Genomic DNA, 65,869 nt, shown 5'->3' with positions numbered 1-65,869 from the left:
GAGGCTCCCATAACCCCCCTCCTGGGTTTGATTAAGTTGCAAGAGCGGCTCACAGAACTCACGACACCCATTTACTCACTAGGTTACTGGTTTATTATAAAGGATATTAAAGGATACAAATTAATAGCCAGATGAAGGGAAACATAGGGCAAGGTCCCAAACAAAGGAGCTTGTCCTCGTGGAGCTTGGGGCTCAGCATGGTGACATGTGGAAGCATTCTGGTTCATCAACCTGGAAGCTCTCTGAACCCCCGCCTTTTGGGTTTTTATGGAGGCTTCATTACATAGGCATTATTGATTAAATCATTAGCCATTGGTGACTGGTTCAATTCCAGCCCCTCTCCCCTCTCTGGAAATCAGGGCAAGTACTGAATATTCCAATTCTCTATTCATGGCTGATTTCCCTGGCAACCAGCCTCCCCACCCCCATCCTTAGGGGATTTCCAAAGGTCACCTCATTAAGATATACCCAGTTGTAGTTGAAAGGAGCTTGTTATGAGTAACTCATTTCACCATTATGGCTCTGAAGTATTTTTTCAGGAACTGAGGACAAGAGGCCAAATATTATGACAAAAGATGGTCCCATTGGTCTAATAGCTTAGGGAATTCCAAGGATTTGGGGAGCTGTGAGCCAGGAATTTTGATGAAGACCAAATACATGTGAGAAACATTTTGGTCATCTGAATGACCAAGTACGTATTTCTTATAAATCACAATATCACAGGAAGATTCTGGGTTTTCAGAACCTAAAAGTTCAGAAAAGAAGCCTAATGAAGCTGAGCCACAGAATCGTAAGAAAATGAGTTGGTTATTGTTTTAAGATCCAAAGTTTGGGGACGGTTTGTTACATTCTAATAGATTACTAATACAAAGATCATGATACTTCATGGGCATTCTGAGAGGTCTATCCACAAATCTCTTCCCAAAGCCCTCTTATGACCATCTTTCAGTCTTTTTCTTTCCAGACCCACCTTTCTTTGACCTCCTGGCCAAACCATTAGTCAATGTCCAGGAATCCATGCATCTCTGTACTTCTGGTCATCCCTCGGGCCACACAAAATGGACAACCAAATGTATTGCTCATTTATACCATATACTCTTGAATGGGGCTGTCATTTTTCAGCAGTCCATTTCCAGTAGGTGCCAGCATAGGTGTAGACTGAGACACTACATTTGGATTGAGGTAGAGGAGTAGTAAGAGTAGGGGTAGTTGAGCCACCTATTCATACAACTTATTTGTACCTTCTGGACATTCTCAAATCCAATCTCTTCTATTCCATTTCTACTTGATGTTGGATTGCTGCTGCCCATGCCCCCCCTTACAGGTGGTGGATTCGATAATATTCAGTTTCATCGTATGCAGTTCAGTCACATAGTGACGCCATGTTCCAGTCAGTATTAGAAAATGGGGGTTTTAAAAAAAAAATGAAAGGAGATAATAAACAGTAGTACCTACCTCACAGAGCTGTTCTAAGGACTCAAGGAAATAATGCAAGAATCGTGCTCAACATGTTGTCTGGCACCTAATAAATGTTTAATAAATGGCCGCCATCATTGATTGGCACTACCAGTAGCAGTAGTAGCTTCCCATGTGGGTCTGCTGAAAATTAATGTGCTAACCATGACACATGTTAGCATACCACTCATATCTCATTGACATCTAATACGGCAGCATTCTAATTCTATATGTCAGTCTTTACACTTAGCGGCCACAAGCCAGTGGCAGACTCAGACTCGCTTTCCTTGTGTCAGGTTTCTAGGTGGACAAGGCTGAGGGCTGACCCCGGGCCCTTGTGAAGCCCCCAAGGCAACCTGCCCTGGGAGCCAATTGGCTGACCTTCCCTTGATAGAAGCCCCACTCTCTGCAGCAATATTCTCTATGAAAAAGACTTTTGGACGCTGGCATTCCTATAGTAGACATTCCCTAAGTTGTCACTGAATTGAGTCCTCCTGCCTCCCATCGCCAAAGGGTAAAATCCAAATTTCTTAGCTTGAGATAAAATATACTTCAACATCCATCTGGCTCAAACTACCCTATCCTCCCTCACCTCCTAATTGCTAGCATGTAGAAAGCATTTACTATGTTTCATTTCATTGAATACATAATCTCATTGAATGAACATATCTATAGGTATTAAATATAGAGGCCATTACATATATGTTATGTAATATAATATCATGTTGTCTATACACGTGCATACTTTAACCTAAGTAGTCTCACACAAAATGTTTTCGTAAGTTGCTTTTCCACACTCAACAATATGTCATGGCTATTTCTCCACGTCATAAAGCTTTATTGACACATTTATATCATCATTTTAAGTGATTCCCTACAAGAGGCTTGCAGGAATGTACCAGATTTACTGATGGATATTATGGTGGCTTCTAACTTTTCAATACTATCATCAACACTGGGATAAACAAATGTATACATCCTTGGTTACTTGTTAGATTATCTTCTGAAGTTAAATTCCTTTTTTTTTTTTTAACATTTTATTGGGAAATTGGGGGAGGGGAACAGACAAGTTGTTGTCCTTTTGTTTTTCAGTCTAGTTGTGGAGGATGTCGCTTCACTAGCCCATGTTGGTATTATCATTGTGCTCTTCCCGGGTGAGGCAGATCAGTCGCCAGCCTCTGGACAGCCTCTCATGGCGGCTCTTGGCAGCTCACATCGGCTGCCGGCCACTCACGCTGGCTGCCGTCCACTCATAGTAGCTCATGGCAGCCACTGCAGCAGAGGCTGCAGCCTACGCAGTCGCCGGTGACTCACGGCAGCCCAGCTCCAGGTCAGCTGTTGTTCACCATTTTAGCTGTGGAGGGCAGTCTCACTGGCCCTCATGTGAGATCCGAACTGGGGCCCTGCTGCTCAGAGCTGGCATCCCAAGCCAACTCCTAACCAACGCACCACTTGGCCAGCCCTGAGGTTAAATTCTTAAAAGTAGCACCAATGTATCAAAGGAATGCACATTTAAATTTTTGAAACATGATACCCATCAACCTTCCAGAGATGTTATACCAACTTATATTTCCAGTACCAGGGTATGAATGTCCCATTTCCTCCACCCTCGTCCATCAGTGCTGGGTATTACCAACTGAATTGGGAGAAAAATGGTCTCCTGTTATTGTTTTGATCACTTTCTATAGAGGGAAAATATCTTCATTATATACTTATTAGCCTTGAGTAATTCTTGTGTGGATTGCGTCTTTAGTTCCTTTACCTTTTAAAAATTGGACTATTTAATGGGACGGCCGAGTGGCTCAGTTGGTTAAGAGCTCGCTCAAGAGTTTGAGCTCTGAGCAACAGGGTCCCCGGTTTGATTTACAGCCCAAGCTGAGCTGCTGCTGAGCTGCCAACAGGTGGCAGGATGGCTCAGCTTATAAAAAAAAAAAATTGGACTATTCATTTTTTTCTTCTTAATTTTAAAAGCTCTTGTTCTTTATGTTGCAAAGGCATTTTTCTAAACTTGTAGTGCTTGTTTTGTTTTCTTTTACTAAATATATTTTACATTGTATATGGTCCAATCTATTTTTCCCTCAAGATGTCTTCTTTTTGGTCTTATCCTGAAAAAGATCTTCCCCACTGCAAAAGCAAATGTCATCACCTCCTTTAAAAACAGAAACAAAAATTGGTTCTATCATGGTTTCATTTCTCTACAATGAACTATTTAATTCACCTGAATTTTGTTTCAGGATCTTGCTCTCTCTTCACTTAGCGGGGCTCCTCCCTCAGACTGGCTTTCTCCTGGTCCTTCCTCCCTCCAGCAGGATATAAGTTCTCAAGGGACCTCAAAACTAGTCCCAGGTGATTTTAGCCCTAAGGCTGAGGTCTCCATCCAACGCAGGACTGGCAGCATTTCAATGCTTTTCCACGGTGCACCAGGGGTGGCAAAGGCTCGTGACAATGCAATCCTTTCCTGAGACAGCAGGAGGGAGTGATGTCCTGGCATCATGATGAGGCCACCTGAGTTCTGCCATCCAGAACCTGAGAGAGTACCCATCTTAGTTCCAGGACAAATCCCAGGTGCAGAATACCCTGTCCTTGGGTCCTCTGCCCTCTAAGAGTCCTCAGGGTTACCAGGCCCTGTCGCTGGCTCTCTGGGGGGATTCAGTGAGGCTATAAGCCTCAGCTATTCACACAGAGCCCCCACGAAGGACACCATCCAATTCTTTCCACCTAGGCTTAGACCATTACACCCAGAGAGCACCTGACAATTTACAAAAAGAAAACACTTCCCCAAGTAAAACTGTAGGCAGAGAGGTGCTGGGTTTACCTCCAGGATGGAAGTGTCCGGCACTCACAGGGCCAGCAGGGGGTCATCCCCTGACCCACTGCAGCTGGAAGTGGGGCCCTTCAACAGAGCCTGGGGGCAGGAGGTGCCCGGAGGCCTGATCTGGGGAAAGGGAGACCATGGAGGGAAAGAAGGCAACTAGTCGTTTAGTTATTAGACACCTAATAGAATTCCCATTTCACCACCAGCCTGGCCAGGGTCCAGCAGGCAAGGAGGGGTGAGTGAGGCCGAAGCATGGGGAGGCAGCTGTGTTGAAAGGGCAAAGAGGAAGTTGTATGAAGCCAGCAACTGGCCCCTGTGCCTGCCCTCTGTGAAGAGGATGCACACAAGACAGGAATCTCTGCCAAGCTGAGTGAGCCCTAGTGCCTGGGAGGTTAAGAAAGCCCAAATCCCTGGAGAGCAGGAGAATCAGCCATACAGGGAAGGAAGCTCGCAGACGGAATGGTGTGAGGAAATTCAGATGCTAGAGTCCATTCTCAGAAGCCACATCTCCCCAATTAAAGGTGGCGTTCAATGCTCACATTAATATTGGGAGAAGTAAAGGGGAGAGTGAAGGGACTGAGGGGGGAAAAACAAAAAAAAAACAAAAAAAACCCCTGAAAACAGCTCCAGGGAGCTGGATGTACAATGAATAGAACATCTACATCTGGCAGAGGATAGTCTAGTTAAAATAACAGTCACACAAAAGTAATTTGTTTGCCAAAGAAGTGTTCTTCCAAGTTATAGATTCCATCCCCTCAGTTCCAACAAAATTCTGTCAGAAACAAGTCTCATAATATTTGTTAAACCCTGAAGTGGAAGGAGGCGGGCAGACAGAAAGGGAAAGGATGTGCCCATGGCCTAGACTCTAGAGGAAATAGCCCGAGTCACAGATAGCCTAGAGAAGCCCCACGAGAGGGCTGGAGGGAGAGGGACTGCTGTCGTTGCAAACTGAAAGCACGCTGTGGTCCTGTGGAACAGACCAAGAGCCAGGGGTCTGACTCCAGGGAGGCAGATTTTGGGCTCAAGATAAGGAAGGACTTTCTATCATGGAAAGCTGTCAACGACGCCGAGTGCCTTGGGAGGCAGCCAGCTTCCCCAAGCAAGTGGAAAGTGGACATATTTACATAGATTACTGCAGTCCCAGTATTAGGAGGCAGGGAGAAGACAGCTGGGGAGGTCCTTTCCCACTCTCACAAGAGTGTAAGGGTCTTTTGCTTCCATGTTGAACACTCTGAGGAAGGAGGAATTCAAACTGATTTAACCTCTGATTTGCACATTTCAGAGCGCGCGCGCGCACACACACACACACACACACACACACACACACACACACACACACACACACGCAGGGCACCTGAAGATGGTGCAAGCGAACTTGCAGGATCCATTCGCGCTCAAGAGGCTTGGGTCATGCACAGCCACTAGTGGGGCCTAGGGGAGCCCAGGGAAGGACAAGAGGGGCAAATCTTATGTGGAGAAACAAAGAAGAGTGCCCAAGGGCTGATCAGACTGCCAAGGCTGAGGCCAGAAGGGATGAAGAAATGTTTGCAGAGTGCCAGAGCCTCACTGCCTCCCCCAGCAAAGCTTAAGGTGGGCCTGTCTACACAGCCAGACGGGATAGCATAATCACCAGCAACACCTAGCTAGCAGCCCCAAAGGGGACGTCACTATCCCCTTGAGACCCAGCCAGACTGATTGGAGCCAAGCTCCATTAGGGCAGAGGCAGGAACAAGAAAAGCCCTAGTAAGCAACCTTTCAAAGATGAAGGGCAGGGGGACCTCTTTGCTTGCTGACCCAGTTGGAAAGGGGGGCAGCTCAGTCCGTGCAGACTCAGGCAGGTTCCCCTGTGGGTGACTGCATTATAACCCACTGTTCATATAGACATAGACTCCCCGCGCTGCGCTTGTAGAGTAATAGCACATTCCTGACCAATGCAAGCCGGATCAACAAGCTTTACTGTACACCTTTCGCCCAGCACCGCACGGCAATCACCCAGCAAGGGCTCCACTGCACTCCCCCGGGCTGAAGTTGTGCAACACAGGTGGCCTCTCTGCCATTTGTTTTGTATTCTGGAAAGTTTTGAGACCTACGTGCTGACAAAAGGTATGCAAGCTAGGCCAGCTGTGAAAAACAAAACAAAAAAATCATCTGAAATGTTTAAATATGAGTCATGGAGGCTTGAGGGGTTTTCAAGGAACTGGTCCAAGGAACAGACATGAAGTCCAGCTAGCAATGAGGAGGGATTGTGGTGGTCCTTTGGCATTATAAAGGATATCATAAATATCCCCAAAGCGGGGCAGGCTTGGCCGATTGTACGGGTTATAACTGGCAGAAACAAAAGTGAAGACAGATCACGACTTCAGGACAAATGGAAAGAGCCAGCTACTGCCAATGGGCTTGGCCAGCAATGCGGTCAGCTCGGCTACACATCTGCTCTGTGTATCTGTGTATCCGTGTATGTTCAGGTGGTGGTCCCACTTCCAGGACCACACCCTCTGGGGATATTCCTGTAGTCCCGCTGGAGAAGCAGCTCACCCCTGATTCTTGACCACTGGGCTACTTCTCCAGCCTTAAGGAAAAAGCAAACCTATCAGAAGCCAGGGCCTCACAACTTATCTAAGCCACAAGAGTCCAATCCATCATTTTAGACAAACTGGGCAAAGAAGGTGAGTGGCCTGCTTAAGGTCATGGTCAGGCAAAGGCATGGACAGACACACCTCCAGGCTTGCAAGTCCATGCACTTCCTCCATCATGCCCTCGATCCTCCATCATGCCCTTGAGTGCCTCAGAAGGCCCCAGGCCCCCGGCTAGCAAGTAAAGCTGGTTCCTGCATGACCTCTTACACTGTGCACCAGATCACTGCCCACCTGCCTGTAAAGAGGCCCTAGTGAGAAGGGCGAGATCTTGCTTTCCAACAAGGAGCAAGTCGGCTCTACCAGCATAAGAAGCCAAGTTTAATCCCCACCCGCCTTCCAGCCACCTGTCCTGCTCGACCCTCCCAGAACACATGCATTTGCTCATTCATTCAGATGTTAACGTGTACCTGCTGTGGTGACAGGGACAGGATATACAGGGACCATCCAGGATCCCTACTGTCGTGGGGCTTACAAGCCAGAGGGAGAAACATGAACTGAATCACCTCATGAATCAATTTACAATTACCAATTGAAATATGTGCTCCAAAGGGCAGGCACACGGTTCAATAAAAGTCTCTGTTAAAGGGGCCTGACCTCGAAGGGCTGCTGTAGGGAAGGGCTTCCTCACTGAGCTGAAATCTGGGGAGCTAACAGGCGAAGAAGGAAAAGCTGGAGACAGCAGCAACAGCGCGTACAGCCCCAAGCTCTGTGGCAGGAGAACAAGGCACACTCAAGGGAGCCCAGGGGTACCTCTGCAGGCAAGTGGGGCGAGCATTACCAGCGAGTCCTTCTGGGGGAGCCTGGGCACAGGCCCAGGCCCCTGAGGAACCAGTCTTCGCCACACAAGAGAAAGGTCAGAAATAGACCTGTTTCTTCCTCCTCTTCCCAGCACCACAGTGGCACAAGAGCTTCTTATGAAATCCTAACCTTTCGAAAAGAGCAGTTACAGAATCTATGACACTGCAGATGTTTTGTTAGAGCCGGTGAAACCCCGAGGCCACAAGGGGCAAAAACACAGGGAGACCACAGCGCATTCGCTCTAGCAGCATTTTTATTTACAAACAGCAATTTCCATTGACTGTATTGATACCATAAAAAAGCCATTTACAAGCAAGAAACAAGAAGTCAGAACAAAATTAAGCAGCACTGAAATATTCATGTCACAAATCTAAAACAAAATGAATACAAGAGTAAAATATCATTTGAATAAATAGTCTTAAATCCATGCTATAAAATAATCCTTAATGGCAAGTTACTAGTCGATATAGCATCCGCTTAGCTAGCTTCATTTACTTCATATAGTGATGAAGTGTGGAGTTGTGAGGTTACCATTTTATATTGCAAGGTAATGACACTGTTAAGTCATTCAAATTGCTCAACCATTTATAACGGAAAAAAATGTTAGCCCTACTAATAAAAGTGGTGAGAGAGATGGTTTTCACATTAGAAAAATGGTCATTCTCAAAGAAACCAGGTGAGTTTACCTCTTACTATATAGTCAGGGCAGCAACCAACGGCTTGGGGAGCAAGTCCAGAGGTTGAATTCACAGCATACTTGTCACTGAGGGGCAGCAAGAGGTCCGTTTACTGAATCTGCGGCCAGGCTCGCTCCAGGGCTTGATCAAGAACTACAACAGCCCTGTCTGTGCAGGCTCAGAGGGGAACCAGAGGAAGCAGGTTCTCTTCCGGGCCGAGAAGTCAAGCGCTGGGCAGAGACAGGGGAAACACTCTGGCACTTACTGAAAAAGACGTATGTGGCATGTGACAACCATTACAAATTTGGAACAATGTGAATGACTCTTCTGAACGTTGAGTTCAGTTGCACTGAGTAATATGAAATCTATGATTTATGAACTAAATAGTTTCATATAAAGAATTTACATAATTCCCCAATACTTTCATATATAAAATTTAATAAATAACCCTGACCAGTCTAGAAGCACCATTCAAGGGGCGTGTGCCCTTGGAAAATAGTTTAGGTGTTGCATATTTGAGTCCCTTTCAGTGGAGGCTTCACAGAAAACCATTACAGAATTTAACAATAATGACGACGACAAAAAAAAAAAAATCACAGTAATAGAAAAAGTTGTTAAAATAAAATACATTGATTTCTTTAAAGTAAAGCTCATTCACATAGATGATTTCCCCCCAGCCCTTGTTTTGTGTTCCTGCAAAATTCTTCCTAGAGTCTAGGCTGTGAAAACAACACTAAAAACAAAACCACACACAAAATGATGCAGGCCTATGGTCTGGGCGAAGGGAGAACAAAGACTTGGTTATAACCGTTCTCATCAGAAAGCACTCATGCTCTGGGAGATTTTTAAATGATTAATTTAGATCTACAGTATATTCTGCTTAACAGTGAACTGACAGTATCCTTTCTGCTGTTTAAAAAACAAAAACAAAAACAAAAAAGCGGCCAAGGCAGAGCCAATTGGGAGGTTTTCCACTGACCAAAATTAACTTGTCTTCATATACTGTATTTACAAATATAATTTCTAAATGTATTTACAGCTTTAGTAGAAATTAGAGGGTAGAGAACCGATTCGAATGAAAATAACTGTTTAGAACCACAAACAGTAAAAGTATAAAATTCTTTGTTTTCACAGTTTGTAATAACAGGTAAAACCCCGATAGAAAAGGACGCTGCCACTGTCTTCACATTGTCTATGTATGGAAAAGGTAGCTCGGGAAGAGACTCAATTATGAACAAACCTATAGGAACTCAGGATATATTTTACTGTAAAAGATTTCTTCACATATCGCTTTTCTCTTAATTGGTTTTTGCATTCATTATAAATGAAACATCTAATCTAAAACTGTACAGAAATAGGGACTTTGCTTTCCAAAAAGAGTTGCTCTAAGGAGTTACACAGCGTACTTCGTCTGCAGAGACGTGAACTTCGGGGAGAATGTTTCTGTTCTGTGGTCATGTCAATCCTCCTGGCACATCCTCGTGTGACAAGGCACAAGTAATTGCTGCTGCCCGATCTGAATGGAGTAAATCTGCCACCCGCCACGCACACGGAGGAGCATGACGGTGCGCACGCTCAAAGAGGCCACACAGCTGTGCTGGCCTCCGCGCTGACCCCTCGAAGCCCTGTGGAACCTTACAGTACTGTGTTATGGCTTGAGAATTCACTCTTAACACTGCTAGCAGTGGAAAGGGTAAAGTGTTAGCAACATGAATGGGAGCAAGTGGAACTTGCAAAATGTGGAGTCATGGTCATCAGAGAGAAACTCAATCAATTTTCTGCCCCTTAAACAGTCCCATTACAATGTTTGAACCTGAACTGTACAATCAAAGCAATGTATATTTTTGTCAAAGACAATTTTGGATAAGTCACTCTTTGGTAAACTCAAACCAGTTAAACAAATTTACAAATACAAAGAACTCCGTGTAAATAAGGATAAGACTGACACGGTGACAAGAACTGGGACATTCGAGGTGCTCGCCCCAAGTGTTTCCCCTCCTGCCTTGTCTGGTATATCACGGAATGCTCTAGAGACCCCGCACGAGGTCCCAAGCCTGAGTGAAAAGGAGGTTCCTTCCCTGAGCCTCACCTCTCACATCCTTGATTTGGGCATTTCTTGTCACAAATGTTATGTTGTATCACAACACAAATTTTTTGCATTGAATTCTTTAAAAAAAAAAAAAATCAAAACCAAACTTATTCGTGTAAGAAAAAAAATTACAAACATTTACCTGAAACCCCAGAACATATTTAAGTGGGTAAACACTTGGGGTACAGCCTCCCCTTGAAGCACGCGGCTTTGACAAGAGTTGAACAAGTGCTCCAGGGAGAGAACAAGCCCCTTATTAGGCAGTTTGACAGGAGAAGGCATACGATATACCCGATTTAGCAAAAGCTGCTCCCGGGAGCAGCAGGATTCGAGTGTAATCTGTACGTAGTAACACTGACGTGTGGCGCAGTTCACGCGTGAACAGATCCTGTGTGCTAAAGAGATGCCACTGCACGGCTACCACCCCTGGGCGCCATCACGCACAAGGGCCTGAATGATTTGTTTTCTCAAAATAACCTCCCCCCCGCAAAAAAAAATACCGCCCCCAACCCCCACCATTCTTGGTATTTTAAGAGCCAAAAAAGCATGGAAAACCAGCAAACGTCTATTTCTGTATTCCTTTAACTCCTAGCCTCAGAGGTTGGTCTTTCCATTTGTTTTCCTTTCAGGTGGTTTGTGCTGTTCTCCTGTGGAGACGCACGGGCTGAGAGTTTCAGAGCCAAGGTTCTCAAGCAGAGTCTGGGGTGCTGACATCCTACAGGCAGCGTCAGCACAAACTCACCACCAATTTGCTCACCAAATGCCTCTGTCCGAGTACACAGTACCGAAGCAGTCTTGTAAAGCCCGTTTTGTTTACCAGAAGCACACGGGTGAACAAAACAGAGTTGAAGACATTTCCTAAAGTACTAATAGAACATTATTTCAATAGGACTCAGGTGTGTTTTGATACAGTAATGTGTTTGCCAGCACATGCTTTTGAGGTCTGTTTTCAAGCTCTGAACTCAAGAGAGGAAAAAAGTAGTAATTCACTATTACCATTTGATTTCACATTTTGTACAACTATACTGACCTAAAGGAGACAGAACATAAAGATAGCACCACGTGACCTAAAAAAAAAAATGGTGACACACAGATTTGGTGACACACAGAGGATCTCAGAGGGCTTTTGAACTGTTGGTTTCTTTAAGCAGGAAACACTGAGAGTGCGGGGGAGCCACCAAGGCTCTCGTTAGCACACACAATACTAAGATATATTGCTTGCAATTCCCATAGAGTTTATCTTTACAAAAGTACAAATTCCAAGTTCTGCAGTTTCCCTGGGAACTGCATGTAGAAAAAGTTGCTGTGCACCTGAACTGGCTGTTTGAAAAGAGAAAGAAAGAAAAACAAACAAAACCACAACACTGCATGGAGAATATTGTAGACAGAGCTACAAATCCCTTTCCTTCAGTGCGAGTAGTAACTCGTGGTAGAGTGATTCGATTTAGTTACCTGGTATGTTTCTACAGTACGGAATGCAGGTAGATTCGTAGGCCAGTAAAAACACTGAAAACCACTGCTCCTTTGGGGTTGGCTAATAAAACACTACAATATGTAAAAAGGTCAGCACCACGGGTCATCCAGCCTACCATCTGGACAACAAACAAAAATCCCAAATGTTTTCCAACTCGAGTTGAGTACATTTTATGGCATTTGGTTTATGTATTTATTACAAAGCAGAGCTATGAACACTGTGATTTGCTTTGCTTGCTTTTGGACACAATGATTATTAGATATGAGAGCCTATTAACATTCTTTTGTAAGGGAAATAAAGGGGCAAAACCCTAACAGATTAGGTAGGGACAAGACAGAGTCAAAAGCCCTGTTCACATTGTATTAAATTATATATTCCTCTTACATTCACCTCAACCAGAATAAAATCAAATTTGAGAATGTATATATACTATATATATAATAATCACTTTATTATATATATATATAAATTGTCTAACTACTCCGTAAAAGTAATTTTAAATTAGAAAAGGTTACCCATTTGTATCAGCTGACGGCATTCTAGTCTCTCTCCATGGAAACGCACTGGTGCCAGTGCGTGATGGCACCAGAGAGAGTATGCCTCTTGGCAGAGAATGTAGGGTCAACCAGTTGGCATAGCGAAATCACTGGCAGATTTTGGATTAAGAGTTCAGCCAAAGAGGAATACTGTCAGCCTGTGTTTTCCCTGGATACGATGCCCTTCATGCTTTGAGCTCCTTGGAGGAGGGCGGGGAAAGGATAAACACAATGAAGTGTTCCTTCCAGAAACCTTAGAAAAAACTGCCAAGAGACCAAGAGATTTCCAGATGGCTGAGAAAACTAAAGATTACAACAAAGCAAATCACAAATATGCATTGATTCATGTGCTTTGTTTCGGTGCACTTCTTTACCATCTTAATCAGGAGCATCGGACACTGTGTGAATTTCCATCCGGGAATCTAGGGCCATCTCTGAGGCCGATGCATCGTTTTCTAGTTTCTGTTCCACATACACATCTGTTCTCTCGGGGGACTCAATGCGACTCCTGACTTCGGCGACGCCGGGGTGGTTTTTCCGCAGGTGCTGGTTGAGGGTCCCTTGGAATGGGAAGCACTTCCCACAGATCTCGCAGCGGAATGGTTTGTCATCGGTATGGCCCCGGATGTGGTACTCCAGTTGGTCCTTCCGCGTGTACTTCTTCCCGCAGAACTTGCACACAAAGGGGGTGATTCCCATATGGAGTCGCATGTGCCTGTCAAGGCTTCCTTTCTGGTTGAAGGACTTTCCACAGTAAATACAGATCAACCTCTCGTTGTACGGGTACCAGTGACCTCTTGCACTCCTCTCCCGGGGACTGCCCTCGTACCCGGGGTTATTCATCACAGCTTCGCTGTCAGAACCCTGCACCAGGCCGGGCAGATCGCTGTGCAAATGGACAGACAAAGCCCGCTTTTGGCGGGCACGCCCTCCACGGAAACAGCTCAGCATGGACCTGGACGGGCTGGAATTACTCAAACTTCCAAAAGCTTCCGATACGCTGGTTGGCTGCGAGGCTGCCTGGGAATAGGAATATGCGTGCTGGAGCACTGAACCATAGGGACCCACGTTCACCGCCACCACTTGTTCCCCGTCAACCATCTCGGTGTGGTAGCCGTCGTCTCCCAGGGAGGAGCTGTCGGAGCAGCTGGGCCGGTCGGATTTTTCCATCTTCACCTTCACCTCCGTGATCTGGCTCTCCCTCACCAGCAGGTCCCCTTGCTCATGGTCTCCCTCTATCTGAATCTCGTACTCGGACACGCTCCCGCTGCTCCCTCGGTCCGAGTGCCCTTCCTCCTGCAGGCGGCTGCGCAAAGCTTTGCTGGGCGTGGTCTCCATCCGAAGGTCGCTGCTTGTGCTGGGCTGCCGTACCTGAGAGCAATAGGGAGGGGAGATCTCCACGGGATTGGCGAAGAAGCTGCCGTCCTTAACTCCATTCCGACTCTCTGGAGTCTCTTCAGCACCGACGGTCACAGAGTCAACATCTCCAACACTGATTTTTGAATGGATGCTCTCCAGGATCTGCGTGCACTTGTCGATGACACACTGCATCTGAAGGAAGCTAGCTGCCGTCAGAAAACTGACAACATCCTTCAGCTGCAAGGACATTCTTCCAGTGTAACAAAATGAAAGCAACTGCTCGAACACATTGGGATTTTTAATCACTGATATTGACAAGCCACTCATGGTGCTTAATGCTGAATGGTCCCGGAAATATGGGGAGCTGGCAGCAAGGACAGCTTTGTGGGCTCGGAACGGCTGACCCTGAATGTGGACAATGATGTCACATAGTTTCCCTTGCAGGCGGAGTTCGTTTAGCTGGCTCAGAACGGTGCTGCTGTACTCGGGCACATCAAACTGAATAAAACTGCTGCTGTCCATTTCTACTGACATGAAGCGTAATCTGCGGAAAGAGAGAGTTTCATAATTCACCAGGACTCCTAAGTACGAGCAGCATAAACACAAGCTTGCAAAAATAATACCATCACTTTAGCTACTGGACCTCCATTCTTCCTCTTATTTTCAGTCTTTCACGTCTTGGTTAATTCATCTAAAGCCAAATAGCCAAATGATCAATTAGTCTAGTGCCCTAACTGCCTAGCTTTTATCTTGATCAGAATTAAAACATATATAGTAGGGCCACTGCCACTCTGATTGAGAATCTGGTATCGTTTTAGGAAACTATTACCCTGTTTCACCTAGTTTTGAGGATTTGAAGTACAATAAAACCTTGGATTGCGAGTAACTTGGTTTGCGAGTGTTTCACAAGATGAGCAAACGTTTCTAATACCTTTTAATGTGGTAAACAAGCGACGTCTTGCAATACAAGTAGTTTGTTTCCTGAATGAATTATGCTCACAAACCAAGGTATTACTGTACTTAGTAAAAAATAAGTTGGGGCCGGCCGAGTGGCACGTTGGTTAGGAATTGGCTTGGGACACCAGCTCTGAGCAGCAGGGCCTGGGTTCGGATCCCACATAAGGGACAGTGACACTACGCCCTCTACAGCTAAGATGCTGAACAACAGCTCGACCTAGAGCTGGGCTGCTGTGAGTGGCCAGCGACAGCATAGGCTGCAGTGGGCTGGCCGGCAGCAGGCGTGAGCTTTCGTGAGCTGCTGTGCCTGGCCTTCCAATGGCCGGTGAGCGACTGCCTCACCTGGGAAGAGCACAATGATCACAATACCAACATGGGCCAGTGAAGCTATGTCCTCCACAACTAGAATGAAGAACAAAAGGACAGCAACTTGTCTGTTACCCTTCCCTGATTCCCCAACGCTGTTCCTCTCCCTCAATTCCCCAATAAAATCTTTTAAAAAATAAATAAAAATAATTAGATATAATATAGTCATGGGGATATGAAATATAGTATGGGGAATATAATCAATAATGTTGTAAAGATTATGTAGGTGCTAGATGGGCACTGAACTTATCAGAGGGATCACATGACCAATGCTCTGTACACCTGAAGCTGAGGTTGAATAATAATGTTAACTATAAAATATATATATATATATATATATATATATATATGTATGTATGTATGTCACAGGATGTAGAATATAGCCTAAGGAAGATAGTTAATGGTATTGTAACAGCTATATGAGACGTCAGAGGGGTGGTAGCTTGCAGGAGGGGGATTATCACTTTGTGAGGGGTGTAAATGTCTATTACGTTGCTTTGTACACCTGAAACTAATAAATAAAAAATAAGTGAATTCATCAAAGTATGTTCTGCCTTATTTCTATATTTCCAATTGGTGTTTCTCAGTTATACAGCACATTGGATAAAATGAATGGAGCTGAACCCTTGTTAGTTTAGAATTTGAGTTGTCTTGATGTGCATTCTTCCCCCTTCAGCTCTGCACACCTTTCTATCTTTTTAGGTTGGTAATTTACACAGCAATGCTCACTCAGTCCCTTTCAGTGACAAGTTCTTAGGCTTGGCGGACATTTGGTCCTTGACCATGGGGCACGGACCAAATATGCTCATGAATTTTTTAATTTTTTTTTTAAGATTTTATTGGGGAATTGGGGGAGGGGAACAGCGTTGGAAAATCGGGGAAGGGGAACAGACAAATTGCTGTTCTTTTGTTCTTCAGTCTAGTTGTGGAGGACGTGGCTTCACTGGCACATGTTGGTATTATGATCATTGCTCTCTTCCCAGGTGAGGCAGATCGGTCGCCGGCCATTCAATGGCCACTCACAGCGGCTCACAGCAGCTCATGCTGGCTGCCGGCCACTCACAGTAGCTCACGGCAGCCCACTGCAGCCTATGCCATCACCAGCGACTCATAGCAGCCCAGCTGCAGGTCCAGCTGTTGTTCACCATCTTAGCTGTAGAGGGCACAGTGTCACTGGCCCTCATGTGGGATCCGAACCGGGGCCCTGCTGCTTAGAGCTGACGTCTCAAGCCAGCTGTTAACCAACGTGCCACTCGGCCGGCCCACTCATGAACATTTTTGACAGCACCAAATGTCAACGATCTTTTGATGTGTACCACATGTCTCCATGGAAGTCCTGGACAGGACCAAAGTTACTGCAAGGGTTTTTAGACAGCAGCAGTAAAATAGAGTGATGGACATCACGAGTGTGTTTCCTTCCACTAGTGCTCCCAACACGGCACACCTTGTACGGGCTGGCTGCCTCTTGCCTAGAATCCATAGCACTGACCCACTCAACACCGCGGGAGTATATACAGCCCAGGCTGCCTTCTCTGGCCAAACGTAACAAAATTAGACCTAACAATTATATCTTAGTTTTTAAAACTCAATCAATAGAAATGTAAATACCTCTAGAATCAGTACTGAATCAAAGCCAAAATCAAAACGGAATAAAACTACTTAGAAAATAAGGAAACTCACATCAAATCTGCAGCAACAAGGGTTTAGGAGTGAAACTTACTTATGTCTTCAACTTACATGAGAATGCATCCAAAAAAAGAGATCGATAGATATGTGATAAAGCAAACAGTAAAATGGTAACAAGTGAAGAGTCTAGACAGATGATGGGTATACAGCTGACTACTGTAAAACTCAACTTTTCTGTATGTTTGAAGTTTTCCATAATGAAATGTTGAGGGTTTTGAAACAACAATAAAATTTAACAGGGAAAGTCAGTACCTTAAAATTGTTTACCACGAAACAACAAAGAATAAAAATAAATCAGTCATGAGGTTAGAAAAAAACCAACAAATTAAACCCAAAGAAAGCAAAACAATAATTAATACAGAATAGCATATAATCACAGAGAAAAAAATTTAAATTATAAGACAATGTGCAACTAAATCTAAGACTCTTACAGAAAAGGATCAGTTGGTTAGTGTGACTAGATCACATAAGAATTTTGTTTAGTAACTTCAGAATATGAGTTGAAACAAGTTAGTGGTTAAACAGGAATACTCCTTATTTATCCTAGATTTATGACTGAAATCAATTTGAAATCTGTATGGAATGACCATATTTTTAGAATAACATAAATTGGCAGAATTAAATAAAAAAGAAACAAACACTAAAGCACAAATGATCTTCAGGCCATTCATACTATTCTACATGCACGTTAAAACATTTAAAGCATCTTGGTTCATAGGCATAAAGCTGATACCAGAGATGGCAAAGAGCAAAAGGAAAACTCACTTTCCCTCAGGAAACGGACTTTAAAGTCCTAAAGGAAATACAAGCGAATATAACCTATTAAAATAATGTAGTATGACCAAATGTAAAGATGGCTGTATGTTAGGAAATATACCAATATAATTTGCAAAGTCAGTAACTTAAAGGAGAAAAATCATATGGCCAAATCAATACTATACCAAAATGCATTTTAGAAAGGTAAAATGCCCTTTTAAAGTAAAGAAAAAATATTCAATAAGCTAGGCATGGAACAATATTTTCTTAATATAACAACAGTATCTAATGCAAACCAATGGCAATATCATCCTTAAAAGGGAAACATCATATCTGCATTTCCCACACTGTGTTTAGTAGAACACATGCCCATGAGCTAGCTTCAATATCCCTACCTCCCTGGGATTAAAAAACACATTAGCATAATAACCCATCTGAAAAGTCCTGCAGACAAGAATTCTATTTAACTCAGCAGTTTGCAAACTCATTTAACGGTGAAACTCTTCTCTCAAGGTACACATATTAATATTCCAAAGAATTAGTGTTCCCTAGCACACACTCTAGTAAACACTTTTGTGAAGGTGGAATTCCCGTCAGTGCCTGGGAGGATGCAAGGCTGTCTGCCCATCACTTCTCTTACTTAACATTGCTCTGGAAGTTCCAGCCAAAGCAGCAAGAGAAAATTAAGGCATATGGCATTAGAAAACAGGAAGTGAAATTACTATTCAAGGCAAATATGACTATTTACATAGAAAACACGAGAGAATCACTTGAAAAAAATCTGTTAGAATCAGGATCTAATAACTGGGTTTCAAAAAGTACTGTACATAAAAACCCAGTTAGGTAAGATAATGACAAGTTACAGCCAACAACAGTAACAGAAATTATAAAATACCTACAGGATAAACAAAAAATAGAATCTACAAGAAGAAAACTGTAAGATTTTAATAAGGACAAAAACATGTCTAAATGAGACACATATCATGCTTCTGGCAGGGAAGTTCAATATTATAAAGATGGATACTTTCCCTCAAAACTAATTCATAAATATAATACAGCCCAATGGAGTCATTTTCTTAGAAACTTGACAAAAATGCTTTTTAAATTATTCTAGAACGTTGCTGTCCGATCGATATATAATGCAAGCTATATGTGTAATGTTTTCTAGCAGTTACATTGTTTAAAAATATAAACTGAATTTTAATACATTTTATTAACCCAATATATCTAAAACATTATCATTTCAACAAGTAATTAATATTAAAAAGTTATTTAAGTCTTTGAAATCTGATGTGTATTTTATACCAACAGCACTCCGCAATTTGGAATAACCACATTCCAAGTGCTCAATAGCCACGTGTGGCTAGTGGCTACCATATTGGACAGTGCAGGTCTAGAAGAGTAAATACTGAAGGGACTTTAGAAAAAGAAAAATGCAGCCAAACATACAGATGTCAAAATGTGTGATTAGGCTATAATTCATTTGGTAAGTAAGTACTGAGTGTCTTCAATGTGCCAGGCACTGGGGACCCAGGAGAGCTATAATTCTGTTATAAATTGCAATAAAAGATAGAGATCTTTCCAAATGGGGGAGTGGTCTGAGAAGGCCACTTGGACAAATGATATTTCAACTGAGACCTAAAGGATGAGTAAAGGTTAGCCAGATATGGTGGAGGTGGTGGTTGCCATAGGAAAACCTTCCAGTTTTCCAGACAGAAGGAATCACACGTACAGAAATGAGAGCCTGAGTCGGGAAGGAAGGAAATGTTGGGTATCGCGGCACTACTGGGATAAGGAGCAGCGGGAGGGCAGAGGCCACTTGGGGATGTCAAGGCAGGTAGAAATCAGACCAGGATGGGACTTGTGGGCCATTTCCAATCAGTGAGAAAGGAAGAATTCTTGAAATAGATGCTGCTTGGATAATACAAATAAATAATCAAGTTAAATCCCTTCTTCATAACATACCCAAAAATAACGTATAATGTATTTTTAAGCACACGAAGCCAGAAGCCAGAAGAAACACAGATTTAACTATGAAAGTAAAAACTTTTGTGCATTAAATACCTTTTATCAAAAAAAGACAAACTATGAAAAATACAATATATATGGCAGAGAAGTATAAAACTCTTATAATCAATAAAAACCAAATATAATAATTGAAAAATAGACAAATACGAATACTTGGCTAAATAAAAATTAAAATAGCCTTGAAACATAGAAATGAAATGAAATGCTTCATTTAGAAATGAAATGCTTAGAAATATAGAAGTGAAATGCTTAACAACTTCATCGATAAACAAAGAAATAAAAATTAACATGAGGCACAATTCTTCTTTCTCAAATTGCCAAGACTTAAAAACACAACCCAGGTGGCTGACAGTGTTATAGAGAGGACTGCTCTCATATCCTCCTGGGAGGCAAATATAACAAAAGCCTTAAATTAAAATGTGCATTTCTCTTGCTTAAGCACTCTATATCACAAAAAAGAATCATGGATATAGCACAAGAATTGATCCGTAAGTATATTCAATGACAGTAGCAAAACAATGGAAACAACCTAAATGTCCAACAATAAGGAATTATGAAAGTATAGAACACCTATATGCTGAATACTATGTGTTTATTAAAATGATGCCACAGAAGAACACAAAGTTAGCTCCACAAAGTGTAACCCCCACAAGGGCAGGGATTTTTATCTGTTTTAATAACTATCTGCCAGATGACAGCCTGACACTCAATAAATATTTGCTGAATGGATATTTAATAACACAGCAAAAAAACAGGTAACAGGTCAACTGCCAATGAGGATGAGGGATCTTTCTGGATAACAGAAATGGTCTAAAACTAGACTATGGTGATAGCTGTACAACTTTATAAATTTACTAAAATCAATGAATTGTATACTTAACATGGGAAAATTTTATGGTATGTAAGTTATACCTCTTAAAGCTGGTTAAAAAAATCAGGCAACAACAAAAGTAGGCTACTTCTAAAAGTTTGTATGTGTATACAGATATAAAATATACATAGAAGTAATACTGAAAGAGTGTAAAGTGGTACAAATACTTTGGAGGGCATTTTAGTAATACCCACCAAATTACAATTGCACATCCCCCAGGACTGCGCAATTTTAGTCCTAGGAATTTACTGCCGCGTTGTTAATAAGAACAAAAGAGTCAAAACAAACTAAATACCTAGCAAGAGGAGACTGGTTAATAAATGTTGGTACATCCATACTAAAGACTACTACACAACTAGGAAAAAATAAATGAGGCAGCTCTTTAGCACTGATATGAAACAACCACCATGAGATGTTGCTGAATGAAAAGGGTAAGGCACAGAACAGTATCTGTGCTATTTGTATAAAGCAATATGAAAACACACACACCACTGTGTCAATATGTACATACATGGACAAGCGCCGACTATTTCTGGACTGATATACTGCAACAGCCTCAGCTGCCTCTTGTGAAGGGGACAGGGTAGCTGGAAGGCCTATTAGCTTTCACTGAATCTGTTTAGACTCAAAATTTCTAACTATGTGAACGCATTACCTATTAAAAATAAGAAACACTTAAAACTTTTTAAGACACCTCATCCAGTTTTTAAAAGAAAAGATTATAATAAAACCATTAGGAACATGAATTTGGAGTCAGATCTGAGTTCAGAAGATACCTGCTTTCTACTAGTAAAACCTTGGGCAAGGTACTTGATAACCTTTCCAAGTCTCAGTTTTCTTATCTTTAAAATAAGAATAATAGGTGCCGCCGGGTGGCTCAGGTGGTTAGAGTGCGTGCTTTGAACAACAAGGTTGCAGTTTGATTCCCATATGGGCCAGTGAGCTGGCCCTCTGCAACTAGGCTGAAGACAACTTCAGCTGAGCTGCCACTGAGCTGCCAGTAGGCGGCAGAATGGCTCAGTGGTTAGAGCATGCATGCGCTCTTAACAACAAGGTTGCCGGCTGGATTCCCGCATGCAGTGGTGGGCTGTGCCTCCCACAACTAGTTTGAAAACGGCGACTGGACTTGAAAACAGTGACTGGACTTGGAGCTGAGCTGTGCCCTCCAACAACTTGACTTGGAGCTGATGGGTCCTGAAAAAATGTTTCCCAATAAAAATTAAAAAAAAAAGAAAAGAAAATAGAAATAACAGTCTTTGCCTCATGGGTTGTTATGAGGAAAATATGTAGGAAGTAGGAAGCACTGCGCATGATGGCTGCTTGGCACATGGTAAAATCGAGGTTAGTTATTCTAGACTCTTTTTAGGGAGACAGGGTGGTGTAACAAAGAGAACTGGCTTTGAAGTTAGACTTGGATATGAATCCTGTTGGATATGAACCCTGGCTCTGCCACTTTCTAGTATAGATAATAATAATGAACACTTAAATAGCTATGTGGCCTTGGATAAGCCAGTTAACTGACTTTCTTATCTAGAAAAAGTCTTGGAAGAACTACTTCCCAACACTACTGCTTAATAATGAAATGAGGGAAATTCATGCAATGAATGTGCTATAATAGCTTACATATAATGAGTACTTACCTTGTGCTAAACACCTTATATATGAATCAATTTGATCCTTTAGATGGAAATACAATGATTGTCCCCATTTTATAGATGAAGAAACAAGAAAAGAAGTTAAGCACTTGCCAAAGGTCCCACATCTAATAGATGAACCTAGTCTGGCCCCAGAGGCTGTGCTCATCTCTACACCAGGCTGCCTTCTAGAAACCCAGGTACTACCTGGCATCTGCCAAGTGTCCAAATGTGGCCTATTCATTAATGCATTTTCATGACACAAGAGTGTGTAAACAGTGACTTCTGGAATTAAAAGGCAAAAGAAAGGTGGGTTCGGGCTTTTCAAAGGTGCCGAGTCCTGGGCACAAACCAGCCGAAAAGGGAAAATAATAAAGCATTTCTGAAAAGAGTCTGTAAAACTGAAAATAGTTTCACAATGAGGCTTCTTCCTCCTCTATGTGGCTTTTTATCTTCTCAGAAGAAAAGTAGAGACCTACACATGAAAGAAAAACACTGAAGAGATAAACGAAAGATGATGATTAATACCTAAGAGAGGGATTCCATTTTTCTACAAAATGAGACAAGAAGTGCTTCACTCTCCTCTCCTTTACATCAACACCTCTTTGGCAGTGACAATGGGATTCAAAGACGCCTGCCTAAAGCTGTTAACAAGAAACGCTCTTGAGTAAGAGGCCACTAAAAGACTGACACACAGGGAATGTGCAGGCAATTTAAGTCCGAGGCACATTACCAGGCTAAAGGGAGTAAAAGACATAATTAAAAATCACAAGTGCTACACCCAGTGACTTGATTTATCAGGTCCAGTGGTTCCGAGGTAAAGAAGTCATGCCCTCTTACAGAGACATCAAGTTCAAGTATGATCCTCCACTTCTCTGCACAGCAGTTTCCCAGCCTGGGCTACTCACTGCGTTCTTGTAGGTCTTGCATTCTCCCCTGCGTGGAATGTCAGTGGGCCTACACCTAAGTTACATCAATGTTTAATTTATCTCTAAAATAAAATATATGCATATGGTCAAACTTCACAGTACAGAAAAATATAAAATGAATAGTAAAACTCTTCCCCAGTTCCTCTTCCTAAAGATAATCACTGGTAAGAGTTTTTGGGTGTTCTTTCAGAGAAAATTGTAAACATCTATTAGCGTGAACTGTTCTGTACTCTGCTGTTTAAAATGTATTTAATACACCTTAAAATCCTTCCATAGCAGCACAAACTCACCTACTTTGTTAATTTTCCCGACTTCATGGTATTCTGCAGATGGCTGGGTCACAGCGTACTTAACCAAAGCAGGAAGCAATTTAAATAGTCATAGTATTTCTTACTAGCAGAGGGAATTTTGAGTTAGTTTTTCATTTTGATCTATAATGCCAAATGACCTCCCAAAAGGGGGCAGCAACCATCCTTCCACAAACGGCACATGGAGGTGCCTGTTCCCCCCATAACTGCCAATAATGGGTATTAAACTTTCTCACTTTTGCCAAACTGATAGGTTAAAAATTGTTATCCCGTTGTTTTGATGTGCATGTCTGTAATTATAATGAGGTTGATCTTTTCTCACGATTAATGGTAATTTGCCTGTCGTTGAATTGCCTATTCATATCCTTTGCCCATATTTGCCTTTTTTGTTGAATTGTCAGAACTCTTTGCAAATTAAGGAAATTAGTCTTTTGTCATGTATGCTGTATATCCGTATTAGATTTCACTGCAATCCATAAATGGCATACTAACTGGGAATTTGAATTATTCTTCTACATTTATAGGACAAACTCATTCAATTTCAATCTCCTGCATGCACAAAACCAAAGGGAATTCAAAGATAAGTAAGAAAGGGTCCCAGTCTTGCAGTTTGTACAAGCTTAATACAGATGCCTTCCAACTCAAGAGAGATACGGGAATGCGATTCACTTTTGATAATGCAGAGAAGTGACTTATATTAGCTTTTCATTTAGACTAAGTTTGCAGCTGCTTGAGAAAACAATAGTGAATTTGATTATTCCACTCACTAAAATACATCAGAATCAGTAGCTTTAATTCAGCAAATTAGTCACTGGTCTTTCTGTCATATTGTACTAAGCAAAAAACCATCCCCAAACTAGACACTTACATCGCTATATTGTAATTTAAAAACCAAGCACATAAAAGCTATTTTTCTTCAATACCATTAATACTTATTTTAACAATACTTATTTTGTGTTTGTTTGTAAAAGCTATACTTTGGATAAGAATGTGAAATACTTTTAAAAACATACATGGAGAGGACGTAATTGAAACGCTCTGCTGGGAAGTTCAAACCTGTCAGGCTCTCCACTTCTCCGCAGCTCTCATTCAACCAATGGACAAACTTCTTGCTCCTCCAAATGCTTTAATTTGAGAATATTTCACACCCCTAGAAGCAGCTTTCACCTCACACAGCCTCTGCCGTGGTCAGCTGATGAGCTTGCCACCACTGGTCCCAACAGTGGGTTCTGGGAAGGACCACCTCTGAGACGGGCAGTCCAGGCATTTGTCCACTTCCATGTGGGCCACTTCCACACTAGCCAAGACAACTGTAAAAGGGGATCACTGTCACCTCCCACAGCACTTCTTAGCCCCACCCTCTCTGTCACTTGGGGAAGTCCATCATCATCATCATCAATAAGCAGCATTTACTGAATGCTTAAAACAGGCCAGGCAAGTAGTAAAGGCCTTACATGCCTTATTTCCTGATCCTCTTGACCTTCCCCCAGAAGGCACTTTAGCAATGAGGAAATTGGGCTCCAAGAGGCTAACTTTCCCAGGACTGATCTGAAGTCTGCCCTTCCAGACCCTCTAGGCAATAAGCCCTTATCCTTGTTTAATCGGCCCCAGGGAGATGGGAGGGCCAGCAGAGGGAGGCAGGAAGGGCCCGAGGAAAAGGCAGGAGGAATGAAAGCTTGCCCTAGGTTACATTTCTGCCCAAGGGTAGAGCCAGGAAAAGGGATAAAGGCAAGTGGCAAAAACCCCACTGCTGCCCAGGGCTCCGGCTGCTTCCTGTGAGCGCATTTTAATAATAGCCACCAAACACTTCAACTCCAGGAATTTACTATAGCACCCTCTTTCTAGATCAAAATCTCCCTCTTTTCTAGATCGAAATCACCAGTACAGGTCAGAAAAAAAGTCCCAGGTGGCCCTTCAGCTGAAGTATATGTCTTCCGTATTCACAGCTTTGACCCTCCTTCCTCCTCACCCCCAGGCTCAAAGCTTGGCTGATTTTACCTGCTTTAAGTAAACAGCTATCTATATGCTAAAGCCACAACTAATTAGAAACCACTGATCTAGGGCTCGAGTGACTGGTCCTTTTAATGTCTGAAGGTAAGTCACAGACAGCAGATGCTGCCAAGACACAGGTTCAGCCCAAGTTCAGCAGAATTCAAAGCAGCACTGAGACTGGTGTTCACAAAACAAGAGCAGACTTTGAGGGGCTCTCCAGCTGACCAAGCACCGAGGACAGCAGCAAGGCCTGCTCAGGCCAGGGGCAACACAGAACCACGAGGAGTAGAGAGCGGACAGGTTCGGGAAGAAAATGGATCCGCTGCAGAGCGACATCAAACTGAGCAATGGCAGGCCATTTACACAGCCAGGCACAGGTGGGCACAACCCACAGCAGAGAGGGGAGCTGTCCTGCAGATCGCCATGCAAGTCAGCCTCCCACAGACCTGAGGGTAAAAGGGAAGGCGGGGTCCTAGAAATCAACATGCATGCATGCTCTGAAAAGAAAACTAAGATCTGATGCAAGACCATATGACAACAAGGCTGCTGGAAATCTTTTTAAGACCCCGCCCTCAAAAAGCTACAGAACATATCAGCACACCCTGGAGAAGCTGTTCCGAAATGCAACAAACAAGGGAATGATACTTAATCCAGGTTTCGAAGCTCGCTAAGAATATATGCATTTTATCGGAAGGAGCTTTAGAATAAAAAAGTCACTTTACAAAGACAGATAAACCAGCTGACCATAATCGAGCAGACACGCTGATCCTAAGAGGTGAACAGGCACCAGATAATCGATACTCTGCTCTACCTTTCACCCTGCTCCTGCCACTGAGTTTTGAGCAAAAGAGGCAAAAAGGCAACAACCGCCCTTATGTATGATAACACCACAGGTTTGTGTAACAAAAAACACCTGATTATTGGAAAGACAACTCTCTTGGTTTTCGAAGGTGCTGCATGTTTAACAATTTCTTACAAAGCACCAGGGAATGTAAGGAGGGTCCGATTATTTTCCACTTAATGCCATATTATTCTTATGACAAAAAGACGTGATTATCACCAAAAAATAACTAAAAGAAAGCATGAATTTTATAATAATGATAAAAGGTCTAAGCATGACATAAATCCCAGAAGCCACAAAAGCAAAGACAAACACACTTGACAACACAGAAGTTTATGCCAAAAAAATAATCCCCCCTTTAAAAGCCAAAAGATGTACGACACAGTGAGAAAAAGTACGTGCACATTTGACAAAGGGCTACTTTCCAAATTCCTTAATTTATATTATAAATCAAACAGATTGAGGTGACACCGAAAAATCCTACGGAAAAATGGGCAAAGGATATGTACAGTTCAAAGAAAAGACAAATGACCAAAAAAAGCACATATGAAAAGATGTTTAGCTTTATTCATGACTAAAAACATGTGAATTACAAAGAGAGAAAATGAGATACCATTTGTAACGCAGACTTGCGTACATTTTAAAAGGGCTGGCAAGTGTAATCCTGAGGGATAATCTGGTAATATCGATCAAAATGTAAGTCATGTACTATTTGGTCCACAACTAACTGCTAGGAATTGAGCCTACAAACATACAGTACTTGCAAAAGTTTGTTAGGATATATGTAACAAGGATGTCCACTGAACATTTTTATTTGCTATAGCAGAGAGAGAGAGAGAGAGAGAGAGAGAGAGAGAGAGGGAAAGGGGGGGGAGGGAGAGAGAGAGAGGAACAATCTCAAAATCCACAAGAGGACACTTGGTCCAAAAAACCCCAATCAACAATGAAACACTAAGCAGCCATTAAAAATAACAGACGTGTATGCTTTGACAAGGAAAGAGCTCTAATATTTGGCCCAAACCAGCAAGATACAGAACAATATGTATGTATATGTGATTCCCTTCATGTACTTTTCTTAAAAGAATGAATGTATGCTGCTGTAGCCATTCTGGAAGGAATTGCATGAAACTATTAATGTTGGTGACTTTGGGGAATGAGGATTAAGGACTGGAGATAGGGAAGGAAAACAGACTTTATTTTACATTTTTGAATCATTTTAATCACACAGCTATATTATTCTTGCTAAAAAAACTTTTCTAAGATGATATAGGATTTTATCTAAAAATAAATAATTTTTTTAAACCAAAGAATCTAGAGAAGGATAGGCTGCAAATGGATAAATACTGCATCAAGCAATTATGGAGGCAGAAAGGAGGAGCTATGAGGAGCAATGACAAGACTGATTACTTTCAACCAAAGAGATTTTTAAAAATCAAAATAGAACAAAGAAAAACTTCATGGTGGAAGTAATATCTGAACAGGATTTTGCATTTCAAATGGAACAGAAAGAACACTCCAGATGGAAGGAAGGGCAAGAGCAGAGCACAGCAGAGTGAAAATGTATGGTGCCTGGGGTGGTGGCCAGGGCCCAGGAACAAGGGGTGACATGGGAAAGAGGGGTACCACAGTCAGAATGTGGAGGACCACGGATGCTAGATTAGAAAACTCAAACCGAATCTGGCGGCAGCCGATTTGAACATGGGTCCAGAGAAGGCCTCAACAGGGCTTGGAGACTGAGGTGTGTGATCCATTCTGGGAGGCAAGTCAGTTGAGCCTCAGACAAAAGGAGTTCAGGGTGCCCACTGAGCACCTGGGGAGACTTGTCCAACAAGCAGTGCGAAGCATGGGGCTGGAGCTACCGAGAAACGTGAGACCTGGAGATACCGTTTGGGAGTAACCAAAAACTGTTCCAACTGAGGGTGAATGGTAAGAAGAGGTTAACTCAGGAGAGAAGACAGGAAAAGGATAGATGATTACAGAAAAGTTGTTTGCTCCTATAAAAGAAGTATTGTAACATATATCTCATGAAAAAGGTAACATCCACACCTGCCCCTCTCCTTAACACACCATTTCAATGACTAGTAAAATTCTGCATCGTGCGCTCTGTTAAGCTGTAAGGAAACCGGAATGAAAACCAAAACCAGTGACATCTTCTCATACTGCTGACCCATTTTTGAAGAGAACCTACAGATGAGAAAGGACACTTAAATGTCATCTGGGCAAAACACCCCTCCATGGACCTTGAAATCCCCTCAACAACATTCTTGTGTAAAGCCCTGGGATCGGTTCCCCATGACAATGAGAACAAAAGTGCACAACCTACGCAATCAGAGATGGGCTGCTTCTCTGAGCCTCCTGTGGTGCTGGGCTCTCACACTCTCGGTGGCAAACTCTCTGAGGGCAGGGGCTGCGTGCCCAGGGCCCAGCAGTGTCTGGCAGAGAGGGGCTCTTAGCATCTGTGAGCTGACACAACCTAAACCAAGTTGGTGCCTCAAAATCTGCGAATGCCACCACAGCTGCACCTTGGGTTTTCAACTCCTCCTGCCGAAGACCCAACAGATGTGGGACTGTCTCTGCCCGCAGGCAACATCTAACAAGGTGGTTCGGTCTCCTCCAGCCCATCAATACTCTAATTGGCTCCACTTCATTTAAAAATACTCAGCAACACTTCCAAGAAAGGAAAGTGTGGTTACAAATCTAGAAGCTGTTGAAGGCACCAGGAGGCACCCACTATTCTCAATCAAGATGCTCAGGACTCCAGACCCAGACGCACACCTGCTGGCTTCAGTCACTTGCCGATACCGGAGACACAACTCAAACGAGGTTTTCCCTATCAGACACCTAAGACCTGAAGGTCCCCAACTTTCATTCTCAGACAAAGTCATTAAAAAGACCACAGATGGAAGCACTAGGGACGACAGTAACAACTATATAAAAATAACTTTTCTAGGTATTTCTGCCTGGGCCTAGATCAAAATGAAAATTGAGCTGTCATAAATTACAATTTAATCCTTTAGGAAGCAGCCACCGAATATCACCAGGGCTGCAAGAAACAGTCTGGTGCTGCTGAAACCCCCGGCAAGAAAAAAATAAATAAAATGGCATTCCGTGATGGATATTCATGAAGCACTCATCCTAATTTAAAAGAAAACAAGTCTAGAGTTCTTACTGCATTAATTCATGTGAGCCTGATAGAACATTTTTATCCAAGCTGTTAGATTTCCTACCAAGGCGTTAACGTTCTCCAAGTCTGCTCAGATACACTAATTCTGAGAGTGCATTTTGGTTTGACAGCAGGGTTTGTCTTTCAGTCATTGCAAACATCAGAAGCTTCTTCTGAGCTTTCCCAGCAGGGGAGGAACAGCCTCTTTAACCTTACTGGCAATGTCAAAAACCAACTGTCACTGAGCCTCTACCGTCACTTAGCCTCTACCGTGTGCTGTATGCTAAGCAAGCTCTTTACCTGCTCATTGAATCTTCCCGACAACATGATGAGACAGATACCGCCATTGTCCCCATTCTACAGATGACGAAACGAACTCAGAGAGGCTAAGCACCTTTCCCAAGGTCACTAAGACTGACTGAGTCAGGATTTGAACCTAGATTTGTCAGTCTCCAGGGCCGGAATTCTTATCTCCTGTAAAGGCAGATTTTAATCCAGGCACACAGGTGAGATGCAGGGTTTTTATTGGTGCCTGACTCTTACTGATGAACTCTGAGGGCAAAGAGAATTCTCATTTAAGGATATATCATTATACCAACACAGTGATAATTAAGGGGTGACAATCTGCAGTACTTTGAGTAGTTTGCGGTCATTTCTCTGCATAATGTCCGTTCTTTTTACTTCTGTCTATGAAATGGGTAAATGTTTCAAATTCGAATCATGAATTAGAAAGATTTGTTTCAGGTAAAAGAATGAATAAGTTTTCTTCAGACAAAGAACTCAAAAATGTCAAGGAGTAGCATCCTATATTTGTTTACTGTTGGCACTTCAGGGGGCGCTGGACCTAGAAAATACATTAAGTTCCGCCTCTTATGACAAAACGATTAGAAAAGCTCACCTTGAATTGCTTTCTTCCATGAGGTTTTTCCATGCCATCAATATTAACCAGAAAATAACCATTAGAAATTAAACTGCATTCAGTTGATGACCTTCACTAAGCTAAATTCAGCAGTTTGTCAGCTACAAAACATTAAACAGACACAATTAATAAGTTTGAAAAACACTAAGCATAATTTAAAGTAACATGAAAATTAATGGGAATAAGACATAATGATGGTATTCTAGATCCATGATACTGGCATTTCTAACAAAAGCTTCGCTGGAAAGTAGAAGCAGGATCCAGAGACGTGCAAAATCCACAACTCAGTAGATACACTGAGGTTCAGCAGCCTATTATTTCTCCATCTTAATATATTTACACCTAATATTAATGAAGATGACAATGATAAAAATGTATTAAGCAGTTACTAGGTGCTGTAAATTCTGCTACCTCCTTCATATACTTCTTTCATTTTAAAACTCACAGCAACCCTATGAAGTGGATTTTATCCCCACACTACAGATGAAAAAACAGGGGCTCAGGGACATTGTATAAATTGCCCAAGTTCACATCGCTGGCTAGTAAGTAGGCTTGATGGGATTCAAACCCAGGCCTATCTGATTCTAAAGCTGATGGGCTTTATTTTGCCACAGCCTCCAACCGCAGAATTACTTGAATTTTTTCTTTTCCCGTAATCAAGAGTTAACATTTTAATGTTTCAAAGATTCGTTTTACGTTATTAGCACCCTAAGGATGAAAACTGAAAATATTCACCTTGAATGGCAGTATTAGACATAAGTGATTATATGACAGAGAAAGCTGATAATAAGAGAATTCCTTTTAGAATGGGCTCTCAAATACTTCTTGATTTTTGTTAATTTTTAACAATTTTTTTAATAAACGATTTTTTAAAAAATTTGCTCCCTCCCCCCCTTTAAAAGTCCAGCTATAGTATTAGATACTACAAGGGCTCCGAGAGACGTATTAAGACACAATGCCCTGAAAAAAACTCCCACTCCAGTTGGGACAAGAACAAGTTCAATAACCAAGGAACAAGTGCTAAATCCTGCGCTTTAGGTTCTGAGTGCCGCACAGGCATGGGGGCAGGGCAGGCTGGGAACACCCTCTGGAGGAAGTATATCTTCAGCAGGGGCTTGAGGAAGTGAAATGGAGAATTTACACAGAGAAAAAGAAGGCCAGCACTTCAGAAGGGGCAGTAACAGAAGCAAAGCCCTAGGGACAGTCATAAACTTGCTTCCGAAGGGCACAGACTGGGAGGAGAAGTGGGGAATACGGTTCAGGCAGGTGAGGAGGGGCCAAACCAAGGAGACTTGAAAAGACAGGGTGGGCAATGGCTGCACACAGAGTGGCAGGCACGAGGCCACTACTGTGAGGAGGGATATAAGTGCCATGGCCTCCTGGCTGATCTGGCCTCTAAGTACTCCCTTCCCCTCCTGCAAATTATCATGAACCACCCCCAGTCTCCTGCCCTCACCACTGCCTTTGGAACAAGTTCAACTTTGGCCTAGTATTCAAGTTCTTTCAGGAACTAGCCCAACCAATCTTTCCTCCTATTCCGTTCCTCACATGAACCCGTCTCCACAAGGAGACTGGTCTGTTCACTAAATCCATAAGGTCACTGGGCATGATTCCTCTTTTCCTGTCTGAATCCTACTCATCTTTGCATAGCCAGCTCAACCCTCACCCCTTCACTAAGCCTTCCCTGACCACTTGTCCTTAATGACCTCCCCCTCTCCTTCCTCTTAATTCTATAGCACACAGCCTTGTCTAATCAATTACCTTTTTACAGGTAACGGCGCAGCACCCTGTGTAAAGCTGCTCGGAGGCTGTGTCTTCTACTACTTTCCCCCACCACATGGAACAGCATCTTGACATTTAATAAGCAAGCAAACACTCAACTCTTTTTTTGACTTCCTATATTAAGTTTGGCATTAGCATAAAGGAAGGATGGGGGAGGTGTAGGGAGAACTTCTAAAGTCAGAGACCAGCTAAGAAGCTGTTGCAATAATCCAGATGTGAAGCAAAGAGGGCCTGGACTAGGGAACAAAGAGAAAATGGGCAACTATAAACAACAACAAAAAAATTTGCATGCAAAAACTCAGGGGGATGTGATTGACTACTATTAGGAACAAAAGCAAGGGATGAATTATGATTAAGGTAACATTCAGAAACGCTTCTTGGAATCATTTTAAAGCCTGTCTGAAACCAAGTGCATTAAGTGGCCAAAAAGTCCATATTTGCAAAAAGTCTTCAGTGAAACTGCCCAATCTCTTGAATCAGAGACAGCCCTTCCAATTTCAGACATACACAGAATGGCAGAGTAACAAGGGTCTTTAAGAGAGAGAATCTAAAATCCTCACTTATCAGATGGGGAAACTGAGGCCCGGCATGGAAGAGGCGAGCTGCAAGCCTCAAGACCGACACTCCCAGCTAGTGCCGCCCTAAAGCACTGCCGTCTAGCCTAGAAGGGCACTGTTTACACCCCCAGGCAAGCCCTCGGTAATGGCAGGACCTACTGTGGGCGAGAATGACCATGGAGACGTCTAGGGCCAAGCACGACGCGCCGCCGCCTGTTTACCTGAAAAAAAGCGGTGGCGTGGGGCAGGGGTTCGGTTGCAGCCACCACCAGGGTCGGCCCTGTTATCCAGGGGTTTCAACCATCCGACCTCCCGTACAAAGGGGGAGCGCGCCCAGGGACGAAGGGCCCGGAAGCAGGGGATCCCCAGACGCCCGAGACAGAAGCTGGAGAGCTCGGGGCAGTTGGCCGAGCGCGACCCTCTGCCCCGCCAGCGGCACCCGGACTCCGGGCCGAGCACGGGTGGCCCCTCGGGGGCGCACGCCTGGCCCGAGCAGGTGCCCTGGGCCTCCCGACGCCTCCCGGCCTCGGCTCCAGCCCGCGCCGCCCACCGGCCCGTCGGACTGACCAGGCGCGGAGGCTCCCGCCCCGCCGCGCCCAGAGAGAGCCGGACAGCGGCCGGGGACTGTCCCCAGCCTCGCCGGCTCCGCCCGCGCCTCGCCCGCCGCCTGCCGCCCCTGGCCAGCGCGTCTCACCTGCCGAGAGCGCCGCGCTCACATCGCCCGCCCGCGGCGCTCCCTCCGCCGCCGCCGGCGCCAGGCCCGTCCCCGCCGCTCCGGCTGCCGCCCCAGCCCTCACCCCCCGCCCCCGGAAGCGCTTCTCGGCCCCGCCCCCTCGGCGCCAGCGCTTCCGGGCAGGCACGGACCGGGAAGGTGGCGCTGCGGGACGGGCTTCTTGCCGGGGCTCCGGGTCCCGGGTACCGCCTGGGGCGCGTCCCAGAGCCTCGCCGCGTACGACTGAGAGAGCGGCAGCCTCGGTCCCGACTCCGGGAGGCAGCGATGAGGGCTCCGCTCTCCAAGCCTCCCGCCCGCGGGCTCTCTGGCGCCCCCTGCTGGCGGGAGGAGGGCCCCGCAGCGGGGCGCACCCTGGGTCTCCAGGAGCTCAATGGGTGGGAGGCCAAGAGCCTCCACCCGCCGTCACTGGGGCCTGTGCCCACCCCCGGGTCAGCCCTCCTCTTCGGACACCCTCGCCCCCACAGCCCCTCAGGCGCCTGCCCTTCACCCGAGCTGCGCCTGGCGGGGCAGCTGAAGGCAGTAAGGTGTAGTGGTTAGGAACACATACCTGGGGACCTGCCATACAGGGTCACTCAATGTAGGACGTTGGGCTACCTCAAAACGGAGCTAAAAATTCCGAACTTGAGGTTATAAAACCCCTGTCACAAAACAGGCCTCAAGAAAAGTGCATTGCCAGATTCTTAGAGACACCCCCCAATCTTGACACTGGGGTGGGAGTGGGAGCCTTGTCCAGCACTTGACTCTCCGCTTTTGGCGAATTTAACACCCTTTAAAGAGCTTCCCTTTGCATTTTGGTGGACTCCTCAGTAGTTGGCAGAGGTCTATTTTCCTTTTTCTGACTTCATAATAAAAATAAACCAGGAGTCAAGGACACCAGCTCCTGTTCAAGACAAAGCTGAGACTTCCTGGTGCTACCTCATCCTTTGCAAGCAGGAACTTTCTCCAGGATCCATGTAGTCATCTTCCAATAACAACAGCTACCTTTTGTTAAACACACTGTGCAGGGCACTTGGTAGATACTTTATAGACCTGACCTCCTTTAATACACAACCCCAGGAGGTAGCCATCTATTATCATCCCCATTTTATCCAGGATGGAACTAGGCTCAGAGGGTGACATATGAGGTGGTACCAAAGAAACTAATATGGTGAATGCTGCTGCGGAGTGCCATCCAACAGAAAGGCAGGGATCTTCAATACGGGAAGCCGCACATCGAACATTAGTGACAGTATGTGACAAGTTTCAACTTGTTCAGTGCAGTCAGTTGGGTGTGAGCTACGGTTGAGAGAAGGTGTGTTTTAAAGTGTGGCATAAATCATGTATCATGAACAATGTGTTAACATGAAATGGGCAAACGGTTTCATCCTCCATCATGACAACGCTCCGTGTCATATATCGTTTCTGGTACGGCAGTTTCAAATAAAAACATTACGGTGTGTCCTCATCCACCTTATTCCCCAGATCTGGCACCGTGCAACTTCTGACTCTTCCCCAAGGTCAAAATGACCATGAAAGATAAACGTTGTGAATCGATTCAGGACATCGAGGCAGCCACGACAACACAACTAAAGACACTCGTGAAAGAGGACTTCCAGAGCTGCTTCAGAAAGTGGCAACAACGATGGGAGAAGTGTGTTTGAGGCGAGGGGGATTAATGGCAATGTGTTTTATAGTGTAATAATTTTTTAATTGAAATATTTACCGTATTGTTTGATCACACCTCGTATCTAAAGTCACACAGCTAAACGACGGACTTGGAATGAGCTCCCCATCTGTCTGACACCAGGCAGGAACTTCTTATGGTAACAGAATATTCCGAACACAATTTTAGGTAACTAGTTTCTAACTGCAGGCACCTGGGCAGTCTCGCTAATTACTATTCCTCTTGAGTTGTTTCCTTGAGATCCTTCCCCAAGAGCGAGTTCAGTGAACCCAAGGTCACAGGAATACATCATCTTGTCAGGCCAGGTTTCCTCAGGACCAATGGGATGATTCACACACCCACATGAGTGAGTTACGTTGTCTCTACAGACCAGCAGTGGACCTCATCATTTTAACTGATTTTTGCTAAATTTGTTGGTAGGAGGGTCTTTCTGGCTGTAATGTAGTATTTGCATGTCATGATGGACTATACAGACTAAAACGTTTCTAAGTATTTAACCTTTGTGCCAAGTGTTATTTGTCATCTATCCATTGGGTATTTCCCTCCTAAATGGACCTACTTGGGCTATTAAACTCATATTTTTCCAGTCCCCTGCTCTTGTTGTTGTTTAGCTGATTATGTGTCATAATCCCTACCAACTTATTTTAATTAGAAAAGTGTAATTTCTCCACAATTGGGGTGCATGTGTTTTCCCATCATCTTTGTGGCATTTTAAATGGTTTAGCCTATTTGAAATCAAGAAGAGTCCAGAGGGCGGTGTATGGGACTCATTTTAATTTATTCTACAGTTCTCCAGTTTCTCCAGCAGCATTTATGAAATGATCAAATTCAAATTTCCTCGGCCTGGGGTTAACCTTCAATCCAATCGAGAGGTTTTGCCATCAATAACGGAGGTCAGCATTTGTGACGGTGACTGCTGGGTTTTGCCAATATCTGTGTTCTGCCTTCTCTTCTTTCAAGGCACATGGTTAAAACCCATCACCCAGCCTCCCCTCAATGTCATGTGTTAACTGAGATAGTGTGTGAAGTGCTTGTAAAGTGAATTCCCTTCCCTTTCTTTCCTCTTCTCCCCTTTCTAGGACAGTTGTGGCCCGAATCTCTACTTTTCATCTATTCGATTGCTGAGCACTTGGAGAGTCGAGAAAGCCAGCTTATCGGATCCCAACCTCTCCTTCTCCATAGGGGAGACCCTTGCTGCCAGAGTCAAGCTATGCGACATGGCTCTGGCCCACTTTGAAATCCCCAGGGTGTGGCAAAACTCATTGTCTGTGTTGGCACCTGTCGGAGTCTTTACAGGACACATTAAGTCATGAGTATCCCTTAAACAAAACAATTATATGAATTATTTGGGGTTTCCGCGCTCTTCCTCCCCTCACCAGGATCCACTTTGTGTGCCCCACCACATGCCTCACCACCTGAGTAGTTCTGGACCAGGAAGGGGAGTCTCTCTAAACAGTCCCAAGATGCCCACTGACTTCTAGAACATCCCAGTGGGTCAGGGTTCCTTCCACCTGGCCGCCTCTGCCTCCCACAGTCAGAACTGGGCAGTAGAGTGCTGTGGCCAAGCAGTTCGGCAGATCCGAGTCCCAGTCCCTGCTCAGCCACACAAGAGCTTGATCTGATCTGGGACAAGGCACTCACACTGCCAAGCTTTGGCCTCCTCATCTGTGAAAAGAGGGTGATGGCACCCACCTTGGTGGGTAAATAAGATGATAAAATGCTTCCAGCATGGTGCACTCAATAATTATTCTTGATCAGCAAGAAAGCAAGAAAGGATGGCTTCAAGAACCCCTGCCCATTTCCATGAGGCCTTTTCTCACTCCCTGGAGAGATGGCTTCCTCTCTCTTCTCCTCCTTCTCACCTGTCCATCTTCGAGGTAGGCCTGGCTTCCCTCTGACCTGAGCCCTGCTGACACCCACTGGGCCCCTGAGCTGAGTCTGGAGTCCTTCCCCACTGCCATTTGCTTCCTGGCCCGCTCTCTCCTGGTGTCCTGCTGATTCTCCAACACTGCCCCTTGCAATGGACTCTGCTGGCACTCTACTTCTCTTTTGTAGTAACTGCAATGATAATGAATTACCTGTACAATTGTGAATTAAATATCTGTGTTCTCCACCACGAGCCTATAAACTCCATGAGGATAAGACCTTGTCTGACTTCTTTCCTGCTGTTTCTCCAGTGCTTGGTACTCAATAAATATTTGTTGAATTAATAGATAATGAGTGATTACCTGTTTTTGCTTCTAAGTCTATATTCCATGAGGGCAAAAGCTGTTTAGTCCATTTTCTCTGCACCCTGCAGAGAACCTGGCACTATACGGGCAGCAGTGAGTATTTGCTGAGTGAAACAAAGAATGAATAAGTAAATGAATGAACCAAGAGAATGAACCCCCATGTCAGGCGTTACTTGCATCATGCCTCACAACCGAGTCTCCTCATCCATGTAAATGGTCTCTTGGACCTGACCAGCCCCTATCTTGAAGCTTCCCTTAACCCATAAGGATGATAGGTGAGAAGAGAAAGCCCTTTCCTATTTGTAAGGAATTCTCATTTGAAAAATAAGGTTTTCAGGACGCAGGCCTGGGTCCTCTCTACCCCAATTCCCGCAGAGGATGCACCAACCTGGTCAAAAGGGTGGCTACCCCCCAGGAGGGGATACACACATACACACAGGACCACTTTTCCAGCCCAGTGCATTTTCCTCCTAATTTTCATCAAAGCCACGAATCGCAAAGTTTCCTACTCACACTCATACATACTGTGGTAGGTGGTGTCGTATTCTGGTTAAGAGAATGGAGGAATCCTTGGGGTTGCTTTGGGAGAATCACTTAATCTTTTTTACTTCTTACTCATCTGAAAATGGGGCCTAATATTCATATTACTGAATTTCCTCTTTTCATAAAGGATACATTCTTATTCACATTTAAACATTCTCAGAATCAGAAGGCATCTTACAATCAATGAATATATTTAATGTGGTTGTGTTTTTTGCCCCAAATATGGCCAATACATCCAGAGTATATCTCAGGATCAATGGCATTCTTGAAAGCTATGTCTTAAGGGTGACTGCTGTAACTCACCTTTTCTCACAGACAGATGTCTGACTAAAGTCAGTAAAGTGAAGACATCTGCAGAGATCTGGCCTGGTTTAAAAAGGTGGCTGTGCTCTAAGTGTTATAAACCCACCGGGCACGCCTTCGATTTCAATGGGGTGTGCATTCACGCCATCACTTGTGTTTAATGGAAAGGCAACAACCTGTCCGTCAAACATTAGACCAGAAACATTGCTCGCCTTCACTCAGAAGTCGGAGGGCTCTGCAGGATGACTTTGATGACTAGGACTTTTTAAAAAGATGCCCGGGGAGACAGAACCTTTTCCCCCTAAGTAAATTTCCCTAGAGCAAACAGTTCCATTGACCTTAGACATGACTTCAGCACTTTCTTGAGTTGAGGGCTGTTTAAAAATAAAAGTCATGGCATCTGATTGTTTGAAAGCCTCACTAAAAGGTTTTGAATATGAGGATGGGGAGATGCTCTAGTCCTTTCCTGCTAGTCCTTTAGTCCTTCCCTCCTTATAACACAATCACAATGGAGGGGAGCCCTTTGGGAACAGAGTCCCCAGGGGGCTGTGGGATGGTCCCGGGCATTGTGGAGGAGGCAGGAGAGTCATTTTCGTTTCTTTTTCTTGTAATGAACTTTATGTCATGAGGTGTAATGAGCTTTGGCCAATGTAAACATTTGTTAACCGGCACCTCGACCTTTGCTTTTGTGACTATTGCTGAGCGTGAATGAGGCGCTCAGCGGGGGCCTCCCGGAGTCCCGGTGCACCTCCTCTTGCTTGTTCACGCCGCCGCAGAAGTCAGTGACTGAGGGAGCCCCCACGGGAGAGGTGAGACCACCATACGCAAAGCAGACCAGCTGGCCAATGCCTGAGAGTCCCCGTCATGATATTACGGTTGCGTATTTTTTTCATTAATCGAGTGCTAATTAAGAGCCAAGCGTTGCTCTAGGTGCTGGGGACATAGCAGAGGACAAGAAAATAAAATCCGCGCCCTGCAGAACCATACATGCTTTTAGGGAAAGAGGCATAAACTAACAAAATGCATAGGATGTTAGATGGGGAGCAGGGCTATGGGAAAATAAAGAGCGAAGGGAAAAGGGAGAAGAAAATGCATCACCCAATGACAGTTTTATACTAGCTTGAAATTCTTGCCTTGCTTCTATGTCAGACTAGAGGATGCTCACAGCTGCAGAACGAGGCACCTGCCCTCTTGACCTTAATCTTCTTCCTCCCTGCTGACGTGGAGCTGGGGTTTGCCCGAGGCTGGCGTACCTGCCCTGCTCTGATCAGTCCTCTTCTGCTGGACTCCTCCCCAGCTGCTGTGTGCCCTCTGTCCCTGGTCTCAGCCCTGTAGTCCTGTCCACCATCTCTGGCCCAAAATGGGGCTGGCATTGTGTTCAGGCTTAGTGCTCCCACCATCACTAGACATTCTTTCACCATGTTTCCAAGTTTGGGCCACATGGTAAAAACCATGAGACTCTAGGCAAGTTAACCAGACTCTCTGAACCTCCGGTTTTCTCATCTGTAAAGTGGGCATGGTGATAGCACCTGGCCCAGACGGTTGTTATGAGAGTCCCATGAGATAACAGAGATAAAGTGGTTTTCAGAGCCTGGCACTTAGTGGGTGCCAACTCAGCAGGAGCTGTTAACATGTGAGGGACTGCGCTAACTGAAGCAATGCAGGGGACAGTGGGTGTGGAGGTGCACCCCAGTTTTGGCTTTGTCTCTCCCTTCCCTCCCCCCACCCGACACTGTCATTCTGGCTCCCCTTTCATCAGGGAGCTTAACTCTGTGGAATCTTTGCCTCTGGCCACTTGATGGGAAAAACCCTTCGACTGATCTGCTCTCTCCCTCCCTCCCACTCTGCCTGAAGAACAGTCTGTTCAAAGGGGATGACGCCTTCCTTGTCAGTCAAGACTCAAGAAGACTGGGATACCTTGGCCCTCCCTCTCTTCATGTTTAGTGCCCTGGTTTGTAAGACACCGTTTTTCTCCTCTCTGAAAATATGCAGCCTTTCAGAACCCCCAGGAACCTTGGCACTCGTCGCCTAACTAGTCAGTGGGTTAAACTTGTCCAGGGTGCTCCTCTGAGCTGAGAGAATCTCAGCATCTCTGCCTGGATCCCTTCTCCAGGCTCGAACCAAAGCACCTTTGTTATTTCCCAGCGTGGAAGCCCAGCTTAGCTTCCAATTTACACTGTAACGCTTCCAATTTGTTGACATTCGAATGAGTGAGTAACCTCCACCATTCCCCTCTTCCTTTAAACTCCTTGCTTCTTTGCCTTGAGCTCCCAGGGTTCTGACAAAGTTGGACATGGCCCCCTGGTGTGGCTCCTTAGACAGACCTTTTAGCTCTGAAGTCTTGTTCCTAGTGGCTCAAATTCTGGTCAAGTGATAGATTAAGAACACAGTTTCTATGGTCAAAAACTCACTGAACAGCGTTCAGATGCTTAACCTCTCTGAACGTCTGTTTCCTCATCTGTAAAATGGAGATAACAAATGTTCTGACCCCAAAGGCTTGTTGGGACTAGTCCAATGAGATAATGACTGTAAAGCACTTAACAAAGTGCCACTTGTGTGATAAACACACAAAAACCAGTTGCTCACACGTTCACATTGGGGTTTGTTAGGATGAGTCTGATTCTCTGGCCGAGGATTCTCTATCATGGCCAGCTACCTGGGAGCGATCATGCTGCGCCCTGGGCATCTGCTGCCTGGCCCGGTAGGGATAAGCCACGTAACATAGGGGCCGTGTCCAGCTCTCTCACAATTCTTAGAAGTCACCAGCATTTCCTGTTGTCAGGGCTTCCTGTGACTTGAGTGCAGGGACTCTGTCTCATTCCTCACTGTGGTTCTGTGCCCAGCTTGGTGCTGGGCACAAGGCAAGTGCACATGTTTTCAAACAAGGAACAAAGGAAGGGAAAACGCCATCAGGATCTCACTGGCTTCCACTAGACTGAGACGGCTCAGAACTGGGGAATACAGATTCACACAGCCCTCCTGAGTGGGCAGTGTTCCAGCCACCCTGCCGGGAGGCAGGCCATCTCCTGCCGTGCCAGCTCTCCGCAGTCCTCACTCCCACCTTCTCTCAAAACTGCTGCTCACCCGCCTTTTCACAGAGCTGAAAAACACGCAGAGTTTACCTCTAAGAAATGAGCAACTTCAGTGCCCCAGGTGCTAAGGGCCACGCGTAACTGACCTTGTCCTCTCTCCCAGGGGCAGAGAGGGGGCACCTAACACAACCTGTCTCCCATCAGCACATTAACAATCCTGTCCCAACAAGGTGTCCCAGAAACCCACCCATGGGACAGCCAGCCATTCTTTTCAATAAAATGTGTGGCGCTCTTCCTTAAGTTTTGCTGATACTTCAGCCTCTAGATCCCTTTCCAGTTAAACTTCCTCAGCAGAAATTCCCTCTTGAATTTTAAAGCACACTCCAAAGACAGTTTCGGGGTGACTCAGAAACTCAGAAGAACTGGAGGCCAAAGGGTAAGCATGGCCCTTTCTTTGCTCAATAGAATTCAAGCCACATTGTTGGCTCAAGAATCTCCAAATACTCATGCTTTCCCTCGCTCCTGCCACATTCTTATAGATGGCAATGCTGTTTCTAGCAGGATGAGGACATGTATGACAATCTCATTCGGAACTGCTGTGGCCTGCTGTGGAGTATGTACTCAGATGGAGGCTGAGCTGCAATTTTGGGGACCACCCCATTTAAAGAACAAATGAATTAAAAATGAGCATGGGGAACTACAATGACACACAATGACACAGATAAAGCTCCAGGACGTTGAGCAGAAGGAGCCAGACACACGCGTATGCACTGTGTTATCCCATTTATGTAAAGCTCAAAGACAGGCAAAATTAATCTACAGTGCTGTCAGGATAGGTCACTCTTAGAAAGAGCAATGAGGGGAATTTTGAGCCCCATGTGTTTTGATCTGGGTACTGGTGACACGGGTACATCCATTTTGTGAAAATTCACTGAGCTTCACATTTTTGATTTGTGCTCTTTTATGCTTGATCATACTTGAGTTACAAAAAACAAAAAACAAAAAAACAACAACAGTGCATGTGGCCAGCAGGAAATCCTGAGCTCCAGGACTGAATCACACAATGATGATGCAAACTTTTGTGTACATTTCTTTAAATATAAACTAACTCACAGAGCAAAGAAAGAATAGCACAACCTGCCCAGCTTTCTTGTGACCATAGGGGTCATTAAACTTCACCAAGAGAGAACTTCCCTTTCCTAGTCTACAGGAAGAACTCTCATCCAGCGGTCTCTTCCTTGATCACTGTCTGCACAAGTTCTGTATCATGACCACTGATGGAGGCCAGGGGTCAGTAGCCGCCAGAAAGTGCAGCTGCTGACTGGAGGAAATATTTAAGAACATGTAAGTTTCCCTTGGAGCAGGTAAGCGTTGTATCTGGGGAGGGGCTCCCAACCACAGATTCTGAGGCCTCCCTTCCATGTTGCAGAATTCCCCTCCAAGTGCCACTGTGATCACAGAACTAGCCGCCGCCCAGGCTTTCTGTAGAATAAGACTCTGACTTTTATCCTGCCTAAGGCAGGGGGTTTCTGTGGGGTGTGGACTTCTGAAAGGGGCAGTTTGTGACTGATTGGATTACTCAGACAACAGGAAGAGATGTTGTTTTCAACTACGGCCAAGCTAGTCATTTTTCTAAGTTCAAAAATAAAATACTGCTAAATGATCGCTGGCCTCCATTTGCAAAGAGGGTGGCGAGCCTGGGAGAAGCAGACACAGCTCGGCCTGGGTGTGACTGTTGGATATCACCTGGTTCGAGACCAGGGCTCAGTTCCTGATCCCAGACACCAGGCTGACAGCTGCTCACGGGCTGGTGGAGGTACAGCAGGGTCTCCTCCGGGAGTCAGCACATTTCAGTCCTGAAGAGGGGAGCAACTTGAATGTCACAACCTTCAACACCCAGTAATTTCTGAAGCAGTTCCTGGATTGGGGGTGGCTGGTTCCCCGCCTAAAATCTGCATTTGCTGGGTGACTGATTTACAAGAAGGACTACAACCAATAATGGGTAGAGTTTTATACATTTTTAGCTCTCACCAGAACAGGAATTGGATGTCTCTTATTCCAGTGAGTATTTTGCTCTCCCCAGTCTCTCACCTTGCAGCTGCCACACCCAAACCTTCCTAAAGATGGCACAGGCTGTTCTGACTTCACCCGAGAAACTTGTTGGGTGCCAGGCCCTGTGCTGTAAGGAACACAGGCGTGTAACGAAGAGACACAAAGCAGGTCTTGACACTCTTCTGGTCCTCACAGAGCTTAGCAATATGCAGACAGAGGATGCCTGTGAGTGACACACAACCTAAGCTTTATGGGGGCGCTAAGGAAGAACAGGTGATATTGAGATGGGGAGAACAGCGAAAGCTTCTTAGAAAAGGTGGCATGAGAAATGGCCTTTATTCTAGGCGGAACTAATGGGCAGGATTCTGGCGGGGGCAGGTGACAAAGTGGGTGTCCTCCGCAGAGGACACATTAGTAACACTCATGGACAGGGAAGTTGAGGGCAAGTTCAAGGAATATGGGATTGGGCTAGAGACAAGAATAGGTAGGATGGAGAAACAGTGAAAACAAACCAGAAAGGAAGCCTAAGCCTAGGCTGGAGAGTTCGGACCTACTTTGGTAGGAAGGAGGGGGACCCCCTGGAGGTTTCAGAGCAGCTTGGTGACATGAAGAAAGAGTGAGGCTGACAGGTGTGTGTAGGATGAAGTGGAGTGGGAGAGCAGGCTGGCTCAATAATCTAGGTGAGAGAGAATGAGGATGGGTGGTGACAGCCGCCTTCCAAGTTGTTACAGAACTGGACTTGAGCGTGTGTGGGGATGGGGGCCTTCAGATGCCTTGCCAGCCATCCTTCCCTCATGACCTTCACGGTGAGAAGAGGGTGAGCATTGCCCATGCTTGAGGACACCGGTGGAGCAATTTTTGATTTACATTAGAGGAATTGCTCATTGCAGTTTGGCTGGCATGCATGACTGGAGGGGCTATATGACCAGTGCTGGAGGCAAAAATCTCATGGACGAAAACCAAGTTTAGTAGGAGCCTAAATTCTTGTTCTCAGACTACCTAGGTTAACCTCATTAGGCGACCAGGAGTCCAGTAGTATTGCCACATCCCATCACTGACTTTGAACTTGGCCTACCTGGACTGTGGTGGCTCCTCCCTCCAGGCATCCTAGGTGGTTCCACTCCCAGGAGACCATATTGGCAAGCCCAGTATTTGTCACTCAGCCCATGTCGGGACTGCAGCAAATCCTAGGTCATACCATTCCATTGGGTTAATCTTCCTGACAGCTCTGGTCATCACCTACAAACTCAAATACACACTCCTCAGCCTGGGATCTGCGGCCCTCCGTGAACTTGGGCACCAATATGGCGTAACTGCCATGAGCTTGGGCTTCAGAGTCAGATGACCTACTTTAGAATTCTGGCGCTGCCACTTACTTAACTTCTTTGAGCCTCAGTTTTCCCTTACCTTTCCAGTTGGGTTGTAGTAAAGATCTAAAGAGATATCATAGGTGAAGAATGTAGCACAGAGTCTGGCACACAGTAAACGCTCAGTAGTTGGGGTCATCACCATGGTAACAACTTGGACCCCAAACTATATATACTTCCCAACTGTATTTCCACAGTTCCTTTCACATTTCCCCACCTCCGTGCCTTTCTTAAGACTTTTCCCTCTGGGTATGGTTGGCCTCTTGCTCACTCCAACCCACAGTCCTGCAGGTCAGAATTCCACCCATCCTTTCAGACACTGATGGCACTAGGCGGGCTTCCTAGGTCTTCCTGTTCCTGTGTGAGGCTGTGGTTCTTCTCATTAGCATTAGAGCGGGACAAGTTTCATCTGCCTCTAGAACGGGGACTCCAGGAGAGCAGGGGTTTTTGGTGTATTTACTGCTAGAAGCCCTGCACCTAGAACAGCGTGTTCTATTAGGTTCCTCCATTGTTTTGAAAAGCATGACTCTGCCTACTAGACAGTGCGCTCTTTGAGGGCCTGTTGCTTCCTTACTGTCCTTGTGAATTCAATGGGCTGAACTATGGCGGACAAATGAAAAAAGGGTTCTGCTCAAAAGGGGGGATGGGACAATCCTAGGAGGCAGAAGTAGGAATCACTGATGGGAAGTTTTGCCCTCTTTCACTCCTGGGATGACCATGACGAGTTAACTGAAAACCCAGAAAAGAGGGTGCGATTGAGGGTAGCTATGTGACTATTCCAGGAAATGGCTGTACCTTGGGTCTTGGCTTACAGACAAATGGAACTCAGGGGCTTAGACTATATCCACAGCTAAGAGTGTCATGGTTACCATCCACAGTTAGGCTTGTTTAAGCAGTGCTCTCTTGAAGTTGATGGTTACATCTTATTTACAGGTCTGGATTCATAAGATTTGGCCATTTATGTGACACAGACAGCAAAGTACTCACCCTGAAATGTCCATTTCTTTGTCTGTTGGAGTGTTTTTCACAACCTCCAAAGACAGCCAGTCACCAGCCCCAAACCAAAGCTGGTGGTCAATAAACATTTGGTAAACAAATGGACAATGGATGAAAAAAGGGATAGAAAGCTACTTATTTTTTAGATCTCCCATATGTTCGCTCTACTGCTTTTCAACTATATACTTTTTGAAGAACATGTATAAATGCATTTAAGCATTACTGAATTCATAAGAATGTTTCGTGATTTTGAAGCTTTCTTGATCGACTATTACCATGTTGGAGGCGGGAGATCTGCAAAATGTTCTAATATTCAAAAATGATCTTTCTACTTGGAAAGATGGGGAACCTAAAACGCTCCTGAAGCCACTTCCAGCAGAGCTGCTTAACACCTTCTTGGCTCCTGAAGCCACTTCCAGCAGAGCTGCTTAACACCTTCTTGGCGGAGTTTCTGGTGTGAGTCACAAGCTCACTGCTGCCCTTCCTACTTTCAGATAGTCAGAAAATTCTCAGGCCATGCCCCTGCAGAGCTGATTCACCAGAGACAAACTGTTTTTACGGCATGTAATCCCCCCAGTTGTCTGGCCCAGATTCTGTGTTTCCCGACTACAAGATTCTACTGTTATATAAAGCTCAGATAGGCACAATCCCAGTTTGAATGTTGTCCAAAGCAACTTTTGGTCCTTAATCAATTGCCACAAATTTGAGTATTACACGAAGCACCAAATAACACGTAACCATATGTTTTAGACTGTGCCAAAATCTCACTGAAAATATGCCCTCTTCTAGAACAAGCTTCTAGAAGAAATTAACTACAACAAAAATGAGTCACTTTTCTTCACTATAGGGCTGGTATATTTTCAGGAAGAGTGTGGCAATTCAGTTTATTCTGCTTCCAAAGCAAGTTGTCAACTGTTAAGTTATTTTACTGCCATTTTGGCTGGAGCCAGACACTGACTTTTCTCGACCAGAAATCACTGTTTGCTAAATCCCATTGCCCTCTTCCGCCTGGCTTTTCTTCTTAAATAAGCCAGCACCCGGTATTACAGCTGAGTACCTACTCAGATATAAAATCTTTCATTTGGCTTGGGAAAGAGGACCTATACTTATCTCAAGATTCTCAGCTAACAGGCAATTTCAGCAACACTTAGATGACATTCAGCCAGAAGAGGGTGCTTCATAAAATTGTTGGGTGCCCATACTCCCTAAGAAAGTCTCTGATGAAGCAACAAGTCCATGGCTGTAACGGGTGGGTAAATGTGGAACAGTAGCATCTGCTTTTATTATTATTTTTTAAAATTCAGCAGTGTTTATTGACTGTGGATCAGGATTGTGCCAGGAACGGCCACTTAGAGACAATTAAGACAGTTCCTGTGTCTGAGGCGCTTGTTGTCATGGGCATACGTGAAGAATGGATGGTATAAAATTACAACACGATGACAAATGCTACAGCAGGCCTAAGTTCATAATGAAATGGTATCACGAAGAGGGTGTGAAGAATTGTCAGAGGTGCTCAGGGAAGAGATGAGTTCTGCAGAGCCTGGAACAACAAAAAGGAGTTTTCCAGGAAGACAAAGGTTAGGGAGGGGTGGATGGGAGAAGAGACGAATATTCGAGGCAGGGAAAGTCATCCATGCAAGGACAAAGAGGAGCAAGGAGAGCAGCCAGGGCCCAAGTGGGGGTCGGCAGACAAATATGAACAAGTAGACGAGTGTCAGGTTGGGGCCTGGATGCCAAGCTAAGGAGTTAAGTTCCTATCGGGTGGATCATGGGTGGTGACAGGATTAGATCTGTTTAAGAGAGAGGAGGGCCTGGAGCAGTGAGGTGGCAGGAGGTTATGCTGGGGGGGGGGGAGGTTGGTGAGGGAGTGGCTGTCCCAGAGGCTGATGGGAACAGGGTGGGCCTTCTTGGGGCCCACCAAGCCAGAGATAATCAGGTGCTGCTGGTGCCAGGACCCACAATCTCATTGAGATAAATCCCAGAGCAGTGGTCAGGGGGCCCAGATAAGCCCTTGGCCTTTGGGACCCCTCTCTAGATTATATGCTTCAAACTTTAACACCCAGAGCCACAGCAGGCAGAGTGGGGTTCCTCTGGACCTCCTGAACCCTGGGGCACGAGAGTCAGACAAAGCAGAGCCAAGGACTCTGGCTTGCCTGGGTTTGAATCCTGGTTCTGCCGTCAGTCCTCCTGCTAGACAGGAATGGCACCAGCACCCACCTTGCAGGGCGGGTGTGAGAGTGGAGAGTTAATCCACGGAAAGCGCTTAGAACAGTGCAGAATACAGCAGGCCCTGAGGAACTGCGAGCTCTGTGAAGGACTGAGCAGTTGGTTGACTGTACTACCGAGTTAAAGCTGCTCTAGTGAGAAGGGGGGTGGGGTCAGGCTCCCTTTCCCTGCTCACTCCTTGGAGTAGGCCTTGATGGAACTTTTCTACCAGTTTGAAAATCACTGGGCTCACCATTCCTGGGGTTCATTTCTACATGTATTTCCTGAACCCAGGGAGTTCAAGCAGGGTCAGCCGCTGATGCCAAGCCTGGAATGGTCTCTGGATGGAGTCTCTATTTCTCCAAAGAGGGCAAAGTGTAACGACCTCCCTAAAGGCACCAGAAGGCGAATCCAGCCTAGGTCTGTTCTCCCAGCACTGGAAGCCATGCTCAGGGCCCTGCAGGTGGAGCAGGACAGTGGGATGAATCTCATCCTCAGACACAGATGGGTTTTCCCTGCTGGCTAAGGGCTTACAGAGGGGTTTCCCTGGGGCAGGGGAACACATCTCTCCAACAGAATAGGAAGCTGTCATCTTCCTGCTACGTGAGGTGGCCTGGGATTAAATTCTACCCCATGGGACTGCTACAAAAAATAAACGAGTTAATGTACCTTAAGTACTTAGCACATATTAAGCATGCAATGAATCTTCACTTAGAGCTGTTATTTTTGGTCCATAATCCCAATTCTTCTTACACCTATTAAAGTAGGTGTGGTGTTCAGTGGGTTGAGTGGGTGGGTGTTCAGAGCCCAATAAGTACATAGAACTGCAGTTAATTTTTTTTTTTTTGTCCAAGAAAATTCTCTGTATCTCATAAGTGGGTAGACAAAAGATGTTTCGTACATTATGGCAGACTATATAAATGAGGTGAAAATTAATCCTTTCTAGTTTGGTTCAAGGTCACTGCTGTCCTTTTAAAGCCTACAATTTCTATGCCAGATCCTGCAGGAATTTTAGCAGTTTTTACCAATTTGGCATCCATCCACCATGAGGGAAGGGCTGTGCAGTGGAGGATCTTTTCAGAAAACCCTTACAAATGAGGTTTTATCACAGCATTGCTGACCCCAAAGTAACAGGATAAGGGCAGTTCTGGAAGCAGCCCATAGCTTCCATGAATAAATATTAGCTATTCCATTAGGCAGACCAGTGTACTCTGGGGAGTCACTGGTATCTTATTAAGTTATAAATATATTTAATGGCTTTAGTACTAGTTTCTTATTTTGGAATATGAGGAAGAAAAAAACAGAACTCAATCGCTAAAGTAAAAAGGCACTATTTTTTATAATATGTTATTTACCTACCATAGTGCTTATGAATTACCATATTTATAGGGCTCACACCCCCTCTCAAAGGACAGCTGTAATTCTCCTGTAACTGCATCTAGCCACTTGCAGCGGTACAAAAAAGTGGCAGATTATAAAATTAAATTGTTTGGTTTTGATTGAAACTAGTCAAACCAGTTCAGGAAAAAAACAAAACCAAAAAAACTATGAGACGTCTCTCCGTACTCTCACTCCCCTCTCCTGGTTCCTCGTTAAGGGCAAAAAATGCCACTTGTGCCCATCTTCACTCACTGAACTCTAACTGCAGAACTCAGACCAAGTTTTCTTAAAAAGAACACAAGATAGAGTTGAAAGGGCAGGGTTATCTTTCACTTTCTGCACTGAGAAGATACTTAACAATCATTTGCCAAATAATAGGAGGCATCAAGTTCAAACTTACCTCATTTCCTGTTGCTGAGCTGCTAACTGATCCATTGGCTGTGGATAAATTCCAGAGCTGTGCACCCTCCAACACGGCCAGGCATGGAGACTGTCAGGGAACGCTGCAGCGGTTCAGTGGGAAGCGGTCCCTCAACCGACTCTGAGGAAATCTATGTAAACCGCACAGGTGTCGTACGCTCCATCTGGGTGACACCCGTCACATCCCACTCCGCTTCTGTTCCCAAATACACACGAGCCACTTCATCTTTTCCCTTCTGATGAGACACAATGCTTCTCATCTTCACACCCCAGAGGTCCCGCCCCTGCAGGAGCCCTGCTTCCTAGGAGGGCTGGCTCGCTGGTGACCAGGGGCCTCAGCAGGGTACCCAGGACGGGGGAAGAGTCGGAGTCGGAGGGGTCACCGTGCCACAGGGCCTGAGCCGTTTGCCTTTGGTCAGAATAGGCAGGCCCCACCTCAGAGATAAGCTAGAAACGGTTCTTCTGGACTTGCGCACATAAAAGAAAGGCTCAACTAGCTAAGGCAATCTGTAGCTGCCTTCAAAAGCAGCAACGGGGAGGGGAAAAAACCCTCACAACAAACAGTGGTAACAGAAGGTTTGTGTGGGAAGATGGTTAGGTTTGGTCTAAAACAAGCAGTATCTCTGGTAATGAGCTGTTGTTAGGAAATATGTGGGGCCCCCGTGCCTGCAGCACTTTTAAAGAGCACTGCTGCTGTTTCTTGAGGGGCCTTTTTTTTTGGGGGGGGGTTATGGGGGAAAGGCAAAGTGAGGTGAGGCAGAGAGCATGGAGGCATAGACAGCAGTGGGAAACACCACCTCCTTGTAGTGCAGCTGCCAAGTCCTGCATTTAAATCCCAGGCTCCAGTCCATTGTCGCGGTCCTGCCTTCGGTAACACACCAGCCTTCTCGGAATCACGGCAGGCTCCCGTGTGCCTGCTCACCTGGCAGGCCTAAGGCCTCAGCCAGGGTTCCAGCCCGGAACACACGGCCTACTCAGGTGGGGAGACTGAGGAGAGTTTCATAAAGGGACTATTTACAAAAGGTGTGGGCAGGGTTATGGAACTCCTGGGAGGGCAGTGAAGCCCCGAAACGGGTCAGGACAGGGGTGTGGTTACCAAACCCTTGGGCCCTTGGCACCGTCAACCCAGGCCTGGCAAGAAGCAGCCAGGGGAGTGAATGCCCCAGCTTCTCTGTCCCCTCCTCTGCCAAGCTCCTTCCAGCGTGCCTCTGGTAGACCCTGACCAGGAGCCGGAAGGACACGTCCGCACAGGCCAGCTTCCAGAGCGAAGCCCAGGGTGAGGAGAGGATCGAAAGGAGCCACAGAGAATACCCAGCACACCTACGTCCCTGAGGGGCTGGTGGGGGTTAGAATGAGACAATCATCGTAAGTGCCTGGCACAGCAAACGGTCCCTCACTACCTATCTGATCCGCTCTCTATCTCTATCTGGCATTTACTATCAAAAGGCCACAATATAACTTTTATTCTCAGGTGGCAACAGCCAGAATGAAAACAAAGGCATGTGCTCATATATACCCAAAGTGAAAAAACTGTTACAAAGTTGACAGATAACATTTATTAAAACATGTCATACAAAAGGGCATGGCCTCTTCTATAAGAAGAAAATATTAAACAGTAACATTCAGTTAAGTAAAACCATGCTGTACACTGAAGACAGCAATATATAAAGACAAAACTATTCAACTTTTGCAACACAGGCATAACATTTCACAAAATATCAATCAGATATGCACCTAGTGATAATCTGTTTATCGTCAAATGGTTTTGTGGTCTAGGAGTCACCTGACTTGCATAAATAACGTAATGTTCTGGAAGAAACATTGGGAACCTCATAAAGGGGAAGAAGGCAGCAGCAACTGACATTGTGACACAGGCTTCAAGCAAAACTAAGGGAAAAAAAAAAGTCACATTTGCAAAATGTGTTCCAGCATCTTCCCATAGAGCACACTATCAGTAGAAATCTGAAATAAGAAACAGGTACCTTTAAATATATAAGTAGCAAAGGAAAAACCCAAACAAACAAACCCTGGTTTCAATGAACAAAGTTAGTCACCCCTGAAAGCAACCTAAATCACAAAAGTAAGTGTGGCACAGTTGGGGGATGGGGGTGGGGGTGAGGGTGGGGTAAATGTTGCTTGGTTTCCAGCATTCCTAAATTATCAGAGACCTTATGAAAGCACACCTGGATTAGGTGTGATGGAGTCCTCTCCACCCTCAGTGACCAGGGGGCTGCAGCAAATCCCCTTCTCCAGGGAGGGCACAGCTCTGCAGCGTCTGCTCTGCCTCAACTTCACTTCCTGGCAGCTTGGGGGTGTGCGTGCCTCTGCAGGAAGGAGCCACTGAGGCTAAGCAGCTTTCCCAAAGAGCTAGAAGTCAGCTTAGGGGCCATTTAGTTTGGCAAACGCCCCCTAGAATGGAGGAGACTCTTCTAGGCAGGCTCTTTGAAAGTCGTGGCCAAGAGAAGAGGCTGGAGACAGGTGAGATGCAGAAATCAGAACCAGCAGGGCTGGGGCCCAGGAAGGACACCTGAGGGAAGCCCTCGGCCCTGAGGAAAGGCTGTCGCAGGCCTTCCCTAGTTAGCCAGTGACACCTGCTTTACCAAGTGGATGACTGTAATGCGTGTACCTAAAATTAAAGGCTTGGTATAAGTACTAATATTAAATACCCTTGGCGGTGCCTTGAAGCCCTTTCCCATTGGAGAAAAACCACAGTTAAGACTCAAAGCAGAGGACAAACACCTTGGTTGTAGGCCATGGACATGATCCCTGAAAGACTGTTTGGAAAATGTTACCCCACAACTATCCAAACTTTGGAAGGATAAAGATTTTCTAAAGCTGTACTGAGGCTAAGGAGACAGACTATCTATCCAACCCAGGGTAGGCAGGGAGAAAAGGTAGCAATACAGTATGCTCTAACCCTAAAAAGCAGAGTTTATAAAAATTCACTTTTAATATCCAAACTAAGGCAATCCCCATCCCCTGCCTCTCTGAACATGGCCTGCATTTCAGGTGCCCAACCACCTCACAGGGTCTGGCTGACCTGATCAGCAACCCTAATTTTTACGGAAACCCCAACTCTCATAAAAAATTTAAAACAGCAGATGTGAGGAACTTACACTTAGTTCTACATTTAGTGGCTGATGTGCATATAAGGATTTCAGTAAAAGATATACCTCTCTTCACATGAAATAAATCCCAGCACAACTGACTGTTTCCAAGACTGCCACCCAAGGGCACCCACCAGTCCTGGCTGAACAAATGCGCATCATCATTACTTACGACAAGGGTGCTGCTGATTTCAGCACAACTGAAGGACCATGATTTTTCCTGACTATTTTCATTTTGCCTCTCGGACTCTTCTCCCCAAATGTCCCAATGCTCATTTGAATATCATCTTTGATGGGAAACAGCACATCCAAACCTTCTAAACAGGCAGAAAATGGTTTGCTAATCCCATGGGAGAGGGTGGTCAGCTTTTGGCAGAACAAAATGGCTTTGCTGCCTTGGTACTGAAATTACTAGGAACAATAAAACAGTTTTTCCTCACACATCATGGCCGGTATCATACCTAAAAACCCAGTGGCTTCTGACATGAGAAAAAGGGGAGGAGCCACTGAGCTTGATTGTACAGTCACCTCTATACACTTCTGTCAGGTACACAGAGAAGGGAGTGTTAACTGGTGAATTTTCAATGCTAAGAGGATACTCATGTGGCGAACAACCAAGAGGTAACATCTAGTTTCTAGGTTATAAAAAGCAATATATATATAGATATATTTATAATAAAGTTTTAAATACAAAGTGCTTTTTTATATCGAGAATGATACAGTGTTAATGAATAGATCCCTGTTTTGTAACCTTGATTACAAGAGTTAACTGGTAGGTCAGTCCTTTTCCCTTTCCAGACAACATTCAACAAGTCAACACCTTGGTGGTTGGAGGTTGTGGACCAGGGGCCATTGCCAGCAATGTCTATCCCATTAGAGCAACACCACACTTTTAACACAAAATGTCATCCCAAATCCAAGAAGTTATTTTTATTTTAAGGAAGAAAAGTTTCCACTCCGAGTTAAGAGAGCAGTGAGTTCCTGGGAAAGTTGACATGAGAGCGGCACCCCATCCTACCCTGGGGTAACGTCAGGTATCTCGCACAGCTTCAAGCATCCTGAATACAAGCTTGCTTTTTACCGTAAAACACCTGACTGATTGGCAGACAAGGTCTCGGAATAGCTGCTTATCTTGTTGTTTTTGCTATGGATGGCTATGAGGACTTGTGAGTTTATGCAGCTTGATCTGTAATTCGGGAGCATGAATCTGTAGACGACTTTCTAAAATGAGAACTCCTTCCCCCCCTTTTAAAACACATCCCAGCGCTCCTAAGGAACTGGCAGTGTCAGCTCAGTACATGCCTCTGAAAGACTACCGCCCCTACCAGTGTATTTTCCAGGCTCCTCTTTTCTCGGGCAGTCTTTTTCCCCCGTCAAGTGTAACCTGCCACTCAAAATTATGCTATGCGGCAACTCTCACTCCGACACTTGCAGTGTCATTGTAGCACTCTAGTAACTCCTGAAGTTCACAGGTAACGCTCAGCGGTGACTTCTGGCTCCTTCTCACTAACCGTGGTCACTGACACCTCTTTGGGAAGCACCATAATCTAAAAGAGCAAAACGGCTACAGCAGCCAGTGGTACCGTGGTCAGTCACAGCAGGCTAGGCGTCTGCCAGCCATAGAGCAGGTGCCACTGCGTAGATGCTACAGTGAAACCAAGAGGATTCGGGACAGCAAACCAGTTAGGAATACCTATCTCTGGCACGCTAGAGAATTATAATTAGATACAATTGTTCAAACTAAACGTTATTATTAAAATACAAAACTTTGCCTTATCAAGAGTCTGAAACACATTGTGACAGTGGCATCTTACAGAAATGGAAGCTTGTACCATAAGTTGGTTTATACTTAGAATGTCGCCCTCTTAGTCTCGCCATAGTTTGAAGTAAAATACTCTTTAGAAAGAATAAAACCAGACAAGAGAGCTCTGTTAATCAATGTCGTATCCTAGGAATCACATTTGTAGCTTTTACAGAAGTAGCATTTCATTCATTGAAGCAGCTACCCAAACAAATCCACATTACCTAAGTATCTATAGTAAGAGCAAAATAAAATTCCAACGTGACCTTGTAATCATGAGCGATCAAAGGCTGCCGCCACCTGGAATGGAACTGGTGGGCTGAAGTCCAGTTCCAGGTGCAGACATCTCCATCACCAGCTCTACCGGCCTCAATCACAACGGGCCTAAAGGTTTCCCTTGCCGGCTGGGAGGTGGGTTACCTTACCCCCGTGACCTATGCCAGGCCCGGACTGGAACATCCAAATCTGAAGAATTAGATTTTTTAATTGGCCTACTTAGAACTGGTCTTTCGGAAATATCTTCCTTTTTTTTTTTTTTAAGCTTCTCTCATAATAGCAAGTAGCACATATCATCTGTGCCCAGATTTGCATAATTACCATAGTTTATTTTTGTGCCTGCCACTCAAGGGCCAGATCCTATTTTTAGTTAGCCTCAGTCGTATTCTGCTCAGCCTTTGCAGCTTCATAAGACTTGGTACAAGAAGTCACATGCCTGTGGAAACTGTCCCTCCACATAAATCTCTTTGCACAGATATTACACTCGTATGGCTTTATGCCTGTGTGAATTTTCATGTGGCCCACGAGATGGTGCTTCATTTTGAATTTCTTACCGCAGACACCACAGCCATAAGGCCGGAGGCCGAGGTGCATGCTCATGTGTCGGTCTCGCTGGCTCTTGTGAGTGAAACTTTTCCCACACTGACAAGGATACAGCTTGTCGGTGGCTGAGAATCCTAAGTGGGAAGCTTCTTCTTTAATCCCTGCTACCATGTCAATATTCTCACTGTAGCCCGCTGTGAGGGCAGCCTCCTGCCTGTGTCCAATCAGATTCCCATCCGACCGCTCTCCAGAAAACTCCTCCATGGAAGAGCCATAGAAATCCACCTGCTCGTCATAGTTGCTCTCATCAGCCTGCTCATCAAACTCGGCCTCCACTTTTTTTTCCCCAATGTGAAAGTCCTCCTCAACTCCCGAGGGCTGGACTGAGTGCTCCGTCTGCATGGTGTTGATGGACTCGGTGACCTGGTGCTCATCGTAGGGGGCGTGCACGTCCATGCCCTCGCACGCCTGTTCGAAGCGCTCGGGCTTCACGTGAATCCAGCGTTTGTGGGCCATTATGCTGGGCTTGCTGTACATGGGCCGGGTGTAGTGGAATTCGGCACTGTCACTGGCCCCCTCCTCCCCATCCTGGCTCGCCATTTCAGTGCTCAGCCGGTCGTGCTCGGTGGACGAGTTGCTGGGGAGGTATTCATGCTCGGTGAGCTGCGACGACAGCTCGTCTTTGGTGCTCTCCTCCTCGTTCTCTCCATCTCTCAGTTCCTGGGATTTGGGGAAATCAGCATGGCCCCCCGAGCCCAGCTCAAAGCTTTCTACCAGGCCATTGTAACTACTGCTGCTTGGAGACTGGTGGTCACTGCTGTGATTTAGCTTCTGACAAAGGACTGTAGGGTTTCCCTCTAAAACCTCGGTGCATTTGTCCACCACGTGCCACATCTGGAGGAAGCTTGCTGCTGTTAAGTAACTAACGATCTCTGGAGCAGGCATTACTAGGCGTCCCGTATAGCTAGACAGGAGAATGTTCTCAAACACCCTCGGGTTCATCACGTCAGGCAACACGATCCTCCTGCTGTTTTTCAGGAGTACCTGGTCACAAAAGTAGGGCGAACTGGCAGCAAGAACGGCTTTGTGTGCCCGGAAAATGTGGCCCTGCACCACAATGGAGACATCACATAGCTGTCCTTGCTGGCGCTGCTGGTTCAGTTTCTGCAGAATGGTGCTGGAAAAATCAGGAAATTCGACTCGAAAAGAGTTTGTTCCAGGCTCCATTTCATCACAAATCTTGTTCAGTGCTACAAGAGAAAGAAAAATTAGGTCGAATTCCAGCCCAAAGAGAAACTCATTGATCACTAAGCACAGAGACAGGTTCCATGATTCTATAATGTCCCCTGGTCTGTGGGCACCAGTGGGAGGGGCCAGGGTTGCAGGCATGAGCGAGCCCAAAGCAGGAACCACCCACCACTCTTCATGGCATTAACTGTTGATTTTGCCTGTGTCTGTGAATGAGAGAATAGAATCCAGAGAGATTAGATTTGCGAACCAAATAAATCGCCCAAGTACAACAAAGTAAACATTTCTAGTCAAAACAAACATGGTATGTACAAAAATGATATTATTTTCGAGAGGCCTCAGATGCAACCCAAATTTCCAAGCTGGGCTGTGGAAGAAAGTGAGGATGGAAGAAAGTGGAGCAGAAGGCTGAGGCAGGAGCGACTGAAAGGAGACCTCTAGGCTAGGATCCAGTGAGGGGCAAGGGGCAAGGGGGATGCGCCCGAACAATCGTGCCTTTGGTCCCTGAGCACCACAGGGATAAACTCGCAGAGACCCCAAACAATGTGAGTTGCTCTAGTTGCCATCAGAATTTTGGCCCTTTAGGAGCTTCTGGTAACGTGAAACAAATGAAATGGCAAGGCAAGATATTCCTTCTAGCTGGTGGTCTTCAAATTGTTTAAAAAGCTACAGACCAAAGAGGATAGTAAGTATCGTCTCTGATACTAAATGAATTCAATCTGAAGATGAAGTTGTAACAAAGAATAAGGGGTTAGCTGTGTTGTTACTGTACATCTATTTTGTGGGGTAAGTCAAGCATTAGGGACAATTTCTAACAAAGGCAATCAACAACATGAACCTTATAAGGGCTTCTGCTCATGCCCCATAATTCCCCAGTAAATTCAAACAAACCGGAAAATCCAATAGGTTTATCAGAGCTATTTGTCACCTGGCTGTAATCTACATCTAAACATTGCTAAATACCAGGAGTGTGATAAAGGAACCAGACAACCCAAACAAAGATTGCAAGTCATCTTTGGGATAGGGAGAGCGCCCAAGAGAAGCAGCTAATATTTCTCAAGTAATGACTATTACCAGGGGCTGTATGTATACCTTGTTTCACTTGTTCTTTACAATGACTCTGCAAATGTAGGTATTGATAGTCTCAAGATCAGCTATTTCAATGAACTTTCCCAAGATTAAAATAAAAGCTACTTTTTATTAAGTTGGGATTTGAATCTAGGGTTCCATGATTCTAAAGCCTATGCTATTTTTCCTGACACATCATTCTGTCTCATCTAAGAGGCCAAAATACCAGAATACTCATGAATAATTTCAAGAAGACAGAGTTTTTAGAATGAAGTATTAGCTTATGGTTTATACCTCTTAAAACATTTTATCATAATTTAAAACAAACAAAACATAGACCAGGAAACAAATTCAGTATTTGCAGTTTCTAAAAGGAAAAGTTAACTATGTAAATGTGTAGACTAGAGGTATGTAAATTCTGAGAACTGCATCTGGGTAAACATTCTCTGCTAGATCTCATCATTGCAGAATTTGTTTTTAGCTATGCTAAAAAAAAAAATGCGAAGAGGAACTACCGTATTGCCTCATGTATAAGACGCTCCCAAGTATAAGACGCACCTTAATTTTGGGGCCCGAAATTTGAAAAAAAATGTATTACATAAAGTTATTGAACTCAAGTTTTATTCATCATAAAATTCATACAACTCCTCATCACTGTCAAATGCAAGTAAAATAATCTACAACCACTGTATAAGACGCACCCAGTTTTTAGACCCCTAATTTTTTGGAAAAGGGTGCGTCTTATACATGGGGAAATACGGTAATTACACACATGTAAAAAAACTCACAGAAAGCTGTAAAATCTCTCCACTATTTATTCCTAGTGTGTCCCCCCCAACGGAAATCACCATTAACAATCTCCTGTATATTTTCTAGAAACATTTTTGTGCAGATAGCAGAATAAATCATACATACTCCTTAAAACTCCCTACCTAAATAGGTTTATTAACAGCATTTTATTCTGCGCTTAGCTTTTATCACTTAATGTATCTTGCAGATCTTCCGATATACTATACACTGATTTTTTTCCCCCAAAAAAATTCATGTTGAAACCTATTCCCCCAATGTGATTTGGAGGTGGGGCCTTTGGGAGGTACTGAGGTCTTGAGGGCAGAGCCCTTATAAATGGGACACCTCATAAAAGAGACACCAGAGAATTCCCTGTGCAGACGGCGAGAAGACAGCTATCTATGGAATGGGGAGCAGTGCCCTCACCAGACATTGAATCTGCTAGTACCTTGACCTTGGACTTCCCAGCCTCCAGAACTCTGAGGAATAAATTTCTGTTTATAAGCCACAGTCTACAGTATTTTGTTATAGTAGCTCAAATGGACTAAGACACCACATTAGTACAAAAAGAGCAAACTCATTCTGTTTAATGGCTATATAGCTTTAGCTTCCTGCTATATGGATTCATCATAATTTAAGCAGTTTTCTTCTTACAGAATTTTAATTGTCCAGGTTTTTGAAATTATGAGCAAATACTGGACATCTGTGCATAACAATCTTGGCAAATCTCTGGAAATATCTATAGGTTAACCTCTACCAGTGAATTACTGGGTCAAAGGGCTGTGCATTTGACATTTTGATATATGTTACCAAACTACTTTCTAGAAAGGTTGCAGCAAGTCACACTCCTACCAACAGTAATAATGACAGTGCCTATACCCCCACATTCTCACCAACATTGGATGTTATCAAATAGGAAAAAAAAGTCTGCAAAACTCCAAAGTGAATTATCCATGATTCAACTGTAGTTTTCATCAACATTTCTTTAATTTTGAATGAGATACTCTTTACTCATATTTACTGGTCATTTGTTTTTCCTATAAATTATCAGTCATCCTTTGCTCAAATAAATTGGGTAATTCATCTTATTGATTTGTAGCTTTTTTGTAAATTCAGGAAATTAACTTTTAAATTTATGTAAATTACCCAATCTTCACTTTTATGGCTCCAGGGCTTTGTGTTAGACATAGAAAGGCATTCATGACTCCAAGGTTATTTTCAAAAAGTAAAAAGAATTATTTAGGTTTTTTTTCTAAAGCATTTAAACCTTTAACATACAAAGAGTTTATTTTGTCATAAGGAGTAAGATTGAGATCCAGCATTTTTCCCTCCAAAATGGCTAGCCTATTTTTCCAACACTATTTATTGAATATCCATCTTTTCCTCGAGATTTCAAATATCTGTTGTAGAATTTTAAATGACTGAGAATAAAACTTTTAAAAAGTTCTACAGGGCCGGCTGAGTGGCTCAGTTGGTTAAGAGCTCGCTCAAGAGTTTGAGCTCTGAGCAACAGTGGTTCGAGTCAGCCCAAGCTGAGCAGCCGTGAGCTGCCAACAGGTGGCGGGATGGCTCAGCTAAAAAAAAAAAAAAAAAAAAAAAGTTCTACAAAAATAAATGCCATAAGTGATATTACAGAAAATGCTGGAGTAGCACTCTAGAGGTCAGGCCCTCCACCAAAACAAACAGTAAGCTATTACAATAAAACAATCAGAATCAACTATTTTAGAACTCTGGAATCTGATCAGACACTATAGAGGAGAGAGACTGCTAAAAGTTGCTCAGAAAGCAGCGTGCCCAAACCAGCTACAACCTCCATTCCTTGGCCCTGCCACAGCCTGTGGGACATTGGCCCACATTCCTACAGTGGGTGGCTGATGTCATGGTGGACAAGGACCATGTTCTCCAAAAATTGGAGGTTTGCATCCTGGCCAAGCTGGCAGACCCACGTAACTTTGTTTTGCCCCCTTCAGGTTGCAATGGCTTCCCCAGTAGCATGTATCATAAGGCTTTAGAAGACAAACACATGTTCCCCCGTTCCCCTGGTCAAAGCATTTAAGGAAATCTCTGTCAGGTCATAGCCTAACCACACAGATAATGCAACAGAAACTTCAGTGACTACATACAACAAGGAATACTACAGACTTTGCAAAATAGTTTGGAAAAATTACCATACAAACAGGCAACTTTAGCCCTCAACAAGTAACAAAAGAAATCTCCCAGGAGGGGAAGAATCTGATTTTAAGAGTTACCACATTAGAATACTCAAAATGTTCCAGTTCTTAACCAAAATTACAAAGTATAAAAAAGAAAAAATGGTGCATTCACAGGGGAAAAAAAAATTAGAAACCATCACTGAGGAATTCCAGACATTGGAATTACTAGTCAAAAATATTAAATCAACTGTCTTGTATATGCTCAAATTGCTAAAAACAAACAAACAAAACCCACCCTTATGTGACACAGAACTAATGGAAGTCAGGAGAAGAGTGTTGATGAAGAGTTAGAAATTATAAAAAGAAACCAAGGAGAAATTCTGGAGCTAAAAAAGTTCAATAGCTGTGTTATGAGTTGACTTGTATCCCCATACCCCACCCCCCATTCACATGTTAAAGCCCTACACGACCAGTACCCCAGAATGTGACTATATTTGGATATAAGGCCTTAAAGAGGTAATTCAGTTAAAATGGGGCCGTTAGGCTGGGCCTTAATCTAATCTGACTAGTGTTTTTGTAAGAAATGAAATTTGGATACATAGCCGTTCGAGGTGTGTGCAATGTGAAGACACAGTGAAGAACTGGCAATCGGCAAGCCAAGGAGAAGTTCTCAGGAGAAAGCAAATCTTCCAACATCATGATCTCAGACTTCCAGCCTAGAGACTTGTGGGGGAAAAAAAAAATTCTGTTATTTAAGTCACCTAGCCTGTGATGTTTTATTATGGCAGACCTAGAAAACAAATACAAGTAGAAAAGGAGTTCAATGGCTGATTTAAAGCAGGCAAAAGGGGGAGAAATGAGCAAACTCAAAGATAAAGCAAGTGAAATTATCCAGTCCGAGGAGTAGAAAGGATGAAGAAAAATGAATACAATCTGAGGTACCTGTGGAACACCATCAAATGTACCAACATGCACAGAAAGGCGAGAAAGGTATTAAAAGAAATAATGGTTGAAAACGTCCCAAATTTTTTACAAAAGATACACCTGCATATCCAAGAAGCTCAATAAACTCAAGCAGGATAAAGTTAAAGAGATCTACATGAGACACTATATAGTCAAGTAGTAGAAAGCCAAAGACAAGGGAGAATCTTAAAAGCACAAGAAAGAAGCGACTGATCATATAAAAGATTAACAGCCAATTTCTCATTAGAAACCATGGAGGCCAGAAGGCAGTGGTATGACATACGAGGTGTGATCAAACAATACAGTGAATATTTAAATTAAAAAGAATTTATTACAGTAAAAGACACATTGCCATTAATCCCCCTCAAAATACTCCCCCTTGTTTGGAATACACTTATCCCATCGTTCTTGCCACTTTCCGAAGCATCTGGAAGTCCTCTTTCGTGAGTGTCTTTAGTTGCGCTGTCATGGCTAGTTAGATGTCCTGAATCGATTCACAACGTTTACCTTTCACGGTCATTTTGACTTTGGGGAAGAGCCAGAAGTCGTACAGTGCCAGATCCAGTGAATAAGGTGGATGAGGACACACTGTAATGTTTTTATTTGACAGAAATTTCCATGTACCAGAAGCGATGTGTGACACAGAGCGTTGTCATGATGGAGAATGATTTATGGCACACTTTAAAACAGGTACTCGACTGCCTGTCCCAAACAAGTTGAAACTTGTCACACACTGTTACTAAGGTTCGACGCACTGCTTCCCATATTGAAGATCCTGCCTTTCCACTGGATGGCATTTGGCAGTAGGATTCACTGTATTTTGTGATCACAATGGAAAGGCTCAGTGTCACCCATCACTTCTGATACAGCAATTTCTGTCAAGTAAAAATATTATGGCGTGTCCTCATCCACCTTATTCACTGGATCTGGCACCGTGTGACTTGGGCTCTTCCCCAAAGTCAAAAGGTAAACATTGTGAATAGATTCAGAACATGGAGGCAGCCATGACAGCACAACTAAAGACACTCACGAAAGAGGACTTCCAGAACTCTTTAGAAAGTGGCAAGAACAATGGGATAAGTGTGTTCAAAGCGAGGGGGAGAGTTTTGAGAGGGATTAATGGCAATGTGTCTTTTACTGTAATATATATATTTTAAATGTAAACATTCACCATATTTTTTTTTATCACACCTCGTATTTAAAATACTAGAAGAAAAATCTGTAAACCAAAAAGTTTGTATCTGGCAAAACTATCCTTTCAAGAACGAGGAGAAATTAAGACACTGCCAAATAAACAAAAGCTAAGGGTGTCGTTATCAATAAATCTCCTCTACAAGAAATGATAAAGGGGTCCTTCAGGATGAGATAAAAGAACACTAGATAGTAATTCAAAGCCATAGGAAGGAATAAAGTCTAGTGATAAAGGTAACAACATGGGTATGCATAAACACAGAAGCTGATATTATAATAACTTTTGGTTTATGACTCTTCTTTTTTCCTATTTGATTTAAAAGGCAAATGCATAAAACAATAATTATAAATCTATGTTACTAGGCACATAAGATGTAATCAGTGACAATAACAATATAAAGGGGGAGGGAAAGAGGTATACAGGGGCAGAGTGTTTGTATACTATTGAAACTAAGTTTGAAGTAGTCAAACTAGGTTGTTATAAGTTTAAGGTGTTAATTGTAAACCTCACAGTAACTACTAGGAAAATAACTAAAAAATATACATGCAAAGGAAAGAAGGAAATCAAAATGGAATACAAAAAAAAAATTTTTTTTAAGGTAATAAATGGAGGACATACAAAAAACATACAAGAAATACAGAAACAAATAGCTAAATGGTAGCAGTAAATCCTTCCTCCAATTAAAAGACAGAGATTGGGGGCCGGCTGAGTGGCTCAGTTGGTTAACAGCACGAGCTCTGAGCAACAGGGTCGCCAGTTCAATTCCCACATGGGCTAGTGAGCTGCGCCCGAGCTGAGCTGCCAACAGGTGGCAGGATGGCTCAGCTGGTGAGAGCACGTGCTCCTGACAACAAGGTTGCCATTTTGACTCCCGCATGGGAATGGTGGGCTACTCCAACCTGCAACTAAGATTGAACACGGGCACCTTGAGCTGAGTGGCCCCAAGCTGCCAACGTGCAGCGGATGGCGACTGGACTTGGAGCTGAGCTAGCTGCGTCCACTACTAAGATTGAAGGACAACAACTTGGCTGTTCTCCTTCCCTAATTCCCCAATAAAATCTTAAAGAAAAAAAAAAGAGATTGGCAGAATTTTATTTATATATTGTTTATAAGAGACTCACTTTAGATACAAAGGCACAAAGAGATTGAAAGTAAATTGATAAAAAAGATATTCCATGCAAAGTGTAATAAAAAGAGTGGGGATGGCTATATTATCAGACAAAACAGATTAAAGAATATTATATTGACAAAAGGTTCAATCTATCAAGAAGATATAACAATTAAAAACATATACATACCTAACAACAGAAATATAACGAAGCAAAATGTATGAAGCAAAAATGGGCGGAACTGAAGAGAGAGACAGAACAATAACTGGTGGAGACTTCAATACCTCACTTTCAATAATGGATAGAACAACCAGACAGAAGAGCTATATGAAGAGGAAATAGACCTCAAACAACATTATAAATCAATTATACCTAAAAGACATATACAGAACACAAAAAAGAATGAAGTTCTGACACATGCTGCAACATGAACATTGACATTATCCTGAAAATAAAACATGATGCTAAGCATTAAGTAAATAAGCTAGACACAAAAGTACAAATGTTGTATAATTCCATGTATCTGAAACACATATAATAAACAAATTCATAGAGACAGAAAGTAGATTGGAGGTCACCATGGGCTCAGGGGAGTTATTGCTTAATAAGTAAAGTGTTTCTCTTTGGGGTGATGAAAAAGTTTGGGAAATAGTGGTGCTATTTGCACAACACTGTATATGTAATTAATGCCACTGTACACTTAAAATATTAAAGAAAAAAAGAGATTGGCAGAATTTTATTTATATATTGTCTATAAGAGACTCACTTTAGATACAAAGGCACAAAGAAGTTGAAAGTAAATTGATAAAAAAGATATTCCATGCAAAGTGTAATCAAAAGAGAGTGGGGATGGCTACATTATCAGACAAAACAGATATGTACACTTGAAAATGGTCAAAATGGCAAATTGAATGATATATATTTTTACCACACATTAAAAAAAATACTGGAAAAAAAGGCATGTAACCTTAACTGTGTCAAGGTGGTAACAGTCCTTACAATTTAACAAGTATCTGATCCCTGCCCTTAATGTTGGGTGCGTGTGGAATTGCTACATATTCCCTGATCTTAGTAACATGCAGAGCCTGAACTTCTACAGGTTTTCCTGCTATATAAACAATATTTACAAACTTACAGGCAGTTGTGATATATATTAATAGCACAGTTGCTGTTTCAATAGTTTAAAAGACTTTCATAGACGTAATGAATTAGTTCACTAGAAACAACACATAAAACATTATATGTGAGGTACTGTGGGCGATTTCTAAAATGATCAAGGAATCTCACTGCCCAGAGTTTATAATCTGGTAGGGAAGATAAAACACATGCATACAACCCTGTTCTTCAAGGCAAAGCCTGATAAAATGCACAAGAGAATTACAATTCCAGGAGGAATTCAGAAGAGGGAACCTAGTATACTGTAGGGTTATATATCTTGTCACTATAAAGTTTGGTGTCACTAGGGTTAAGAGGGAGACTTGAGGGCAGCATATAATTGTTCCCATTTACCACATCCTAACATCCCCCTCCCCCAAATCTAAGAAATATGGAAAAATTGGCCTGAGTCCTGGAAAATGGGGATCAGAATTATCTATATGTCACAAACTTTAATTAAGGCTATAGGGGAGATGGGGCCAGACCGAAGGGAGATATTGCCCCTGCAACTGTACCTGCTGTAACAGGCAATCCTAGAATAACAGCAGCAATCGTGACAGAGAACAACTAATACCAGTTCACTTGGAAGATCTATAGCTAAAAAGCCAGGGTAGACCACGGGACAGGTCCTGCAGACTGGCAAAATTCAGAGGTGGGTGCACTGGGATACCAAAGGTTGCCTCAGCAAAGATTTTTTTAAAAACCTGACATGAGAGAGTAGGGCTCAGTAATAGTGCCAGGAACGAGGCAAAGGCGTCACCGATCGTTTGCCAGCTAGGACAAAGAGACTAAAGTAGGTCCCCGGTACCATCACAACTTCACCAACACAGAAGAAAGTGCACAGAGCTCAAGCTCTCCTGAAAGTGCCTAAGACCCAGGCTCTGGCCCAGCCATTCCACTCAAGCTAAGGTC

General features: G+C 44.1%; 2 protein-coding genes across 4 annotated transcripts in view; both read right to left on the bottom strand.

The window, feature by feature from the left end:
- Positions 1-7,939: 7,939 nt before the first annotated feature.
- On the bottom strand, positions 7,940-33,391 carry ZBTB34 (zinc finger and BTB domain containing 34). 3 transcript variants are annotated; one of them, XM_019636442.1, is made up of 3 exons: positions 33,323-33,354; positions 30,269-30,281; positions 7,940-14,383 (listed from the first exon to the last, which is right to left on the bottom strand). In XM_019636442.1, exon 3 carries the CDS (start codon positions 14,371-14,373, stop codon positions 12,859-12,861), a length of 1,515 nt encoding a protein of 504 aa, XP_019491987.1. In that variant the 5' UTR covers positions 14,374-14,383; positions 30,269-30,281; positions 33,323-33,354; the 3' UTR covers positions 7,940-12,858. The 3 variants fall into 3 exon arrangements, with proteins under 3 accessions (XP_019491987.1, XP_019491972.1, XP_019491979.1); XM_019636427.1 differs by lacking the exon at positions 33,323-33,354 and adding an exon at positions 32,051-33,082 and having other exon boundaries at positions 30,269-30,390; XM_019636434.1 differs by lacking the exon at positions 30,269-30,281 and having other exon boundaries at positions 33,323-33,391.
- A 17,698-nt stretch (positions 33,392-51,089) lies between these two features.
- Positions 51,090-65,869, bottom strand: part of ZBTB43 (zinc finger and BTB domain containing 43) — a 21,742-nt gene continuing 6,962 nt past the window's right edge. Inside the window, exon 2 of the mRNA XM_019636414.1 lies at positions 51,090-56,530. Coding sequence (XP_019491959.1) covers positions 55,104-56,507 — 1,404 coding nt within the window. The 5' untranslated portion in view covers positions 56,508-56,530 and the 3' untranslated portion in view covers positions 51,090-55,103. The remainder of the gene's footprint in view (positions 56,531-65,869) is intronic.

The sequence above is a fragment of the Hipposideros armiger genome, unplaced genomic scaffold (assembly GCF_001890085.2).
Source record: "Hipposideros armiger isolate ML-2016 unplaced genomic scaffold, ASM189008v1 scaffold_3, whole genome shotgun sequence".
In the NCBI taxonomy this organism is placed as follows: domain Eukaryota; kingdom Metazoa; phylum Chordata; class Mammalia; order Chiroptera; family Hipposideridae; genus Hipposideros; species Hipposideros armiger.
This window is presented reverse-complemented; position numbering and strand designations above follow the sequence as displayed.

Coding starts and splice junctions, on each gene's coding strand:
- ZBTB34 (XM_019636427.1), bottom strand. CDS start 30,330: ATGGTTATTTTCTGGTTAATATTGATGGCATGGAAAAACCTCATGGAA. Junction 14,384..30,268: donor ATGGAAGAAAGCAATTCAAG/GTGAGCTTTTCT, acceptor CTCTTTCCGCAG/ATTACGCTTCATGTCAGTAG.